This window comes from Cryptomeria japonica, chromosome 4 (assembly GCF_030272615.1).
Source record: "Cryptomeria japonica chromosome 4, Sugi_1.0, whole genome shotgun sequence".
Taxonomy (NCBI): Eukaryota; Viridiplantae; Streptophyta; class Pinopsida; order Cupressales; family Cupressaceae; genus Cryptomeria; species Cryptomeria japonica.
In genome coordinates, this window is record NC_081408.1 from 391,926,756 (window position 1) to 391,998,844 (window position 72,089).

The following is a 72,089-nucleotide window of genomic DNA, read 5'->3' on the forward strand; positions in this document are numbered from 1 at the left end:
TCAAAGGCATAGTAAACTATGGTTTATGGTATCCCTATAAAAGATATTTTACCTTTGATGGCTTTACTGATGTTGATTGGGTAGGTAATGTGGATGATTGGAAAAGCACAACCGGTGGAACTTTTCTACTTGGAGGAAGATTAGTGGCATGGACAAGCAAGAAAAAAACTTGTGTTTCTCAATCTACAGCTGAAGCAGAGTATGTAGTTGCATCCATGAATTCCATGCAGGAAATATGGATGAGACATGTGCTAGAAGGATTCAAGATAGATATGTCAAAACTGATGACTATCTATTGTGATAATACAAGTGCAATCAACATTTATAAGAATCATGTACTTCATGCTAGAACCAAGCACATTGAATTGAAGTATCACTTCCTAAGGGAAAGATTCAAGAAAAGGAGGTGAAGATGGAATATGTGAAGAGTAAAGATTAGTTGGCTGATATCTTTACTAAGCCCTTACCGAAGGCTACCTTTGAGTTTCTTAGAGGTAAACTAGGGGTTAGACCCCTACACCAGAAGAACTAAAATGATAGAGATCCATCAATCCTATGGATTTCATGTTTATTTTTTAGTAAGGATTGATGAAGGTGCAGGCTACTCCTTTGGGGGAGAAAGTCTGATGTAAAGTTCTGATTTAATGCCTTGTTATAAATTTTCTCATTTGAGTAGCAGAGATGATGGAAGAGGCAGCATCATAATTGAAGACAAGTGATGCATTTACATCTTTGGCATTATTGTCAAAGGGGGAGAAGAAATGAATAGAAACCAGATATGGCAGACATGTGAGAAGTTGAAGATCAGATTGAGAGAAGCATTGGTTAAGGGGAAGATAAAAAAAGGAGGAGAACCGACAGAGGATTTGATATCAACAAGCAAGTTGCAGATGATGATGTTACTCTGATTGTATATCTGATTCGTGTTGCCATCAATGCAAAAGGGGGGGATTGTTGGCATTTGGCATAACTGATGTAGATCAAGTGATGCAGGTGAAGATTGATAACTGCACCAATAAAGGATAGAAGTCTATTTGTGATTAAGAGAATGAGATTCTATGAATAGATAACATGATCATTTATCGGTGTTGTCATTGAGGGAAACTGATGTCAACTGATGTTCCTAATGTCTTGTTTTTTCATCTAAGTGATTTGGTTTACCAGAAGACAGGGTTTACCGGCAGTGAACTAATGTCTATGAAATAGGACTTTAACCTGTAAAGCAGAGTTGTTTTGATTAGATCGGTTGATCGACAATGATTGGTAATTTACGGTTTGGATGGTGAACTTGTATCATGGAAAGGTGTATATGACTGGAACCATAACTTGTGACGATTATCGGAAGGTGTGTTTCAAATTTATGATGAAGTTTTGCTAAGGTTTTAGTAGGGTTTATGGACCAGTGAAGAAATCATCAAACTGGTAATGATTTTTGTTATGACGGTGATTGACGGCGAGTCTAGATCAAGTTCGTAACACGGCACAATCCAGGTGAAAGATTTAATTGTTGTTTTGGCATGATTCAAGGAAGATTTTCTTGGGAATCAATGAAATGCTTAGTAGAGTGTTTTGAGGATACAGATCGGATTTCCGTGATGGGTTATGATCAACCAACAATTGATATTGCACTGTAATTTGTTGCAATGATCTATATAACAATCTGTGATGATATCTTATGATTTGAATTATAAATTCATGATGTAATTAGGTTTTATGGCCGACCTAGTTGAGATGGTTATTTATGTTGACACAGTTGATGTTCATTATGGCGGTGGTCTTAGAGAATGTGTTAAGGTGTCCAAGTGAAGTGTGAGATGTGCATGAGAGTTGCAGAGTGTTGTGTGTAACTAGATCTGATCAAGCAAGAAGAGCAGTACAAGTAACAGATCATTCTTTCATTGTTGTTCCCTAACAGTTGCAGTAGGTTAAATCCCTTAACCGGGTAGGTCCTAATAGGCCTTAAACATTTAAGTCCCCTAATAGGGCAGCTCACAATGTTGGTATTTTGATGATGTTTAGCTATGATTATCATTGATGGACACACACTTATCTATTATATGAGTTATTCTCAACTGGTACTATGTGATGTATTGCTCAAACCGGTATTATATGTCATTGTATGCATAGCCTTTGTTTGTTGAAGACAATCGATGTTTGCAGAAGGAGCTTACTGATCAAAGCGGTACGAGGACCCCAAGCGGTAGCCAATACTTTTGAGATCAAAACACTATGTTCCAGTTTACCAGTCTTTGTTTGTAAACTGGCAATTAGTATATTGCGTTTTGTTAACCAGCAAACTTGTAAAGTGTGATGAGATATCATCCACTGACACCGTTGTGGTGATTCTATGTTGTGTTACAAATTGTGTCTAGATGCACTGTACCTAGTAAATTGTAGTCTAATATCAGTGGACCGACATGAAATCAGATTCCTATATGAGGACATAATGTCTAGGGTTTTGCATGTAGATGTATGTGTGTGAAATGTTGCGCAAGAAGATTAGGTCTTTGTGGAAAAGGTATCTTGCAACAGAGATTGAATAGAAGACTGAAGTAATGTTGCAATGCATTAACAAAGAGCTATCAAGGATCTAACTAAGAATTTTGTGCTACTTTCTAGATCACTGACTTGTTCATTACTAATCTCTTCGACAAGTCAAAAACCCTTAACCGAGTAGGCTTAGTTAAGCATGTTCAAAATCCTCTTACAAGGTGGTTCACATTTATGGATCTGAAATCCTTTAATAGGGTAGTCTTTAATAGGACTTATCTCCTAATAGAGATCTGGATTCCTAACAGGATCTATTTTGGTGAATAACATTGTAAGGCCTTAACCAGTTTAGTTGCTATTCTGTAGATAGTAGACTTGTGAGTTTTACTCACCGTGGTTTTTCCCATTTGGGTTTCTACGTCAAAATATATTGTGTTATGGTGATTGCATTATTTTAGGTGAATTCTTTATTCCCTATTTGGTTTTTCTATGTATTAACTGGTTTACTATTTAAAAGGCTATACCGGTCTGCAGTAAATTTGCTTGAGTGTTTGGTAAAGTTTTTTGGTATACTAATTCACCCCCCCCCCCCCCCCTCTTAGTATTCATCACACAAAAGAGTGTTAAATCCTCTCACGGGGTTGATCCTAACAGATCGTCAAACTCCTAACCAGGCTACAAGGCAAACCCCCCAACCGGGTGACTCCTAACAGAGTCTTCTCCTAACCAAGCGTATTATAAGCTCCTAACATGAATAAGCTCCTAATAGGGAATACTTTGAAAGAGTAAAAATAATTGTGGGTACCAACTACCACCATGATTTTTCCCTATTTGGGTTTCCACATCAAAAACTTTTGGTGTTCATGTGTGGAATATTTTTCATGTGATGTTCTTGTTTATGTTTTATTTCATGCATTATTTCTGAGACAGTAGTTATGATTTTTAATCAGAAGTTTATCAGAGGTTATTGGTACACATAAGAAGTTGTTTGAGAAAGTGTTTGAACTAATTGATAAGGTTATTGAGTTGGTAAATAATTAAGTTTATATGATTGCTTTGGTGGTGAAAGTTTTGGTAAATGATTTGATTAATGTGTTAAGCAAATCTGATAAAGAGGGTATTACATCTGATTACAGAAGTTGAGATATTTTTTTAAATGGTTTCAGATTTGAGATAAGTTTGTTTTTGAGTTAAAATTTCAATTGGTCTTAATATTGATTCACCACCCTCTCAGTATTAACTAGATCCTCATAGGAATAACAGATCCTATAACTTCAAATTCTACAAGCTGCATTAATGAGGAGAAAGCTTTGGCTGCTAAAGTTAAGAATAAAGATGAATGGGTAATTGATAATGGTTTCTCTCATCATATGACATGTGATAAGAGTAAATTTGTAAACCTTGAAAAGTATGATGGTGGTATAGTAAGATATGGTGATAACAAAGCTTGTGTAATCCGTGATAGAGGTTCTATTTATCTTGATGGTAAGTGTTAGTCTCAAATTTTGATTCTCTCCTTTCCTCCCTGTAAGAATATTTAACAACTCTGTTTGCATATGAAGAAGGCATCAAGAAAATAGAATTCCAGAATAACATATAACAAGGTTTCCATAAAACCTTCTACACTTTGAACTTATCCACAGCTCAGGTGGGTATACCCTTTGTGAAAAATTTCACACTTTTAAATTGAGATCCACAGTAAACCAATGCTAAAAACCTATGGATTTTATCACCTTAATGGAACTGAAACATTAAAAGAAAACTTGTGTTCATTTTCAGTATTGATCCTCAAGAAAAATAGAAAGAATTCCATAACAAGCATCAGTGACTTATTCAGGCCATAGAGTCACCTAAATCAAACAAAAGTTTTCAAAATTGAACATTCTTATACATTTCATCACTTCGGCTTTCATGAACCCCATACATGCCTAACATATACACAGGTCCTTTCCCATTTAACTAAAACAGTTCATCAGATTCAGAGTAGCGAATAGATAATCTACTGACAGAAATATTTCATGCACATTTAATCCCTCTCCTGAAGAGAAAAGCCACAAATATGTCTATAAGATTGCCTTACAATCCATGCTCATTTGAACAACCCTAAATTATCCAAATGGAACCAGCAAACTAATGAATGCACACCAGAAGACAAAGAAGATTTAGACCTTAAACTTTGATCTGTATATTCATATTCATTTTGAAAATGTTACATAATTCAAAGTCACCTCTAAGAGAACTAGAAAAAACCTAGATGTATTTCAATAGAATTTCTTTACAAATTCTTGTGATCCCCTTTTCTTAAGTCCTGGTATCCATTTATAACAATATGGATGAATACAAGCTTCAGACATTCCTAAATATAGTTTGTTACAACCGCAATTTCTTTCAACAAGAAGCTACACGTCACTTTCAGTCCCAGCAGCCTTTTTAGTTTGTTGCTCCACTTCAGCATCTTCTAACTATTCTGGGACTTCCTCTTCTTGCACCGCATACTTTTTGGTCCACTCTTGGAACACATCATCAGCAGGCCATGAGAAGCTAACAATCTTTTCTTTCAACTTAACTAACCTTTTCTAAGAATTTCTCACTTTCTTAACCTCTGATTCCAAGAAACCGTAATGTCATTTTATCTTCTCTATTTCCTCAACTGTCTTGACAAATAGAGATGTGTCATCTGTATTGATGATTTTATTCACCCTTAGAGACAAGTTAGTTCCTAACTTATCAAGCCATACTTGTTTGTCCTTCAACTGATCTGGACTAACAAAACCCCCAGGAAACAATTCAAATTTATGCTTAGTATATTCCTTCCTTTACAAATTGGCTTTTCTCTCCACACCAGCTCTTCATTCTGATAGCCTAGTCATTCTTTTTTCTAGCTCATGTATGGATTTATTAGTGGCATCAAATCTTGCCTCATCATAAGATGCACACATAAGTTCTAAATCCACTTCCCTAGGCATCCACTTCTCTAAAATTGGCTCCAAAGTAGCCTTGTCTTCATTCAACTCGCTCAAAATATCCAAAATTCTCTTCATGTTAGTGTGCACAATGGGGGCTTCTAATATATCAGCAAAACTCAAAATTGTGGCCTTTACCTTTTCTTCATATTTATTTGCAAACAAGGCTTGAGCTTGTTTTAACTTTTCCAATTCATCTTGAATGGTCTCAATTGGTTGAAAACAAGAGGTCATGGGAGAAGAGGGAAATTCAACAATAGGACTGGTGGGTGGAGGTCTTGCTAGAGAAGATGCAATCATCAGAGTAGAGGACTCACCTCCTTGGTGTTGTCCTGCCAATTGACTCTATAGTCTAGCAATAATACTATCCCTATTGGCTACCTCCTTTCTGGCTTCATTATAAGCCTTTAGAATTGTTTCTAGTTCCACTTGGAGATTAGCTCTCTCCTTTGCTTCTTTCTCAGCCACTGCCACATTGAACTTTGTAGTTTCTAGAACTGTGTTGGCAGCTTCCACCACCCCTGTATCCTGGACTCTCTTCACTATCATACCTCCTAGGAAAAAGGATTCTGAGGTGTCCTTCCTTCTTCTACTCTCATCCCTATTTAAGGACCACATGACCAAAGTAGCATTATCCTTGTTGAATGTCACTCCTTCCATAGGCTTGGTTTCTTTTCTGACTGGTTCAAGTACCAAAGCATCTGCTATATCCCATTCAGGGAGGATTAGAACACCAGCCTTTGACACCATTTCCCTTCCTGCTTCAGGAGTGATGGCTTTAAATTTTGCCATCATTTCTTGTTTCACCTCCTCCTCTACTGAAGTTGCATCTTTGTGCTACTCACTCTTCCTCTTTTCACACCTTTCCTTGACTTTCTCTATGTTTTGCTTCCAAACAAATTGCATGAAGGCCCCTATTGTGACAAAATTACTATCAACCAAGAACTCCTCACTGGCTTGCTTAACAGCAGGGTCTAGCTCTTTACCTTTGAACTCATTTGTAGTTAAGTTCATCTCAGCACTCGGTGGATCTTCTGGAATTCCCTCTTGTGTTTCCTCATATGTATAAGCAATCTCTCTAAGACTCCCTAACTACAACAATTGTTCTACTACTACCTGTTCATCTCCTATATGTATAGGGGATTGAGATGGAGAGTACAAAGACTCACCTGTTTGCACTTTTTTCTCAGATGTCAATAACATCTTGAATTTCTCTCTTCCCTCTTGAAGTAGAGATCTCACCTGTTACTGGCATCAACACACTATATTTTGACTTCTTATGCATTACATAATTACCTGAAGGGATGGCCTTAGCAAAGGCAGGCTTAGCTAGAACTAACTTAGCCTTGTCAGGATTATCTCTTATTATAGCTTCCCTCTTTTCTTTCAGAGTTTGCATTAGGTCTTCAAAATAAAGAACTAAGAATTTAATGTTTTCCTCAAAGGGATTAAAGCTAGATAGAGGGTCATAACTACTATCAAACTAATGAATAAAATCAAGAGCCCTTTTGTATGCCACCCACTTTTCTTTTATGAATTCCTGCTCATCCAAATTGAATTCATTTCTAATCAGATCCTTGGGGAAATGAAATTAATGTGGCCTACCTTCACATACTGCTCTCTTCCTGAGCATGTCCTTGAAAAAATCCTCAGGGTCAACAAACCTTGATACTGTAGTAGACAACATATATGGTTGAAAGAATTCATCAAAGTGTTTCCAACCACCCTTGGTGATTAAAAATAGATGGGCCATGATGAAAGTTGGGAAAATGGTTCATTTTCCCCTATTTGTTAGCTCTGCCTCTTGCACACTCCCAATTTCCCTTAGGACCTCTACAATTCCTATCTTCAACGGGACTTGATAGGGCAATAAATATGGAGTGCCTCTGAAACCATAAACTCTGAAAATAGTAGAGACAGGGTATAAGTATATGTCACCCCAATTGTGCAATATCTTGATACCTTCAGCAAATTCCTTAGGCCTAAGGAATTCCAAAAGAGCTTTGCTGATCCTAGGGTTCTTTGAGAATAAGAGAATCCTAACCTTAGATGCAAAGCATCTGTCAAACTTTAGGTAGTTGGCATCCTCTCTATCCCAGGACAAAATGGTGCTCCATAATTGTATAGGCATCTCTTCACCATCCTTTTCCTTAACTAGATCCATTTCACTAGCAAAGTAATCAACACCTTTAAATAAAAACATATGCATGAGAAGGGAGTACCGTCCAAATGGTTTGTCTACCTTACCATTTTTTATCCCTATCAGTCCTGCATGGATTGCATTAGTGAGATAAGGTGCATACTCAAATGTTACTGCCAGAGAGAGGATCAAAATTTGTGCTATCATTAGCATATAATGGGTTGTCATAGTTGTTTCAGCATCTTCCCCAAAGATCTGACATAGTGATCAATACATGCCTTTATCCCTTAGAGTAAACAAATTCATAGAGAAGGGTTCCATGGTACTAGGGCCTACAACAGTTAGCCCTCCTATTTTGATAAAAAACTCCTTCAAAGGACCACTCTTGAGGTGATCTCTCTGCACATTGTAGACTTGGGCCAATGTTTCAAAATTGATAGGCTCTAAGTCGATACCTCACTAAGCTTAAACACCTTCCTAAATTCATCACCATTGATTTCAATTAAGGCTCTTCCATTCAAATTCCTTATACACTTAGCCACGGGGTCATAATTGTGTGCAATCTGGGTTAACAAGTCTACATCCATGAAAACCCTAGGGACTATGAGCTTTCCCACGTCTAATTCCCATACACTGTTCATCGGAGCAGAGGCATATCTTTGACTAAAACCCACCTTAAAAAATCCTAGACATGATATCCCTATCTGTGGATCCCTCAACCAGTTACCTTTGTCATACAAACCGTCTCCAATTCTTAGCCAGGGGGCTTTAGGTACCAATTCTTTAATTTTGGCAGCGGCATTTATGGACATGGTCAGTTGTTCCAATAAATCATCACATATGTTTCTATCCTGATAATTCACCTTCCTTGTGAAATCCCTTCTTGGTGCCATCCTGGAATCATAGTTATATTAATTAAATTTTTGACTAACCTCTGAGAAAATGAACATGCAATGATCCCAATTCAAGTAGTAACAGTCAAGCAATATGCAGAAACTCACCGGTTGTTTGAAGAAATTCGCTCTGTGCATCGAATCCTCTACAGAACTCTTCAAAATGATCTCGATGTTCAGTTGATGTGGGCTTAATATAGCAACTGAGCATTGAATTGAGACATTAAAACCGCATGCTTCGGCAATCAACTCAGAATTGAATTAGCAGTTGAATTCGAAAAATGGCTCCAACGAATCATAAAATTTTCTAAGTGTTCCACCTTTCACTATTTCACAGAGGTTAAAATCCTCGCACTTTTTCATTGCGAAGCAACGCTGTCCTTTGGATCCTAAGAAACCCGCACGTCTTTTACCTTACCTGGGTCAAGCTACTTAAAACCAGGCCCTACCTTCCTTTTGTTGTTTCACGGAGCATAAACCTTACGCATCTCTTCCATGCAAAATAGCGCTTGCCGTTAGATCTTCCACCATCCACTCGATCTTTACTCCCCATGGTGACCGCTTATCTTTTCACTAACCACATGGAAGTTATTACCACTAATGGTTTTCGCTGCTTTGTGAAGGTTAATCACCTTGCATCTTTGGGCTATGAAACAGCACTCGTCATTGGACCACCTTTGAGACGCACGGCCTTTAACACTCTTTAACCTTCAAAGTGGGCCCTCTGCACGGAGTCCATGTGCCCCTTTTTATTTCCAGCAGATAACTCTGACATGGTAGCCGCCAATTCATCCAAGAACTCTATTGGACTCCACATTTTAACGGCCACGTGTTTTATTTTGGCCATGGGTTTCATCACCATTGTCGCTCAATCAAAGTGGGCCATCCACGATCTACTTGGAGCCGCGTGTCATACCGATAGATCATCATTTGCCCTAGCTGGACATCCAACTATTCCACCACATCATTTGTCGTGTATTCGCTAGCTCATTTCGTTGTTTCGTGAAAGCTAAACTTCATGTTACTTCGCCCAGCGAAACAACGCAGACCATCAGATCTACTTTGAGATGCACCCTCTTTACTTGCCATGTCACCCTTAAGCTGGGCCCATTACCTTTTCACCACTTCGAGAAAGGTAAACCTCGCACATCTTTCCTTCGAGAATTCATGCAAACCACCCGATCAACCTTGAGTTGATCGGTCTTTAACCGCAAGGTCTGCTTACCTTCTTGGGCCCGCCATCTTTTCGCCATTTCGCAAAGCATAAAACCTCGGCAGCTTTGCCTCGCGAATCAATGCAAACTATTAGATCCTCTGAAAGGTGATCATCTGTTAGCTCCTTTGTGACCATATTACCTAGGCTTGCCACCTTTTCACTACTTCGTGAAAGGTAAACCTCGGGCTACTTTAGGCTGCGAATCCATGCACTCCACCGGATCAGCTTCGAACTTGCATGGTTTTTATGGGGCCCATCAAAGAACTCAAAACTTAGGAAAAGGGCGCAAATAATTAAAAATTAATTGAGACCCGCCTAAGGAAAGTTGTAAAGGGGGGGGGGGCCTTCACGGTGGACCGACCCTTCCACATAAGTGCAAAAAGTAACTTCGAAAAAGACCATAGGGACTCCAAAACACAGCAAGGGATTAAAAATCAAAAACCCTAAACCTTCAGACCCATAACTCAAAGGCAAGAAATAATACTAAGCCCAGTTTTGCAGATTTTAGCTGATTATGGAACAAAATAACCCAAAGTTCAAAATAGTGATAATAGCAGCTCTGATTGGGGACGGTTGATCGCAAGATCAATCACAACAATACAAAAAACTCTGGAGAATAGACCAAGACAAACACACAAACAACAAACAGAAACAAACCTAATTTTATACAGACTAAAAAACTATTGTGCATGGACTTAAGAGAAGTAATTCTTCGGGAATTGTCCATGCACTGGAAACTCCTGTACCTCACCATTCATTGTCTACAAAAAATATGAATCTTTTCTGTTTAGATCACAAACAACAGAAGGGCCCACCCATAGTGACTCAAATTTCTTGTGTTTTCCTTTATCTTGCCCTCTTGCATTCCATTGAAGAATTATGTCACCAATTTAAAACTTCCTTACAGTGGTTCTTTTATCAAATAAATACTTGGATTGCAATTGAATCTTCAAATTCCTTTTATGGGCCAAAGTTCTAATATCCTCCACCTCCACCAATTGAATCATTTTATCTTCCATAGGTTCTGACAACTCCATATCCTCAGCTTGCAGGAACTTGTACACAGGAAGAAGATTGTTGATTGGCACCCTAGATTGCATGCCATAAACCAATTCAAATGGTGACATACAAATTACTTTCTTGATAGTAACCCTGTCTGCCCATAGGACCAATTTCAATTTCTGATCCCATGACCTTTTGTTCTCCTCAAGGATTTTCTTAATAATATTCAGAAGGCTCTTATTGCTGGATTCTACTTGTCCATTACCTTGAGGGTGATATGGTGAAGAATAAGACATAATTATTCCATGACTGGTGCAGAACTTAGTGAACTCTGATCTGAAACTCATGGCATTATCCATTACCAGTTTCACAGGAACACCAAATCTAGTTATAACATTATCCATCAAGAAATCAATAACAACTTTACTAGTGGCTTTTCTAGTGGGTATAGCTTCAATCCACTTAGTGAAGTAATCAGTTGCCACTATGATCCACCTATGAACTCTTCCTGATTTCTCAACTATTTCCCCAATAAAATCAATCCCCCATTGGACAAAAGGGGCTTCCACTATAACTGGGTTGAGGGGCAAAGCTCCCTCATACTTCAATTTGGAAGAAATTTTTTGGCATGGGTCACATCTCTGAACATGTTCATAGGCATCTTTAAACAAAGTAAGCCAATAGTATCCAGCCCAGACTATCTTACCAGCTGTGGTCTTGGCAGAGTAATGACCTCCACATACTCCATCATGCATTTCAGTTAACATCCTTTTAGCTTGGGATTTGTCTAAACACATCAACAATGCCCCATCTCTATTTCACCAATATAGATCACCCTGAATAAGGACATGCTTTTAAGATTTTAGTTTCAATGTCCTTCTCTGGTTGTGAGTCATCCCCTCTAAATATGTTGCATCCCTTAAAAAATGTACTATCTCTGAGTACCAGGGTTGTGTCTCAATACTTGTGACCAAGACGTTCTTAATTTCAACATTATTCACCTCAACATCAAGAAGGTTTGATTCAGCCATCAGCTTAGCAAGACCTAAACCTCTTACTAATTTAGTAATTTTAATCTCTAGATCAAACTCTTGAATTCTGGTTATCCATCTGCACCTTTTACCAGTGACCTCGAACTGAGATAGAATGTCCTTGACAGCCGCATGCGGGATATAAGTAGTTACTTGTGCATTCACAAGATATGGCCTAAAATCTTTTACAGCCTTAACCAAAGCATACGCTTGTATCTCCATGATTTCATATTTTAGCTCTATAGCTTTTAGAGATTTACTATAAAAGGCTATAGGGTGTTCATGTCCTTCAATATCCTTTTGTAGAAGAACTGCAGCCATTGTATGATAAGAAGCAAAAGAAAACAGAGAAAAGGGCTTACTGTAATCAGGGGACTTCAACACTGGTGCCTCCTGGATAGCCCTTTTAATTTCACCAAAAGCCTTTGAAGCTTCTTCATCCCAGTAGAACTTTGTATCTTTCTTAAGCAATCTAACAATGGGCTTAACTATCTCTGCAAAATTGGCAATGAACCTTCTAACAAAATTTACCTTGCCCAAGAAATACTGGATGCCTTTGACACTTTTTGGCTCAGGTACATTGTTTATAGCTTCAATTCTTTCAGGGTCTATTCTAACCCCTTCCTTGGAGACAATATGCCCAAGCAGCTTTCCTTCAGTGACAGCAAAATGACATTTTTTTGGATTTAAGGAGACACCAAATTCCAGAGCTTTATTGAAAACTTTTTCCAAGTGCCCACAGTGGTCATCCGCTCTTTTGGAGAAACATGTTAAGTCATCTTGGTACACAACCATGATAATGTTAATGAATTCCTTGAAAGCTACATCCATTGCTCTCTAGAAAGTAGCTCCAGCATTTTTTAAATCGAAAGGCATTTTTACATATACATATGTTCCCCAAGGAGTAGTAAAAGCAGTCTTGAACTGTTCAGATTCCTTCACTAATACCTGGTTATATCCTAAGAACCCATCCATCATAGACAACAGGTCACAACCAATTACTCTCTGCAACATTGCTTTCATATTGGGAGAAGAATAATTATCTTTTAAAGAAGCAACATTTAAGTTACTAAAATCAACACAAGCCTTATGTCCCCATTCTTCTTTCTAACTGGGACCAAATTAGACACCCATGATGAATGCCTTATAGGCTTAATGATCCCCCCTTCCCTCAACTTGGTTAACTCTTGTTGCATTTTTATTTCCAAAAGGGGGTTGAGAGGTCTTTGTTTCTATCGAAAAGGCTTAGCATCTGAAAGCAAAGGGACTTCATGTTGAAAAAGATCTTGCATGTATGCCTTCAAGTCCTCATAAGACTAAGCAAAAACATGCTTAAATTTCTTCAATAAATTAATAAGGTTAATTCTTATGTGAGGAGACAAGTTCTTTCCAATGTAGACCAACTTAGGGGATGATTCTGTCCCCAAGTTCACTTCCTCCAATTCATGTAACTTGATGGTGGACTGCTGATGCAAATGACTATCACTGTGACTGAACATACCTTCCAATTCTACTAATCTTTTGGGTATTTCATTAGTTTCCAACTAAACCATGTCATTTCCAAACATTGTTTCTCTATCTTCCACCACTTCCACCAATGCATTGCAATCAATTTTCCGTCGATCATAGTCATCAATGCATTGTATGAATCTGAGAATGTCTTCATCATCCGCAAACACTTGCCAATTATATACATTATCAGGAATAGTAGGCCTAGCTTTTATCTCAACTGTGGATACACCAGTTAGTGTTACATCATCATTCTTTAATGCAACATTTGCTAAGAAATCAGCCATGATATTATTTGATCTTTCTATCCAATTAATAGAGAAAGCATGAAAATATTCAATCACATCCCAAATAGTATGTTTATACCTTTTCAAAAGATCATTCTTAGATGCATACTTAGACCTTACCTGAGAAACAACCAACTCTAAATCCCCAAATACTCTTAACAACTGAATTTCATGCCTTTTAGCAATTTCAAGCCCTAATAACAAGGTTTCATATTCAGCAATGTTGTTTGTAAACTGGAAGGCTAGAAAAAAAGAGTATTTGAAAGTTATACCTGATGGAGACACAAAAAGAACTCCTTCTCTAGATCCTTCTTTAGAACAAGCTCCATCAAAGTACATGTGCCACAAACCTTGTTGTTGAGATTCTAATTCAGTCACAATAGAATCGGTATTTTTTAACTGAGGTAAAATTGGTTGTATTCTAAAATTATCAAGATCTACATCAATCATGCAATTTAACATGCTAGGGTCTATTTTCTTAATTACCCTAGGGGCACGTGGTTCTCTATACAATTTAACCTAGATTCCATTGATTGGGATTGTAGCATATGATAGATCCAACTAAACATTTCCACCTGCTACTGCAACCCATTGTCTAGATAGTAGCATGCCATAATGAGGTTTTATATCAATTACTATGACATCCATCTTATATGTTGCTTCAAAAAACACTGTTATTTTTACCTCCACATCTTTCATTGTACCTATTATAGGCACTTCTTTGTTATCCATAGTATAACATTTTCCATACACAGTACTTACTGACAATCTTAATTCTTTCATGACACCATATGGCATCACATTTACAGTAGCGCCAGAATCTATCATGCAATTCTTAATCAGTCTATTATTCACCAACAAAGTTACATAGAAAGGATCAACCTGTGAAGGCTCTTGTGTAATAGTTGTTCCAACATATACCTCTGGGGTTTGCGGCTCAAGATCCTTTTCATCCTTCATTGTACCTAAAGGCAAAGTTGCACTACTGCCAGATATTTTAGAAAATAAAGATAGAGCAGCTTCTCTATGCTCTTTTATTTTCAGTAATTCTACTAATGGAACTGTAACCTTCATCTAGGTCAAAGCTTGAGTCATATCAAAAGTGGAATTATTAATTAACTCAGTATTAATTTTAGCTTTCTCTGCCTTAGGCTAACTAGCCTTCTTCACTGTAGCAGTCCCTTGTATATCACCAGTAGCATTACTATCCATACTCTTGGCTACATCTTTAGATTGGTCATTCTTGGCTTGACCGTCTTGAGGCAAGGTGCCATTACTTGTTGTCTTCTTCTGAGATATTTCTTTTATGAACATTGAACCAGGTTCACTCTGATCTCCATCCCTTTTACTACTTCTCAAGTTGTAATTATGCTTGGCTTTAGCTATGGCAGCCTTAGTAAGATTTCTTACCTCTTCATCACTAGGTCTTCGGAGATTAACTTCTTCATCTTTAATGGTTACCACATTCAAAGTAGGATGCCAATCAAGTGTCAACTGTCCTTGGTAACACTTATTATTATTTAGCACATCACACTCACTAGATTCACTTTGTGAGGACTCATCATCACTTTCAATAATTGTTTCAAATTAATATCAAGCTCACCCTCTTTTCTCATAGATTATTCAAGGGCTTGAGCTACAGCACACTGATGAGGAGAATGTGGTTCATCACAAGCTATGCACTAGGGAGTATTTTCCATGTTATGAACATTTCCCCCTTTCAAGGGATCTGGGGTATCTTGGCTTTGAGTGTATTTTGGCTTATCATTTTGAGGTTTGTCATCCTTCCAAGTAGTGTTGTAAGGCATGTCATGCAATCTAGGAGGTCTATCTTGCCAATTATAATGAGGTTTTTCATTTTTACTTACCTTAGCAGTAAGATCTTTCATGGCAGTCATTAACTTCTCTATTTTGTCATCTTCCTTGGCAACTTTATTTGGCTATTGTTTTGATTCTTGCCACAACCTTCCATCAGTTCTCCTCCCTACTTTTCCAAATGCTTTCCTATTACTCTCCACATTAATGGCAATCCTAAAAGCATCTCTCAGACTGTGTGGGTTTTTATCCCTCAAGATGTAAGCCATTTTTGAATCAAAAGCATTATAATAAGTGTTCAGACACATATTATCATCTAGCCTCATTACTTGGTAAAGCCTATGCATTGCTTTCTAAAATCTAGCATTGAAATCTATGACAATCTCATTATCAGACTTTCTAATATTATTGAACTCATTGAGCATGAAGCTCACATTTGTTTTATCACCATATTGTTCCTAGAAGCAATTCTTAAAATCATCTCAAGAACCAATGCTATTCACAGGCGGACCTCTATACCAATCCCTTGCATCATCTACCAAATATTGTACAAATAGTTTCATGATGACATCTTCATCTATAATTTCATAATCATTTATCAGGTCATCAAATGATTTTAGATGCTCTTCTACACTGATTGCATTATTACCAGCAAATTCATGAAGCCTGTCTCTTAATTCAGTATGAACATGGTTAGGATACCCTGGGATTCCATCAAGAAAGAGTTATCTATATAATTCCAAGTTAATGGGTCTTCTCTGGAACTGATTGGCATTAGAGTTGTTACCCATATTCATTCTCACATTGGAACAATGAGTCAGAGGGATTTGGCTACCTTGATTAGTAACAGGGACTTGATTAGCTAGAGGAATGCTTACAGGTAAAGTTGACTGAATCTTTACTGGAGGGAGTGAAACAGGCTGAGGTATAGGTTTACTTAAGTCTATTGAAGGAAACATTATAGGAGGAGCCTTTAGATAATTAATTTTCCATTTAACCTCTTGATTGGCTGCTTCTAATTCAGCTTTCTCTAATTCTCTTTGCAGATCTTCTTTTTCCTTTCTCATTCTTTCTATTTCTTTCTCATGTGCGGACAGCATGTGAGAAACTTCTACTATAGTTTTAGACCTAGACCCATCTTCCATACATTTCTTTTTTCCTTTGTCAACAACATTCTTAACAGGTTGTGGGTCACTAAGGACCTCCCTACTTGGTTGTACAACAGATTAATATGCAGGGTTAATTTTGGCAACTAGATTTTCTCTGATGACTGGTCCTTCATCCTCACTCTTAGCTTCTTCTCGAGTTCATAATTCAAGATCAGCAATCTATCTTAAAAGCCTATCCCTCTCAATCAACTTAGCTTTCACTTTCTTTTCTTTATCTGCTTCCTTTTGTTCCCTTAGGGAGATTAAGAGATGGACTCTTCTATTGAGGGCTTCAATTTCTTGGGACACCTTACCTTCATCAGGGAACATTTCTTCAGAATCTAAGACATTGACTTGGTCGATGTCAATTAAACTAATATTTTCATCTACCATTCTAGGTATAGAATCCATATTCATATTAGAGCTATTCCTATCCTTCCCTGAGATACTAGTGTGAGAAATCTTTTGGTTCAAAACTAGGACATCCTTAATATTACCAAACAAACTAGAATGGAAACCCAAAATGTCCTACTAAGATTCACGGGAAGAAGAATTTGAATTTGCATATATGGCTCTATCAAATAACTTACCTGTATCAATGCTCTTTTGTACCCATGTGCACTAGATGGCTCATGTGCAACTGATCTTTTCTGGCCTCTCTGTGTCTGTTCAGGTAATCCCTCTTGCAATGTCTCTTGAGGATGCTTCCTCATAAATGACTTGGTGTTTCTTCCTCTCTGCATTATACTTGCTTCTCTTAAAAGAATTATACTTATTCAACAGCACTGGTTATACTTGTCAGAGTCGCTAGCCACAACTATGGGAAAAAATAAAACAAGTTTTGATGAATCACTTGCAGAGACTCGGATAACAAGAAAATTTTCATAGAGAAAGAGATGGCACAAATGAGAGATAACGCAATCTGCCACAAACAAACGAAGATTCAAATGAACTCCTGAGATAATACAAGCACCAATCTGTAACATAGATACACACTATGACTCTCCCCAGCAGAGTCGCCACTTTTGTTAGTCTCAAATTCTGATTCTCTCCTTTCCTCCCTATAAGAAGATTTAACAACTCTGTTTGCATATGAAGAAGGCATCAAGAAAATAGAATTCCAGAATAACATATAACAAGGTTTCAATAAAACCTTCTACACTTCGAACTTATCCAAAGCTCAGGTGGGTATACCCTTTGTGAAAACTTTCACACTTTAAATTGAGATCCATAGTAAACCAATGCTAAAAACCTATGGATTTCATCACCTCAATGGAACTGAAACATTAAAAGAAAACTTGTGTTCATTTTCAGTATTGATCCTCAAGAAAATAGAAAGAATTCCATAAAAGGCATACATGTCTTATCCAGGCCACAGAGTCACCTAAATCAAGCAAAAGTTTTCAAAACTGAACATTCTTATACATTTCATCACTTCGGCTTTCATGAACCCCATACATACCTAACATATACATAGGTCCTTTCCCATTTAATTAAATTAGTTCATCAGATTCAAAGCAACAAACAGTTAATCTACTGACAGAAATATTTCATGCGCATTTAATCCCTCTCCTGAAGAGAAAAGCCAGAAATATGTCTATAAGAATGCCTTACAATCCATTCTCATTTGAACAACCCTAAATTATCCAAATGGAACCAGCAAACTAATGAATGCACACCAGAAGACAAAGAAGATTTAGGCCTGAAACTTTGATCTGTATATTCATATTCATTTTGAAAATGTTACATAATTCAAAGTAATCTCTGAGAGAACTAGAAAAAACCTAGATGTATTTCAACAGAGTTTCTTTACAAATTCTTGTGATCCCCTTTTCTTAAGTCCTCGTATCCATTTATAAAAATATGGATGCATACAAGCTTCAGACATTGCTAAAAATAGTTTGTTACAACAGCAATTTCTTTCAACAAGAAGCTACACGTCACTTTTAGTCCCAGCGGCCTTTTCAGTTTAATGCTCCATTGCAGCATCTTCTAACTGTTCTGGGACTTCCTCTTCTTGCACCACATACTTTTTTGTCCACTCTTGGAACACATCATCAGCAGGCCATGAGAAGCTAACAATCTTTTCTTTCAATTTAACTAACCTTTTCCAACAATTTCTCACTTTCTTAACCTCTGATTCCAACAAACCGTAATGTGATTTTATCTTCTCTATTTCCTCAACTATCTTGACAAATAGAGATGTGTCATCTGTATTGATGATTTTATTCACCCTTAGAGACAAGTTAGCTCCTAACTCATCAAGCCATACTTGTGTGTCCTTCAACTGATCTGGACTAACAAAACCCCCAAGAAACAATTCAAATTTATGCTTAGTATATTCCTTCCTTTACAAATTGGCTTTTCTCTCTACACCAGCTCTTCCTTCTGATAGCTTGGTCATTCCTTTTGTTAGCTCACTTTTGGATTTAATAGTGGCATCAGATCTTGCCTCAACATAAGATGCACACATAAGTTCTAAATCCACTTCCCTAGGCATCCACTTCTCTAAAATTGGCTCCAAAGTAGCCTTGTCTTCATTCAACTCGCTCAAAATATCCAAAATTCTCTTCATGTTAGTGTGCATAATGGGGGCTTCTACTGTATCAACAAAAATCAAAATTGCGGCCTTTACCTTTTCTTCATATTTATTTGCAAACAAGGCTTGAGCTTGTTTTAACTTTTCCAATTCATCTTGAATGGTCTCAGCTGGTTGAAAACAAGAGATCATGGGAGAAGGGGGAAATTCAACAATAGGAATGGTGGGTGGAGGTCTTGCTCGAGAAGATGCAATCATCAGAGTAGAGGACTCACCTCCTTGGTGTTGTCCTGCCAATTGACTCTATAGTCTAGCAATAATACTATCCCTGTTGGCTACCTCCTTTTTGGCTTCATTATAAGCCTTTAGAATTGTTTCTAGTTCCACTTGGAGATTAGCTCTCTCCTTTGCTTCTTTCTCAGCCACTGCCACATTGAACTTTGTAGTTTCTAGAACTGTGTTGGCAGCTTCCACCACCCCTGTATCCTTGACTCTCTTCACTATCATACCTCCTAGGAAACAGGATTCTGAGGTGTCCTTCCTTCTTCTACTCTCATCCCTATTTAAGGACCACATGACCAAAGTAGCATTATCCTTGTTGAATGTCACTCCTTCCATAGGCTTGGTTTCTTTTCTGACTGGTTCAAGTACCAAAACATCTGCTATATCCCATTCAGGGAGGATTAGAACACCATCCTTTGACACCATTTCCCTTCCTGCTTCAGGAGTGATGGCTTTAAATTCTGCCATCATTTCTTGTTTCACCTCCTCCTCTACTGAATTTGCATCTTTGTGAGGCTTCTCACTCTTCCTCTTTTCACACCTTGCCTTCAATTGCTATATGTTTTGCTTCCAAACAAATTGCATGAAGGCCCTTGTTGTGATAAAATTACTATCAGCCAGGAACTCCTCACTGGCTTGCTTGACAGCAAGGTCTAGCTCTTTACCTTTGAACTCATCTACAGTTAAGTTCATCTCAACACTCGGTGGATCTTCTGGAATTCCCTCTTGTGTTTCCTCATATGTATAAGCAATCTCTCTGAGACTCCCTAACTGTGACAATTGTTCTGCTACTTCCTGTTCATCTCCTATATGGATAGGGGATTGAGATGGAGAGTACAGAGACTCACCTATTTGCACTTCTTTCCCCACCCTTTTCCTCTTAGGGGAGTCTTGGATGTCAATAACATGTTCAATGACTCTCTTCCCTCTTCAAGTAGAGGGCTCACTTGTTACTGGCATCAACACATTGTATTTTGACTTCTTATGCATTACATAATTACCTGGAGGGATGGCCTTAGCAAAGGCAGGCTTAGCTAGAACTAACTTAGCCTTGTTAGGATTATCTCTTAATTATAGCTTCCCTCTTTTCTTTCAAAGTTTGCATTAGGTCTTCAAAATAAAGAACTAAGAATTTAATTTTTTCCTCAAAGGGATTAAAGCTAGACAAAGGGTCATAACTACTATCAAACTGATGAATAAAATCAAGAGCCCTTTTGTATGGCACCCACTTTTCTTTCCTCAATTCCTGCTCATGCAAATTGAATTCATTTCTAATCAGATCCTCAGGGAAATGAAATTGGTGTGGCCTTCCTTTACATACTACTCTCTTCCTGAACATGTCCTTGAAAAAATCCTCAAGGTCAGCAAACCTTAATACTGTAGTAGACAACCTATATGGTTGAAAGAAGTCATCAAAGTGTTTCCAACCACCCTTGGTGATTACAAATTGATGGGTCATGGTTACAGTTCGGAAAATGGTTCCTTTTCCCCTATTTGTTAGCTGTACCTCTTGCACACTCCCAATTTGCCTCAGGACCTCTGCAATTCCTATCTTCAATGGGACTTGATAGGGAAATAAATATGGAGTGCCTCTGAAACCATAAACTCTAAAAATAGTAGAGACAAGGTATAAGTATATGTCACCCCAATTGTGCACAATCTTGATACCTTCAGCAAATTCCTTAGGCCTAAGGAATTCCAAAAGAGCTTTGGAGATCCTAGGGCTCTCTGAGTATAAGAGAATCGTAGTCTTAGATGCAAAGCATCTGTCAAACTTTAGGTAGCTGGTATCCTCTCTATCCCAGGACAAAATGGTGCTCCACAATTGTACAATCATCTCTTCACCATCCTTTTCCTTAACTAGATCCATTTCACTAGCAAAGTAATCAACACCTGTAAATAAAAACATATGCATGAGAAGGGAGTACCATCCAAATGGTCTATCTACCTTACCACTTTTTATCCCTATTAGTCTTGCATGGATTGCATCAGTGAGATAAGGTGCATAATCAAATGTTACTTCTAGAGAGGGGTTCAAAATTTGTGCTATCATTAGCATATAATGGGTTGGCATAGTTGTTTCAGCATCTTCCCCAAAGATCTGACATAGTGATCAATACATGCCTTTATCCCTTAGAGTAAACAAATTCATAAAGAAGGGTTCCATGGTACTAGGGCCTACAATAGTTAGCCCTCCTATTTTGACAAAAAACTCCTTCAAAGGACCACTCTTGAGGTGATCTCTCTACACATTGTAGACTTGGGCCAATGTTTCAAAATTGATAGGCTCTAAGTCGATACCTCACTAAGCTTAAACACCTTCCTAAATTCATCACCATTGATTTCAATTAAGGCTCTTCCATTCAAATTCCTTATACACTTAGCCACGGGGTCATAATTGTGTGCAATCTGGGTTAACAAGTCTACATCCATGAAAACCCTAGGGACTATGAGCTTTCCCACGTCTAATTCCCATTCACTGTTCATCGGAGCGGAGGCATATCTTTGACTAAAACCCACCTTAAAAAATCCTAGACATGATATCCCTATCTGTGGATCCCTCAACCAGTAGCCTTTGTCATACAAACTATCTCCAATTCTTAGCCGAGGGGCTTTAGGTACCAATTCTTTAATTTTGGCAGCGGCATTTGTGGACATGGTCAGTTGTTCCAATAAATCATCACATATGTTTCTATCCTGATAATTCACCTTCCTTGTGAAATCCCTTCTTGGTGCCATCCCGGAATCACAGTTATATTAATTAAATTTTTGACTAACCTCTGAGAAAATCAACATGCAATGATCCCAATTCAAGTAGTAACAGTCAAGCAATATGCAGAAACTCACTGGTTGTTTGAAGAAATTCGCTCTGTGCACCGAATCCTCTACAGAACTCTTCAAAATGATGTCAATGTTCAGTTGATGTGGGCTTAATATAGCAACTAAGCATTGGATTGAGACATTAAAACCGCATGCTTCGGCAATCAACTCAGAATTGAATTAGCAGTCGAATTCGAAAAATGGCTCCAACGAATCATAAAATTTTCTAAGTGTTCCACCTTTCACTATTTCACAGAGGTTAAAATCCTCGCACTTTTTCATTGCGAAGCAACACTGTCCTTTGGATCCTAAGAAACCCGCACGTCTTTTACCTTACCTGGGTCAAGCTGCTTAAAACCAGGCCCTACCTTCCTTTTGTTGTTTCGCGAAGCATAAACCTTACGCATCTCTTCCACGCAAAATAGTGACTGTCGTTAGATCTTCCACCATCCACTCGATCTTTACTCCCCATGGTGACCGCTTATCTTTTCACTAACCACATGGAAGCTATTACCACTAATGGTTTTTGCTGCTTCGCAAAGGTTAATCACCTTGCATCTTCGGGCTACGAAACAGTGCTCATCATTGGATCACCTTTGAGACACGCGGCCTTTAACACCCTTTAACCTTCAAAGTGGGCCCTCTACACAGAGTCCACATGCCCCTTTTTATTTCTAGCAGATAACTCTTACATGTCAGCCGCCAATTCTTCCAAGAACTCTATCGAACTCCACTTTTTAACGGCCACGTGTTTTATTTTGGCCATGGATTTCATCACCATCGCCACTCAATCAAAGTGGGCCATCCATGATCTACTTGGAGTCGCGTGTCATAACGATAGATCATCATTTGCGCTAGCTGGACATCCAATCGTTCCACCACATCATCTGTCATGTACCCGCCAGCTCATTTCACTGTTTCACGAAAGCTAAACTTCATGTTACTTCACCCAACGAAACAACGCAGACCGTCAGATCTACTTTGAGATGCACCCTCTTTACTTGCCATGTCACCGTTAAGCCGGGCCCATTACCTTTTTGCCACTTCGCAAAAGGTATATCTCACACAGCTTTCCTTCGCAAATTCACGCAAACCACCTGATCAACCTTGAGTTGATCAGTCTTTAACCGCAGGGTCTGCTTACCTTCTAGGGCCCGCTAGCTTTTCGCCATTTTGTGAAGCATAAAACCCCAGCAGCTTTGCCTCATGAATTAACACGAACCGTTAGATCCTTCGAAAGGTGATCGTATATTAGCTACTTTGTGACCACATTACCCAGGCCTGCCACCTTTTTGCTACTTCGCGAAAGGTAAACCTCGGGCTACTTTAGGCTGCGAAACCACGCACACCACCGGATCAGCTTCAAACTTGCATGGTTTTTATGCGGCCCGTCAAAGAACTCAAAACTTAGGAAAAGGGCACAAATAATTAAAAATTAACTAAGACCCGCCTAAGGAAAGTTGTAAAGGGGGGGGCTTCACGATGGACCGACCCTTCCACATAAGTGCAAAAAGTAACTTTGAAAAAGAACATAGGGACTCCAAAACATAGCAAGGGGTTAAAAATCAAAAACCCTAAACCTTCAGACCCATAACTCAAAGGCAAGAAATAATGCTAAGCACAGTTTTGCATATTTTAGCCGATTATGGAACAAAATCACCCAAAGTTCAAAACAGTGATAACAGTAAGCACAATACTGATGATGTGTTGTATGTTGAAGGTTTAAAGCATAGTCTTTTGACTATTGGTCAAATGGTTGATAAGGGATATAACTTGCAATTCAAGATTGGTAAATGTAAGATCTTGAGTAGCTCTGGAACAAATATTGCATTAGGGACAAAGGATAAAGGTAATATCTTTCACTTGAATGCTGGTGGTAAAAGTTGTTTGATTGCTCAGCTTTATGAAAGGTGGTTATGGCATAGAAGGATGTGTCATATAAATTTTGATTGCATGATTAAGACAAGTTCTACTCAAAAAGTAAGAGATCTATTGAAGTTAACAAAGCCTTCTAATCTAGTATGTAAAGAATGTCAATTAGGGAAGCAAACAAGAGTTACTTATAAGAGAAAATAGTATAATTCTAATGGATTGTTGGATCTTGTACATACTTATTTGTGTGGTCCTTCTAGAGTATGAAGCTTGCAGAGTGACAATTATTTCATGTTGTTGATTGATGATTAGTCAAGAATGATGTGGTTTACCTTCTTAAGGGAGAAGTCTAAAGCATTGGAGAAGTTCAAGATTTTCAAAGCTAGAGTTGAAGCTAAGACTGGATTGAAACTGAAGTGTGTGAGATCTGACAAAGGTGGAGAATTCACTTCAAGTGAATTTAATGCCTATTTTGAAGAGCATGGATTTAAGAGATAGTTAAACAGAATGGTGTTGTGGAAAGAAATAATAGAACAATTCAAGAAGCTGCTAGAACCATGATGTTTGAAGGAAATGTTCTGCATGTGTTTTGGATAGAAGTTGTGAGTACTATAGTATACACTTTTAACCGGTTAAATGTCAAAGGTGATACTAGTAAGACTCCTTATGAGTTATGGTTTGGTCATACCCCTACTATTAGATATTTTAGAATTTTTGGTATTAAATGATATATCAAAAGAGATGAAGATCTAAGAAAGTTTGATACTAGATGTGATGAAGGAATCTTTCTTGGTTATTCTACAAAGAGTAAGGCCTACCGGTATTATAATAAAAGATTGAGAAAGATAGTTGAAAGTGCAAATGTGAAGGTTGATGAAGGTAATGTAAGATAGATCAGATCTTGTAAATATGATTTTAATGATCAAGATGCCAGTTCAGATAAAGGAAAGCGAGTGCAGACTCAAAGTCAAATTCAGATTGCTTGGGAAAAACCTGAGAATGAAGGTGCGGATGCTAATGCAAAAGAAAGAGTTCAAGAGCTTGAAATTCAAGAAAACCCTAAAACTCCCAAGTATGTAAGGTTGAATCATTCATAAAATCAAATTATTGGTGATAAGAATAAAGGTGTGATGACTAGGAGAAGACTTGCTGAAGAAATTTGTTTGATTACTAAGATTGAACCTAAAAATGTTGGTGAACCATGTAAAGATGAAAATTGGATTAAAGCTATGGAAGAAGAATTGAATCAGATTGAGAAAAATGATACATGGATTTTTGTTCCTAGACCTAAGGATAAAAATGTAATTGGACCTAAATAGGTATTTCGGAATAAGTTGAATGAACAGGGTGAATTTATTTGAAATAAAGCTAGACTTGTGTGTAAGGGTTATTCACAGATGGAAGGAATTTATTATGACGAGACTTTTGCTCTAGTAGCTAGAAATAAATTTGTTAGATTATTTCTTGCCTATGTTGCTCACAAAGATTTCAAGGTTTATCACATGGATGTCAAATTAGCCTTTCTTAATGGAGAGTTGGAAGAAGAAGTCTAAATTGAGCAACCGGATGGATTTTAGTTGACAGATGAAAAGGAGACGGTTTGTCGATTGAAGAAAGCATTGTATGGATTGAAGCAAGGCCATAGAGCCTGGTATGCCAGATTGGATAAGTATTTGATGAAGCTTGGATTCAATAAAGTTACTACTAACAGTAATTTTTATTTCAAGATTGGTCAGAATAACATCTTGATTGTTGAAGTTTTTGTTGATGACATTTTATTTGGAGGAAATTATTGCCTATGTAAGAAAATTGTTGAAGAGATGTAGAAAGAATTTGAGATGTCTATGATTGGTGAAATGAAATTCTTTCTAGGATTGCAAATTACTCAATTGGATATAAGTATTTTCATATCTCAGTCCAAGTATGTGAAGGAATTGTTTAACAAAGTTGGCTTTGAGGACTCTAAACTAGTTGGTACACCTATGGTGATCGGATGTAAGTTGACAAAAGATGATGATTCTCCGAAAACTAATCAAACTAAATATAGATCTATGATTGGTGGTTTGTTGTATTTGATTCATACTAGACCTGATATAATGAATGTTATGTGTCATGTTGCTAGATTTCAAGCTGATCCTAAGGAATCTCATGTTACTACTATAAAAAGGATATTTAGATATTTGAAAGGGATAGTTGATTTTGGTTTGTGGTATCCTAAGAATGATGACTTTATGTTGAGTTCCTTTACATATACTAATTAGGCAGGTGATGTTGATGACCAGAAGAGTAGTACTAGTGGTGCATTCTTTTTGGGTAAGAAGTTGGTTTCTTGGTAAAGTAAGAAGCAGAATGCTATTTCTTTATCTACTGTAGAGGCTGAAAAACATTGTTGCTACTAGCAATTCTACTCAAGTAATTTGGATGAAGCGGATGTTGAATGATATAAGAATTATTTATGATGAGCCTATTGCTATATACTGTGATAATTCAAGTGCTATCAATATTTCAAAGAATCTGGTGTTGCGATCCAAAACAAAGCATATATCAATCAAGTTTCATTTCTTGAGAGAGAAGGTGAATGAGAAAGAAGAAAAATTGGAGTATCTATCTACAAAAGAACAGATTGTGGATATCTTTATGAAGCTTTTCCCTAAAGATACTTTTGAGTATCTCAGAGAGAAGTTAGGGGTAATTTCCCCTCCTGATGAGAACTAAGATGCATGGATTTGCATTAGTTTGGTGAACTTCCTTGAGATATTTTGTGATTCGAATTGATGAGTGAGCCTGCTACTTAGGGGGAGTAGTCAGTGTTGGTGTTTAGTGGTTCAGATGTACATATTTGTGGGGAGAGAATCATGATTCCTGAGCCTTTGCCATTGATGTGAAAGGGGGAGATAAGTATGTGAAAAACTCTCTAGGAGAGGAGCATTTTGAGCCTTATGATTTGAATTGTTTGTCTAAGGGGGAGCTCATCCTTGTGATTTTGAGGGAGATTGTTGAGAATTAATTTTTTTCTTTTCATTGATTGTTTTTCACATTCCTATGTTACCATCAATGACAAAGAGAGATATTTGGACGTTGTAGAGAAGTTTGCTAGAATTATGTGTCGTCATTGATGTCAACATACACTTTTGTGTATTCTAGTGTTGTAGTTTGGTTGGATGAGTTGGTTTAGCTTGTGTATTGCAGATGAGATGATGCAGTTTAATGGGTTTTGAGATTCTTATCTCTAGTTGATTCGAAAGAATTTTTAGAGGTCTGCATGATGTTTTGACTGAATTATGAGGTCCGATATTGGGGTTGATATTCAATTGTTTGTGTTATTCGACATTCGTGTTTGTGCTCTGTATTTCTCTAGAATCGCTATATCTTTAGTTGCATATTTGTGGAATGTATTATGGATGTTGATGTGTGTCCTCATTTCGATTGGTTCATGATTTGGAAATTCACAAGTGATTCTTTCAGGTTGGTAGTCTTTTATGTTAGTATTCTTGAGCTTCGATAGAGAGATGATGATGATTCCAGTGATCCGAGTTGTTGCAGTTGTTGTGGTGCAATTCACATTGCTTATGAATATCTCTAGATCGTGTTCTATGCGTATTGGTGGTCTGCATTGATTATTGTGTGTGTCATTGAATATTTTTCTTTGTCTGGTGATTTTCTTCATGTTCTGCAACATTCGTGATGTGGTAGCATGTTGCAGATGATCGAGGCGTAATTCTTGGAGGTGTTTCATATTTGTGATGGTTGTTTTGGTCCAGACTATGTCTTAGCCGACATTGTTTTAGTCTATTGTATTGTTGTAGCATGTGAGGTTATTATTTTGTTATTTATGTTGAGGGTTTAGTCGACCTATATTTTATAGGTTGATGGCTTGTATAAATGAATGTAATAATCATGCTATGTGTGAATATTGTATCAATCATTCAGTAGAAGGGAAGTTGTGCAAAGTTATGAGAAGAAGTGTGTTGTAGAGAAGATTTGACAGTGAGCTTAATCGAAACTGTACTCAGGCATATGGAGATGCTATTTTCATAATTCATGTAATCTGAATTGTTGTCTGAATCCTTTTGTAAGTAAGTGAGACTTCCTATAAGGAAGTGAGCCTTCCCTAAGGGTTGTAGCCCTTCTGGGTTTCTTGTTTGAGAAGTGAGCTCTAGGTAGTGTTCCTGAATGCATGTGCATTCCCCATTGTAATATTTACATTTACTCCTAACAGGGTATTATCTCATTATGGGTAGGTTCCCACTGTGATTTTTCCCTTAACCGGACTTTCCACATCAAAAATCTTGGTATTATTCATTTTATTTATATGTTGTTGTTTCATGTTTTAACTTTTAATTATAAAATTTGATTTGTGGTTTAAGTTACAGTAAGTTTTTGTGCAAACAGATTCACCCCCCCTCTCAGTTTGTTGCATTATTGCCAATAGGTTGGGGTTATAACCTTGACTTGCACCATTGGGAAAGGATTCAGTGTAGATCGAGGTTATACTCTTGATTTAAACCATTGGGTAAGACCTCGGTGTAGGTCAGGTTTGTTGGCAATATTCACTGTGTTGTCATTGATGTCAACATTGTATCTCGGTTCGATATGGTTCTTTCCAGGTTGGTTATTGCTATCCCGGTTGGTTCCTGATCTCGGTTGGATTTGGTTTTGGTTGATTTTGATCCAATATGATCAGATACTTGGATTTAGTTTTGGATGGTTATTCAGGATGGTTACATGCTTGTCATATTCATTTGGTTCGTGATTTGGTGCTTCAGAAGCTATCGCTTATGTTCTGGATTACCGGTTGGTATTTCCTGGTACTGGTTGGCTTTATTGGTTGGTGATATTTAATGATTTGGTTAATTGATTTGGTTTGGCTCACTGTATTGGTTCTAAACGTGCTGAAGGTGCTTCTTGATCATGTCCTAATTTTTTGGTAGCTTCGCATTGGCTGGTGTGATGATTTGGTGGTCCTATTTGGATCCGGTTGATTATTTTGTATTATTTCACTAAGGGTTTCTACCGGTTGGTGAAACGTGTTGGAGATTGATCTTAACGTGATTTCCGGTGGATATAATTGTTTGAGAATTTGAATTAGGTCCATGCTATATAATGTAAATTATAATATTTGTCCGGCGGTCTCGTGTGATGTAATTTTTGTAATTATAGGTTTATGGGTTTAGGGTTTAGTCAACCTTGTTATCAAGGTTGATGATATGTATTTATATGTGACTTATTCATGTAATTTGGTATAGGATGGTTATGTATGCATTATCAGAGAGAGGTTTATATGCATACAAGGTTAGATCATTCAGCGAAGGTGGCAAAGGATTTGGTGTTGCAGGGCAGACATCAGTGCTTAACTAGAACGGTATCAAGCATTAGGAGATGCTAATTTCACAATTCATTTTCTCTGGATTGTAGTCTGATGCCTATGTAAGTTGGTGAGACTTATTTTGTGATGAGCATTGAGCTCTAGGTGGTTGGTCTAATTGCAAGTGCAATCCCCATTGTAATTATTTCACATACTACTGCAGAAGTATTATCTAACTTGGGTAGGGTTTCCCACCATAGTTTTTCCCTTTATTGGGTTATCCATTGCAAAAATATGGTGTTGTGTGATCTTTGCTTTCATGTTTTATCTTTCACTTTCTTGTTCTTATCTTTCTCCGGTAAAAAGGTTTATAATTTGCTTTAACCGTTAAACTTGTGGAAAATTGATTCACCCACCCCCCCTCAGTTTTCCTCTGGTATTAGGACATTCTAACAATTGGTATTATCAGAGTGAGGTCCTCTATGAAGAAGTTTAACCGCTTGAGGAGATTTGATGGAGTCAACTTCTATATTTAATCCCTACCAGAAGGAGAGTCCTAGATTTGATGGTACAAATTATAAATTATGAAAGGAACAAAGAAGATTCATCTGATATGTCTTGGAGCTGAAGTTTGGGAGATAGTAGAGAAAGGGTCTACACCTCACGATCCTAATTCTAGAACACCGGCACCTCCTAATGAGAAAAAAAGAGTTGATAACGATGTCAGAGCGAAAGAAGCTTTGTTAAGTTCCCTATCAGATGAGAAGCTATTGAATGTCATAGAATTGGAAAAATCAAAATAGATCTGGTTGAAGCTTGAAACTCTTTATGAAGGTGACCAAACAGTAAAGATTGCAAAACTTGAAGGTTGCCAGGTGAGATATGAAACTTTGAAGATGGAAGAAGATGAGAAGATAAGTTCTTTCATGGATAGAGTGAATGAGATTGTCATGGGAATCAAATGTTGTGGTGGAAATGTCACTGAGGATGAGGTTGTGTCAAAGATTCTAAGAGTTCTACCTATGGCTTACAAAATGAAGGCTACTGCAATTAATGAACTTCAGACAATGTTAAGTACCCCTGTTACCAGAGATACATTACTTGGTAAGTTGAGTGATTTTGAACTTGAGGAACTTGGAGATCAGAGTGCTACTAAAAATGAGACTGCATTTAAAGCATCTGCCTCTGATAAGAAGAAGATAGACTGGAAAGAGCTATATGCTAAAAATGTGGAAGACATTGAGAGAGAATACAAAGAGCTTGAAGAGTTGGAAGCCCTAATTGCTAGAAGAATCCCTAAAGGACCAGCCGGAAGTATGAAAGAAAAGTTCCTTTTAAATGTTTTTAATGTAATAAGATTGGTCATTTTGCTTCTAGATATCCTGAAAGAGCTGCTAGGAATCAAGAAATATTTATGAGAAGTTATAAGCCTAATCCAGAATATCAGAGCAAACCTAGATTTAGAAGGAATAAGGATAAATCATGTTACTATGTTGAAGATGATGATTTTGGTATTACTGATGATGATGATGATGATGGTGGTGGTGGTGGTGGTGGTGGTGGTGGTGGTGGTGGTGGTGAACATGTAAGTGGATCCGATAATGGAAGCTCTAGTAAAGATTGGGTCTTTATTTCTATTAAGGATGATTCTCTGGAACCTATCATTGATACAACTCATACTGGGGAGAAGGCTCTAGCTGCTAAAATTGAAGAGAAGGATTAATGGGTTATAGATAGTGGTTTCTCAAATCACATGACTGGCGACAAGAGGAAATTCCTGACTTTGCAAGAATTTAATCGTGGACTAGTCAGATTTGGAGACAACAAGGCATGCAAGATCAAAGGAAAAGGAACTATATCCTTGGATGGTAAGACTAATACTGACAATGTTTATTATGTTGAAGGTTTGAAGCATAATATTTTGAGTGTAGGTTAGATGGTGGATAGAGGATTTCATTTACAATTCAAAGATGGAAAGTGCAAGATTATCAATAGATCTGGTTTGGAAATTGCATCTGGAACTCAGACCAAATGAAATATCTTTCATTTGAACTCTAGTGAGAAGGCTTGATTGATTGCTTAGATTGATAAAAGTTGGCTATGGCATAAGAGGATGTGCCACATGAAGTTTGATTGCATAGTGAAGATCAGTTCAACACAGGCTGTGAGAGATTTGCCCAAGATTATCAAGCCTCATAATCTAGTATGTAGAGAATGTCAAATGGGTAAGCAAGTTAGAACTTCTTTCAAAAGAATACATGATAGATCTAATGAAATTCTTGATCTTATTCATACTAATCTATGTGGACCACCAAGGACTAAATTTTTTTAAGGTGATAGATACTTTAATTTGCTTATTGATGATTATTTTAGAATGATGTGGGTTGCATTTTTTAAAGAAAAATCAAAAGTTCTTGAGAGATTCAAAATTTTCAAAGCTATGGTTAAGACAGAAACAAGATTGAAGATAAAATGTTTAAGATTAGATCAAGGCGGTGAATTTACATCCGGTGAGTTTAACAACTTTTGTGAGAAGCATGGAATGAGAAGACAATTTTTTGCACCTATAACTCCACAGCAGAATGGAATAGTGGAAAGGAAGAACAAAACTATCTTAGATGTTGCAAGGTCAATGATGATGGAAGCCAAATTGCCTAATATCTATTGGAGAGAAGCTATCAATACTACAGTATACACTTTTAATAGAGTACACATAAAAGGTGATACCGGTAGGACTCCTTAAGAATTATGGTTTGGTCATACCCCTACTGTCAGATATTTCAGAATTTTTGGAAGTAAATGTTATATTAGAAGAGATGATGCATTAAGGAAATTTGATCCTAGAAGTGATGAAGGAATATTTTTGGGTTATTCTACTAATTGTAAAGCATATAGATGTTATAAAAAAAGATTGAATAGGATAATGGAAAGCATAAATGTCAAGGTGGATGAGCAAGGTAACAATCAGATCATATCATATGACTATGGACCGGAAGATGAATTTGTCAGAACAGAACCGGTAGTGCAAGAATCAATTTAGAGAATTGATCCAGTTACCCCAGTAACATCAAAAAATTCTACAGTGATTGTTGATGAATAGAAAGAGTCAGAAAGTCAAGATAATCCAAAGCATCCCAGGTATGTGAAGTTGAATCATTCTGAAGATCAGATCCTTGGAGATAAGAGGAAAGGTGTGATGACAAGAAGGTTAGTTGTTGAAGAGGTATGTTTAATTTCTCAATTTGAACCGGAATATTTTATTGAAGCAAGATGAGAATTGGATTAGAGCTATGGAAGAGGAATTGATCAGATAGAAAAGAATAAAACATGGGAATTGGTTCCTAGGCCTAAAGATAAAAATGTTATTGGAACTAAATGGGTTTTCATGAATAAATTAAATGAGGAAGGTCGGGTTGTAAGAAAGAAGGCTATACTAGTTTGCAAAGGTTATCCACAGGAAGAAGGAGTTTATTATGATGAAACTTATGCTCTGGTTGCACGAATTAAAGCGGTAAGACTATTGCTTGCCTATGTTGCACACAAGAACTACAAGGTATATCAGATGGATGTTAAATGTGCATTTCTGAATAAAGATCTTGAGGAGGAAGTCTACATTGAGCAGCCTGGTGGATTTTCTTTATCAGAAGACAAGGACATGGTATGCAGATTGAAGAAAGCTTTATATGGATTAAAACAAGCCCCTAGAGCATGGTATGCTAGATTAGATAAATATATTTCAAATCTCAATTTTAGCAAAGGTAATGTTGATAGTAGCTTATATTATAAGATTGAGCATGATTACATACTAATCATTAAAGTCTTTGTTGATGATACCATTTTTGCAGGAGAAGAAAATTTATGCATGAAATTTGCTTATGATATGAAGAATGAATTTGAAATGTCTATGATTGGAGAGATGAAATTTTTCTTAGGTTTTCATATCACTCAAACTGATAAAGGTATTTTCATTTGTCAAACTAAGTATGTGAAGGAATTGTTAAATAAATTTGGTCTTGAAAATTCAAAACCTGTTGGTACTCCTATGATAACCGGTTGCAAATTGACTAAGGAAGATGAATCTCTGAGAGTGAATCCAAGTAGATACAAATCAATGATTGGTGGATTGTTGTACTTAACTCAGACTTGACCTGATATAATGAATGTTTTTTGCATTGCCTCTAGATTCCAGTCTGATCCGAGAGGAAGTCATGATATTGTTGTTAAAAGAATATTCGGATATTTGGCAGGAACAACAAAGTATGGGTTATGGTATCCAAAGGATGATGGTTTCAGATTATGTGCCTATACAGACTCAGATTGGGTAGGTGATGTTGATGATAGGAAGAGAACTACAGGTGGTGCATTCTTTCTTGGGAAGAAGTTGGTCTCATGGCTTAGCAAGAAACAATCATGCACTTCATTATCTACCGTCGAAGTCGAATATGTAGTTGTCGCAACTAATTATACTCAGATTTTATGGATGAAGCAGATGTTGAAGGATATAAGGGTAAGTTATGATGAGCCTATTGTTACTCCCTTTGATAATACTGTTGCTATTGATATGTCAAAGAATCTAGTATTTTATTCCAAGTCAAAACATATTTCTATAAGGTATAATTTCTTGAAGGAAAAGGTTGAAGCAAAGGAAGTCAGATTGGTTTATATGCCTACTAAGGAACAAACTATAGATATTCTAACTAAACCATTTCCTAAAGATACCTTTGAATATCTCAGAGATTAGTTGGGGTCACCACCCCTTTGGTAGAGACTTAGAGATGCAGGGATGCATCAATTCGGTGAGCATATCAGACATATATTCTGATCCGGATTAACGGGATGATGTTGTTGCTCATGGGAGTAGTCAGTTGTCTAGTTCATTATTTTGGTTTGGCATCATCCCTTTGGAATTGATGTAAAAGGGGGAGATAGTATCCATGTGAAAAACCGATAATCTTAGGGAAAGAGATATTTTGTCATTTTTTAATCTTTGGGGAGATTGTTGGCATTCCTTGGCACTTGGATGTTTTTCACATTCAGTGTTGCCATCAATTCCAAAGGGGGAGATTGTTAGCAATAGTGACTATGTGTTGTCATTGATGTCAACACTGTATCTCAGTTGTATATGGTTCTTTCCTAGTTGGTTACTACTGTCCTGATTGGTTCCTAGTCCCGGTTGGACTTGGTTTTGGTTGATTCTGATCCGGTATGATCAGATCCTTGGATTCAATTTTGGATGGTTATTAGGGATGGTTACATGCTTGTCATATTTAGTTGGTTCATGATTTGGTTCTCCAAAATCTATCACTTATGTTCTGAATTACCAGGCGGTATTTCCTCGTATCGGTTGGCTTTACCGGTTGGTGATATTTGATGATTTGGTTAAGTGATTTGTTTCGACTTACTATATTGGTTCCTAACTTGCTGAAGGTGCTTCTTGATCGTGTCCTAATTATTTAGTGGCTTTGTATTGGCTGGCATGATGATTTGGTGGTCCTATTTTGGCTTTGGTTGATTATTCTGTGTTATTTCATAGAGGGTTTCTACCGGTTGGTGAAACGTGTTGGAGATTGATCTTAATGTGATTTGCGGCGTATATAACTGTTTGAGAATTTGAATTAGGTCCATGTTATGTAATGTAAATCATAATATTGGTCTGGTAGTATCGTGTGATGTAATTTTTGTAATTATAGGTTTATGGGTTTAGGGTTTAGCCGACCTTGTTATCAAGGTTGATGATCTGTATTTATAGGTGACTTATTCATGTAATTTGGTATGGGATGGTTATGTCTACATTATTAGAGAGAGGTTTATCTGTGAACAAGGTTATATTATTCAACGAAGGTTGTGAAGTATTTGGTGTTGCAGGGCAGACATCAGTGCTTAACCAGAACTGTATCAAGCATTAGGAGATGCTACTTTCATAGTTCATTTTCTTTGAATTGTAGTCTGATGTTTATGTAAGTCAATGAGACTTCTTTTTGTGATGAGCAGTGAGCTCTAAGCGGTTGGCCTGATTGCAAGTGCAATCCCCATTATAATTATTTCACATAATGCTACAAAAGTATTATCTGACTATGGGTAGGGTTTCCCACCGTGATTTTTCCCTTTAGCGGGTTTTCCACGTAACACATATTGGTGTTGTGTGATATGTTCTTTCATATTTTATCTTTCACTGTGTTGTTCTTATCTTGCTCCGGTAAAAGGCATATAATTTGCTTTAACTATTAAACTTATGGAAAACTGATTCACCCCCCCATCTCAGTTTTCCTCTGGTATCAAAATATTCTAACAGGGTTTATGGCCCCAACCAACACCATTTAGAGAGAACTCTTTGTAGGTTGAGGTTATGGCCCCAATCTACTCCAAAATGGGCAGACTTCTTGCAAGTCAAGGTTATAACCCCACCTTACACCAAAAAGGGAGAACTTGGTGTAAGTCGAGGTTGTAACTCCAACTTGCACCAAAATGGGAGAACTTGATGAAAGTCGGGGTTACAACCCCACCTTGCACCAAAAACAAGATTTCTAAGGCTTTAGGTGTAGGTCAAGGTTATAACCCTGACTTGCACCTAACATGAAAGACTTGGCTATAAGGTGGTGTAAATCGAGGTTACAAACCCGATTTGCACCAATCTAAGAATTTTCAAGGGGAAGTGTAATTCAGGTTTGTAACCCCGATTTACACCAAAACACAAAACTAACTTGAAAGACCCAGAAAAGGACTAGAACCTTCGAATCAAGAATCAACGGTCCTAAATCAAGCACTAGACCTCAAAAAGTGTGCTTAAAGCATATGGACTACAAATTGGACAAAATTTGTAGGGGTTGTCATGTTTTTGTGACTGAACCAAAAATGAGGACAACATAATGTTTCTTACCGCAATCTTCACCAAAAGGTGAATTCCATCACTCTACACATTATATCTTCATGTTGTGATAACAACATCACATTCTTCGACAAAGGATAATGATCTTCATTTTAGCTCCCACTAAGTTGAAGCTCATTGACTTCATTTTTGGAGGAACTTTTTGTACCGGAGCTAGGTGCAGCTACATCTTCTTTCTTCTTTCAAATATTTTTCTTCTCATTTTTAACTTCTTCCACAATGACCTTCTTCACTAGTTCATCTCTTTTCACTAGATTATCCTTCTTTATACTTTTGTTTCTACAAAACTTTGCAAGGAGTCCAAACTTATTGCAATTGTAGAGCTTATCACTTCTTTGTCTTATGTTTCCTTTGTTCAATCTAGATCTGCATAGATCAAATTCTTGACCAAAACCATTGGATACGTAATAGTGACAATTGAATGAATTAATTCTACCATAGGTATTCATGATGTGACCAACTTTATGACCAAATTTTTTGCAAGAAAAATATTGACCAAAAAATGATCTGGCATTTTCATTTATCATGTTTCTACATTCTATCTCTTTATGTCCAAACCTATAGCATGAAAAACAATAACTTGTTGGAATTAATGAACACTGAGAGAGGGGGTGAATCAGTGTTTTACATTTTGTAAACTTATTAAATTGATCCTTTAACCATCGGATGCAAAAGAAAGAAACTAAAATGCAGAAAATCAAAGCAAACAACCAATCAACCATAACACTAGAATTTTTACGTGGAAACCTAGAAAGGGAAAAACCACGGTGAGATTTGAACCCGCAATATTATTATACTATGGCCAAAAGTATGATAATATTATATGAGGGGAATGCACTTGCATTCAGGCATATTGTCTAGAGCTCACTGCTCAATTACAAAAAGGGCTACAACCTGTAGGAAGGTTCGCTTCCTTATAGGTTATTACAAATGATTACAATAATGAGTGAACTGAAGTATAGCTTCTAAACATGCCAAAATGCAGTTTCGGTTAGGCTCAAATTATCTTCTGCAACTGATCGGCCTTTCTGCTCTGCTTTCCTACTCTGTCAAACACTGGAGCACAAAAATATTTAATCACATTCACTAAAATTATAAATTCTCTCACACGGAATTCCTTCACTCATAAAATACATCAAAATAATCATCCATATCGATCTTATATATCTGCTCCAATAAAAAAGGATCATTAACCATGTCGGCTTCTAAAAACCCCATCACACAACATGAAACGTGTATCACCAATTCGGCTCAATCCATCCACAAATCCAAATGCTGACCAAAACAAGATGATAATAATCTTCCCATAAGTCTTCCCAATCACCTTGAACACAAAACTAATTACCGAAATAAAACCTAAGATTTTGCAACACACGATACACCACAATAGCTCTATTCTAACTGAATTACCAGATATCAGACCTATAATCTTTCTCACTAACCAACACTAGATATTAGGATCATGATATAATTTGCCTCGAACCTTGAATCAAATGCCTTGATCACCGCAACCAAAATTACATCACCAAAATCAAGATGTCCACACTAATCTCATGCTCTACCGGTTACTATGTTCCACCTTCCAGACTCATGCCTCATGAACATTATGACTTCAATGACAACCCCTAAGCATCTTCCATGCATCAATCTTCACCGAAACAGTGTCTCTTACCAATAATCTCCCCCTTTGGCATTGATGGCAATGCTATGAAAAATGAATTGTACACTCAAGACTACAAAACTTCAAATTTTTTAACTCACAAAGAATCTACAAGATCCCCCTAAGAATTTACACCATTTTTTACTCTATTGTCTCCTTCTATGACATCAATGCCAAAGATAGCAATCTGCCAAAATCTATATACAAGAACATGTACAATTGCTCACAAAAAAATTTGAATGTCTACAAAAATTGTTCTAAGGGACAACAAATGGTTATCCCATGCCTTCTTCAGACTCTCCAAAATTCAAATCATGTTGCTGAAGAGATAGGCATGCATTTCTGCTCCTCTCTTGTTTGTTGGTATAGGCTTATTCAGTGCATCCTTAGCATCCTGCATGCTACTCATCAAACAATCTATCTAGGTAGTGATAAGACTTCTTACTTCTGACACTCTACCCAAAACTCTTTCCTTCTCTTGATTTAAACTCTTAATCTTGTTCAATACACTCAAAACTTGAGGTTCAAAATTGCTATCCGAGACTAATTGAGGTGCATATGACTATGATATGATAGCTAGCTTCCCTTCACATTCCCTTATTTTCTTGTCAATGTATATAGTGAACTCTGGCAAAATTAGAAATGACTTGTATATATTACCACCTTCATCAAGTGCATCTTGAATACTTTTCATGGCAGTCACTAAACTGACTAAATCATTTTTTCAAAAATTGTTTTAATAACATAGCATTGAATTGATCTAAAATTTTAGTGTCTACTGCCTTCTCCAAGGACTCAAAATGAGAACCTATAGCATTCAGTAAACCTTTAAGCTTACCGGAGGGATCAGATGTGTCCGGTTTGAAAGATGGCATAATTTTTTCCAACATGTCTCCTGCCAATGTTATCAAATCTCTATTTACAAAATGGGACTTAAGTAAGTCCTCACTGGTTTTGGCTTGAGTGAGAGTTGCCAACTTTAATGCTTGAATCAGAGATAGTGAACTTAGATCAATAGGTCCTTGACCAAAGTCATCTAAATTAGTAGCAATTTCTCTCCCTTTGTCAGCACCAGTGTCTCTTGCCACTGTTGTTGGATCCTAATATGTCTCCTTCTCTCCTTTTTCCTTTTCGGCCTCCTCTTCACTCCCATTTTTACCAACAACCTCACCCTTGTCCACATCATCTTTCTCCTTAGCTACCTTTTTTTGAAACAACTTCAATTATTGGAGGTTCCTAGTCAACTTCACTGGAGATATTGGCATTATCATCATCAACTGTGGTATGCACCCTGGGATGCTCTTCCAAAGTAGTTTGTTATTTCTACTTGTCAAGAATAGTTGCATGTACTTCTAGAACAAATATGTCTTGAGTTGGCTCTTCTAGATTTACATCAATTCTAAGATCTATCAAAAATTGTTTCAAAAATTATCTTTGTATCCTTAGTCATCTCATTTATTTTTCTGAGCATAAGCTTATTTACCCTTTTCTTACATTGAAATCTCTCCTTTGCAAGCTTTAATAGTCTAATAACTTCATCTTTAGAAATAATAGAGGATATATTTTTTAATACATATTATTTTATTCTCTCATCCTCTAGACTAGTTGTATGCCTCTTGGCATCCAAAATGTCATACAGGCTTTTGGGGATCATGGATGACAATTCTATCAATGGTTTAATATAGACATCCATGTATTCAACAATTGCTTCCTCAATTTCTTTATGATCTTTATCATCAAAATTTTCATAATTTACAGGCACATTCTTCAAATTTCCATCCTTAAGAATTTCATTGATTATTTGTTTCATGGTCATTGGGGGCACAACTTAATATGTACCTTGTACTTTGTCAGATTTGAGAGTTGCATCCAATTCTGACTTATGCTTCTTGCTTGCTCTGACTTTTTTGGATGACTCAACTTCTATTCTAGGCTTCTTTGATTGTTAGGCACCACCGAACAGAGGCTACTTCATGATCACTCTAGCATAAGTGGTTGTCTTATTTACTTCTCTGGCCTCTTCATCTGATTCAATCTCTTCCTCAGCAGCTACATATTTTCTTGTGGGCTTCTCCTTCTTTCTCTTCACTACTCCACCTCTTGATGTTGTTTGTGACTTGGGTGGAGGGACTGGCTTCTGTATAACGGAGCTAGGTGCAAACTGAGACTGTTTAGGCTTTGATTTCTTCAGATGGATGGAAAAAAGTTTTGACTTCTTGGTCTTTTCCATGTCCTCCTCGTTTAGTATTTTTTTCTCTCTTTCCCTTTGCACAACCTCCTTAGATATGCACATTTTCTCTACTAGCTCCTCAACCTCCTTTCTTACTTTCCTCTTTCTTGCCAGTTTGGTAAACTTATTGTGCAAATCAAGATCTTTTTCTTTGTAGGTACTGAACCTTTCTTCCTCATCATCCACCAGCTAACTCAATAGGTGTTGAGCATATGCATCAAGTGTGTTTGCATGCACTTCATACCCCATGGGAATGTTCCAAATAGTTCTCAGCTCAACTGCCTCCATGTGACATTGGTCTTTATCCACCATAAAGCAGATGGTTTTCTCATATTTTTCCACAATCTCTCTAAGGATCCTCTCTCTACTTTGCATTGATGCTTGAAAGGATTTGAAATATCCCCACAAAGCATATTTATGTCAACTGTGTCACCCAAACCCTGCAAACCTTCCTTTATTTAAATTGCCATCGGTGTATCATAACCCCATTGAATCTTTCCAATACCAAGGATTTCATTCAGGAAATACAGTGCTAAATAAACAATCAGGGAACCAAATTTTAAAACATGTTTCTTGTCTTGCTTTATCTTCTTCAAATTGCTCAATAGCTCATTAAGAAGAACTGCACAAAGATCATATCTCTTGTCATCCTTTAGCATTTGATAAGCTACAAATATAGCAGTGTCAGATACAAAAATTTTCCTATTGGATTGGTACACCTTGTATCCCGTCACCATCGAGGAAAATCTTACATCATGCTTTATAATATCACTGATTGTCATTGAGCGGTTGTCATATTGGGATCTGGTAACAGTTGCCACTATAGTGTTCTAAACTTTTCTCAGGTAACTTCTTGAATGGCTTGCTTGGTGATCTTATGAGGTTAGTCTATCCATATGAACTCATCATGGATTCTACTCAGGATGTATCGGACCCATTTGGGTTCATTGAATATCAAAAAATGAATAAACTAGATAAAACCCTTATCCATCAATGACTTGAATTCTAGCTTCATATTTCCTATTCCATCCACCATATGCTTGTTATAAAGTGATAGCATGTTTGTATTTCCATTCTCTTCAATGTTACAGTGGATGTATCCCCTAATGTCTTCGTTATGTAATATGCCATACCGAACTAAGGAAAAGGTACCTTTCAGATCATCTTCAACAGATTTGAATAGATGCGTCTTGAATACATACCTAGATCTCTCAATAATCTTGAAAAAGAGTGGAGTCACAAAACTAGATGCGGATGCCATTTCAAAATTAGGGTATGAAAGGTTAGCTCGCAAATAGAATGCCTTTTTATTCTCAATCGGATGCAAGGAATCACTGACTGGTCGCTTCAAGCTCTACTATGATTGCTCAAGCTCAATCTCATTCACTTTTCTCTTTTGCTCTTACTCTTTGATCATAATTTAATGAGTGAAATTCCTTTTTATCTTCCAAAAACCTAACTTTAAGTTGTAATCAATGCACAACCCTAAAAGCTTCTGGATACCCTACATCTTCAGGAATTCATCACCGGATACTCAAAATGCCATGAAATCTTTCGGATATCAACTACATAGCTAATCTCCATCATCTCCAACCATCATTAACTGGTTATAGATCTTTGAAAGGGGGTTCTAAAGATCTGCATGAAAAACTTCCCCCTAAGGCCAAAGTGCCTTAGTTACGGGATGAGGTTCCAGCACCGGAATTAGGTGTGGATCCATTCTGCTCATTTGAATCTTCCTTTTTAACCCACATCTACTTATGTTGATCTCTAATCTCTTCCACTTTAGCTTTTCCCTTTTCATCTGATTTATTCTTGTCTACCGGAGTATTCCTGCTTCTGCAATATCTTGCAATATGATCGGGTTTGTTGCATGCATGAAAAACAACACTTCTTTGCATAGGCCTGAAGTTTATCTGATTTGGTCTCATCCTGCATTGGTTAGAAATGTGCCCAAACATTCCACAAGCATAGCATCTCTTATTCTAAAAATTATTTATCATTGTTTTGCACATGTTTGACTTATGCCCAAAGTTGTTGCATATGTAACATTGACCAGTAAAAGTAGAGCCATTATTCATCATCCCATTATTACTTCTGCATTGATTTGCCATATGATCGAATTTACCACAAACAAAATATTTACCATTGAATTTATAGGCATTAGGTTGTCTTACCAGACATTTCTTTTTCTTTTGCTAATGTTTGCTTTGACCAAAACCAGAGGATTCTCCTTTCTCAAATCCAAGTCCCATGTCTCTGACTTTCCAACATCTCATCTAATCGGGTTGAACTAGCTTTGAATTTTTCTTTGTACTCATTAGTAGTAGAAAGCTCATCTCTCAGAATTATGATCTGCCTTTCAAGTTATTTTCCATCATTCTTACATTGCACCAGTTCAAGCTTCAACTGATTATTCTCATATGTCAATGTGCAACATTCATCAAATCTATTCTTCAATTACTAAGTCAGGTTTTCTTCACTCTTCTTCTGATCTTCAATCTCCTTTGCCATCTTCATCACAATGGATTGCATCTCATTCTTCAGGGATGCATTATCTCTAGCGAGATTCTCACATTCATTTGTCTTATCTTGAAGGACTTGATTGTCAACACTTTGATCTTCTTTCTCCTTGAGTTTATCCATCCACTCTTTTCTCTTTTCTCTAGAAGTGCTCACTTGATCTTTCAATATCTCAATGAAGTCTTCAGTTGCATTTAGATTTATTTTCAAAGAACTTACTTTGTTTCTTGTTGCATCAAGATCTTCAAGTGCCATATTAAGTTGTCTCTGCAAACTGGAGTCCATTGATTCAATCTTCTAGATCTTCCTCAAGTTGTTAGGCTTCCAAGGAACTAGGCTCTAATACCACTTATTTCAATCAATGAACACTAAGAGGGGGGTGAATCAGTGTTTTACAATTTGCAAACTTATTAAAGTGGTCCTTTAACCATGGGATGCATAAGAAAGAAACTAAAATGCAGAAACTCAAAGAAAACAACCAAACAACTATAACACCAAAATTATCATGTGGAAACTCGAAAAGGAAAAAACCACGGTGGGATTTGAACCCACAATATTATTATACTATGGCGAGAAGTATGATAATATTACATGAGGGGAATGCACTTGTAGTCAAGCATACTACCTAAAGCTCATTGCTCAATTACAAAAAGAGCTACAACCCAGAGGAAGGCTCACTGCCTTACAGGCTATTACAAATGATTACAATAATGAGTGAACTAAAGTATCTAGCATCTAAACATGCCAAAATGCAGCTTTGGTTAGGCTCAGATTATCTTCTGCAACTGATCTATCTTTCTGCTCTATTTTCCTTCTTTGTCAAACACTAGAGCACCAAATACTTCAATCACATTCGACAAACTTACAAATTCGCTCACACTGACTTTCTTCACTCATGACATATATCAAATTGATCATCCATATCGATCTTATATATATGCTCCAACAAAAGGGATCATTAACCATGTCGGCTTCCAAAAACCGCATAACATGCAACATGAAACGTGTATCACCAAGTTAGCTCAATCCGTCCACAAATACAAATGTGCACCAAAACAAGATGATAATAAGATTCCCATAAGTCGGCCCAATCACCTCGAACATGAAACTGATCACCAAAATCAACCCTAAGGTTTTGTAACACACGATACACCATAATAGCTCTGTTCTAACTGAATTATATTGGACCTTTAATCTTACTCACGAAGTAACACCGGATATCAAGATCATGAGATAATCTACCTCGAACCTTAAATCAACTACCTTGAACACCGTAACCAAAATTACATCACCAAAATTAACATGTGCACACTAATATCATGCTCTACCGGTTACTATGTTCCACCTTCTAGACTCATGCCTTATGAACAATATGACTTCCATAAACCAAATTTGTGTACACCAAATGGGATTTATTGACTGAAATAGTGTCTCTTGCCAACATAACCATTAAAATAAAAATGCCTTTGACCATTAGGCTCCTTGACTGGGGGTTTTCCTTTTTTATTCCAGAATTGCTTTCCTTTAGCAAGTTGAACAGGTTCTATATTCTCTATTGAATTGGCTTTGATTTTGTCTTCAATTTTCTGATGTGAAAATTCACCAACTTCAAATCCTAATCCACTATTTTATTTTAAAGTCTTATGTATAGCTAACATCTCATTAAGCTTTGTTGTACTCATTCTGAATTTGTCTTCTGGATTCTTTGTTTTCTCCATATATGTTCTTAGGGATACTAACTCTTCTTTTAGTTTCTTACATTCCTTTGTTTTTTTTCTTTAATTAATTGTTGAACACATAGAATACTGAGAGGGGGTCTGAATCAATATTCCCTTAAACATTCTAAAACCATTAAATAATCATCGACATAACATAATTAATCATAGTAAAAAGAAATAAAATTATTAAAGCAACACACTACACTTAACACCAATATTTTTACATGGAAACATATAAGGCAAAAACCATAGAGAGGGTTAGCTCTCATTTTTCTATAACTAGTTACAAAATATTACAATAGTTCTCACTGCATGAATCACTATCGGAGGGCTCACTGCCCAAATAAGGCTCACTAGTGGAGAGCTCACTGCCCAAAAATAGATACAAAATGAACAGTTATAGTTGCATCTCAAACATACATGGAGCACAATTCCAGTTAGGCCCAATAAATATATTTTCCACACTTCATTAGCTCTTCTATTAATCACATCTTAATTTTATCACATATCACTGCTTGTCATTGTCACAATCATCATCATCAATACTACTGCTACTTCTTACACATATATATTAATCCATATATGATTCATGTCGGTTGCATATCCTTCATTCCAATAACTAAATTGGTCTAAACCACACATCACATTTTACACATTCCATCCACATAAGTCGGTCAAAATATGATGCAAAAGAATGTCCACTAGAAATTACATGCTATGACCAATCCTTAGTCTTGTCCCAAAACCACAAAGTAAAATGTGATCATCTAACAAAATACAAACCCCTTGAGTTGACTTTCCTATACGGGAGAAATAGGGTAACTACCAGACAAGGCTTTTGGACCTTGTATCCTTCAAATCTTTTCATGCCAACATGTGAAAACTTGAATATGGGTACCTCAGCCATCTGAAAACTTACAATCAAAACTAAAGATCGATACTATCAACCACAGAGGAATGCAGACCAAAATAGATCTCTTGTGTACATAGTCCAACTAGCTAGACTATCCCAAAATTGTCCAAGAGAATTAAGCTCATGTTTTCATGTTCATTAATGACAACATTCCAACATAGAGTTATGTTCGGGGGAGGGTTTCTTTCTATAATATTCTCTTGGGTATCAAATTAACTTTTTTCCTCTTCTTGAGGACCAAGATTAGGGTGAAATCCAATATCAAGAAACTCTACTATTGAATCCCTTCCAAGTGATAATTTATGAAATGGTGTGAGTGTTGACACTATTGAAATTTGAGAGGGGGTGAATCAACATTCATAAAATATTACAAAATTAAAGTGATTCTAACTTTATCATCCATCCATATCAATCAGCTAAAAGCAAATAGTAGTAACAACAATAAAATCCACACAAGAACAACATATCTTTGCATTGAAAACCCAAAAAGGGAAAAACCATGTGGTGAGAATTAAACTCATAATATATAATAACAGTTTTACAATAAACAAGGCTTCTTGCCAAAAAGAGCTTATTGCTTGAGACGTGTTGACTGAGGTGCACAACCTCAGGCAAGATACAAAAAAGACTCACTCAACTAAATATCACTTCATCAGGGAAAGATACAAAATTCATTTTATAAAACAATAGTAATAGTAGATCAAATTGTATACGAAAAGCATATGTTAGAATGAAAATAAGAGTTCATTGTATATACTCATATATCTGCTATGTACACCTTTAAATCTTTGCACTCACTTAATTACCATCTACTAATGATTTATCTCACTCTCTATAATCCTCCACATCCATCTCCCATACATATACTCACACACACACTCATATATATTACCAACACAACCAATATGCTCAATATATACCAATCGAATCCAAAAACAAGCAACACTAGGTCAGCTAAAAGAGTATGTAACGTGTACATAGAATCAACCCAAAAATACATTATATAGAAGGTAAAAAAAGGATGTGTGAGGATTAACACCAAGTCAACACGCCTTTCAATCAACATAAAAAATATTTTACACCCGATTGCTCAGATCAAAGTGCATAAACCGATACAAAACTTATTCTACAAAACGCATTGTCTAATCCCAAACCAAAAAATAAATAAAGCAATTCATCCAAAAGAACCATTACATCTATCACATCAAGAATAGAAGCTTATAATCTCCTAATACATATCTGATACAAATATTTATTTCAGTCCATTGTAATCTTCTCTAGAGAAAACAATACAAATACTTCTAGACTAGGTGAAGAAAGCCAAAAATCTGAAAACATACTGAAATATAGTTTCATATAATCTCAGCAACACAATGTGAACCTATAGTTACTTCTGTAGCATAGTATTAAGAAAACAAACATCCAAACCATCAACCAGATATATTGTATATCAACTTGACTTATCCATATCAAGATCACCAATAACAACCAGGCAACATGAGATTTACAAAGGTTTGATATCAATGAAAACAATGACATCCATATGTGCAACAAACTCCCCATTTGTCATTGATGTCAATACAAAAGGATATTCCATCTCCACCTACAATATTTCTTCATGTTTGACAACAATGACAAACAGTAAACACCTTAAACCAAATAGAAACATACAAAACCAAAACTACAACCTCCTTCAATAGAATTATTTAGAAACCAAATGAGAAAAAGAAATGCTAATCAGACATTTCTAGGCCAAATATACTTCTATTGATTCTTCAAATCAATAAAAGATGAGTTCCAAGCATGCATAGTAGTAGAAAAGATCCTGCTCTGATATTCATAATCAACACATAAATTCACTACAACATCAAAGATATCAGAATTAAATACATTGTTCAATTTTTTCGCATCAGCCAGCAATATGAGAAACATGGACAACTGCAATTCCATGAAATCTTTGAGTCCACAAAAAAACTTCACCTAATCTTATCTTTTCTTTTGTCTCAAGACCAACCAAGAATGGAGATCACGAGCCTTAGACCTAATGGTACCATTATCATCTTTATAAATATTAAAATACAAGGCCAACTTTGTAAGTTGAGACTCAATGGAGTCTATCCCATCTTTGAATTAGTTTGTAGTTGTAGGCCACCTTAGACAATATCTGTATAGCTGAGATGCATTGTCCATCATCTTCTTGAAGTTAATCAAATTTAACTTGAGATTATGATGTGTCTTCAGGCACTGTTAGTGTTCCCAATTGATGGTTTCAAAAAACCCTCTATGAGAAGCCAAACTCAATCTTCAAGGAGTGGATCAATGGACCAACTAGCATAATAGTAACTAGGGATAAGGAGCTAGTTACATTCTCTTCACTTCAAGCTCTTTAGGACCTAGGTGGGTATCCCTTCCAGCAATACTTAAATATTTTCAATTTCATTTGAGTACTATAATAGATATGTTCTTATACTATTGAGTGAAACAAAAAAAACTCCTTAAATAAACAGGATATGGCTTTTATCCTTACATACAATATTTTGAATCACTATAAGAACTTATTTATCCTAATTATCAAAAGTAAAAATTCATGAAATGAAAACTTTATTGAAATATTAGACATATTTCTCCTTTAATGCCAAAGTTAGCAATACAATCCTATAGCCAGTGCCTCATCCATTAAGCAAGATGAACCATTATTACAATATAGGATTTACAAAACCCTGCAACATCATTTGCCTAACATGATTAATACCTAATATCAATCACAACATTAATGAATTTTTGAATTGCAACTTATTACTTGTTCTCTACGTAGAATCCCTTTGACTAAAATAAGCAATTTAATCCTCTACTTTAGAAGAAGCTCAAATTCATTCAAACTCAACAACACAATGTAGAAATATAAACCAAAAATTCTTGATTGATTGATTTATATAAGATTTTGGATGACAAGTAAATAGAACAACTTAGAAATCATTGAATTTGATTTCAATATGCTTGTATAACTGAAAATTACTCATGCATATCCACTGCAAAATGATTGCAAGTGGAATATGAAACTGATTACGGTACTATATTGTAGAACTATGGACTCTTTTGTACAAAATTCACCCTTGGTGAAAATTGTTTATATTAGACCTATAATTTTCTCTTTTTGACTCTATCTTGCAAACCTCCTACATAAGGCCTTGATTATCCTCTGATAGAAAAATTGAGGATCCAACAAGCTTCGGGCCTTTTACAATTTCAAAAATTAGGTAACCACTTGATAGGAAAAAGACAAAATGACTTTTTGAACTTCCTAACATGGACAAACATTCTCCTATCTTCCTATGTATGTGTTATTTGTTGTGGATGATCTGGAATCCTCATTTTATTCATTCGAGCTCCCTTATCAATATGGAAAGCATGATATCCCAGCACACCTATTAAATACACATGGACAAAGAGTTGATTACAAAATATTTTCAAAAGATATGCATTTATCAAAGAAGATAAATGTCAATATCTTCTGGAGATGTCATATATTTATCATCTATCCAAGAAATATGATCATTTTCATGTAATACATCGAGAGAAAGAAAAGAAACAACATTTTTTAAAAAGGCGAGAAACTACAAATTCAAAAATCTAAAAAACTTAGGAAAGAAGGATTAGAAGAATTGAAATCCATATTGCTTGAGCTCCTGGAGCCTCCCGATATATTACTAGTATCTCTCATCTTCTATTTCTGATCTTGCAACCACCATTTTTTTCAGCCCACTATCAAATATTGATAGTGCATCCATGTGTGATTGCAACTTCTCCTATATCTGAGCTTCATCTATAAAAATATCTATCAATATTGGGTCCAAAACTGCCCCAATTTCTATCTTCCATTATGTTTTTGATCTCAACACCTTTTTTCCTTCTGCACTACTCCTTTCTCTATCAAATAGGGTTGGCACATGGCTTGCAACTAGGAACTGGAACCTCTTATGTTCAATTTTTATTCTCTGAGTATATATTTTATGGATAATGAAGACTTGATTCATTACTTCAAACCTTGTCCTGAACTGAATTAAAATATCATACAAATAGGCAGGAAGAGGCCTAACCAAAGCAACCTATAATACTGAAACTATTTTACTCATGTAAATAGTGAGAAAGCCAAAAACTTTTGCCACTTTAGATGCTCCTCAAGGAACCTTGGCATCTCTCTGTGCTCATCCCAAGCAGCATCGACATGGTCCAAGATTGTGTTAATCTTTGTCTCAAGTAAAGATTGGATCATCTCAACTATTGCCTTCTTCTCTATCCTTTAAGTATCTCCTTTTCATGTCTTAATTTCATTATTCAATCTTGTTATATATATCTTGGCCTCAGCCAAATATTTCCTCAATCACATTACCTCATCAAAGGAATTCTCTATCATACTAGGAGGTTTGTATGTTTGTCCTACCTACAATTGCTCCTGCAATGTCTGCACTTTATCCCTTAGGATATGAACTTCCTCATCTACCTTCATTGCAAATTTGTCGGCAAACTTTGCCACATTTAGAGTCATGCTTGTGGCCTCTATAGAAGTAGTATCTACCACCCTCTTGACTAGCAGACTTCCAAATAATTGGTCCATTTCATGACTCAAGGTTAGTCTTCTTGTAACAGGGTGTAGACACCAAATGACCAGTTGGTCAAGGTGGTCATCCAAAATTGCTCCTGAGAGCACCTTGTTTCTCTATTATGGGTCTATTATATCCAAGTAAATTTCATACCTTCTCCTTAAGGCATCAAATGCTACTACAGAAGAGATATCCCATCCTTCTAGGAGAAGCACACCACTCTTTTTCACAATCTTCCTTCCCATCTGATGATTCATGGTGGCCATTTGTTCCTTGGCAGCCCTTAGCAATTCATCCTTTAGTTTGAATCTTTCATCCTTACTTAGGCTATCAAGCCATCATCTACCATCTACCATCCTCACTTAGGCTATGATCCCTTTCCTTTTTTCTAATTCATCTACCATGTTCCTAATTAAAAATTGTCAAAACTCCCTTGTGTTGATGAACCCATCATCATCCATGAATTGTTCACATTCATTTATCCTTTTGTCTTCATTGAGGTCGCCCCCAATCTTAAAAGCATCAAGTGCCCATACTTGAGAGGGGTCTTGAATTTTGACACCCGACCTGGTGTTAAACTTATGAGGAGGTAGATGTACCTCTCCTTGATATTCAAAGCCCTCATAATAATGAAATGGGATATCTCTCTCTAGAGAGGGTGTATGCAATGGAGTGACAACTCTTGGGCTTTTTAGAATTTGGTACTATGAGCTTCCTGAGGATGAAGCAATCATTGATTTTTTCATGGAAAATTTTGCAAGCAATCTATGTGAGGGGAGTGGTTTTGATGCTATTTGGGTAGAAGTAGGAATAGATGAAGGATCTTCAAGGCCAAGTGGAGGAGATGATGGAGGGTAAGTAGGACCAATGGGGGAGCCAACGGACTAAAGAGAACTACGCCTTTCCTATTCCACCTCTTGAACTAGTGGCACAACATCCAATCTAGGCCTCTCATGAGGTGGAGGGATCCTATCAACATTTGGATAAGTACCAAAGATGGCATTCATCCTTTCTTCTAGAATCAATAACATTTCCCATGTTGGGGAGTATGTGCTATCCTCCCTTTCCTTCTTGTGTTCCTCATATTGAATTTTATACCACCTCTCTTTCCTTCTCAAAACATCATTATAATCCTCAGTATTTCATATAAGATCTTCATCATGCCATTCATGATTTTTAGGCTTTGCCATTCCAAGGCCCTAAATAAACCATTCAGAGTCATAATTTTTTTAAGCCTTAAAAAATTCTTCACTTCTTTACTCAGACCCCACCTTACCTCTCCTTGGAGGATACTCAATAACTTTATAGCAAAAAAAAATTCAAAAGCCATATAGTTAGACTCATCCATATTCATATCCCAAATATAAGTCCATTCCTAGATTGGAAGCAATGCCCCTTTCACCATAGTAGTAATATGTAGGTCTACAGGCTAAACCTTAAGACCTTTGTATTAAAAGATATACATCAATAAAGAGTAATACCTAAAAATCCTTGTTTTTCCACTCTTGAAATCAAAGAGGGCATTATGGAGGCCCTTTGCCACCAAAGTAGCATAGTCAAAAGGTCTATTAATGTCTCTACTTTGGATATCCACACATAACACCAACATCCAATTTGAAATCAGGTTCCTTGCATCTGCAACACACACTTGGCATAGAGAATAATATGTGTATGTAAAATAACCAGCAAATAAATTAACTTTATAAGGAGCAAGTTGTTTTGAAGTTAGCGGTCTCTCATCTCTTGTCAAGCCCTTAGGCCTAAAAGAAGCCAATTTGTCTCCATACAACCCTCATTATTCTTATACTCTCTTTCTAACTCTTTTGTATTAATAGGATAATCCATATTAGGGTTCAATATAAACACTTCATCAATGACCTCCTTAGTGATGGCTCTCAATCTACCTCCTCCTCTAGCCAAGACTTCTCTAGTCTTTGGTATGCAATTATTAGCAATAATAGCAATTAGCTCAATATTAACATATATATTCAGAACTACCAATCTAGCAATATTGCAATTCCATATGTTAGACATTGAGATTCGTTCCTTTTTCTTATTATATCCTCTTCCCCACATGCTAAAACCCCAAGGTGGGATTAAAGCATCCCTACATCCAGCAGAATTCACGTCTTGCCCTGGCCTAGACCTCTTTTGTGTTTTTGTGGACCTAGGGAGATATGCAATTATCTCCTCAAAGAATTTCCTCGTACCCAAGCTAGAAGATTCAACCATTGTTAAAATCGGGGCTTATGTGAATGAATACAAGATAGCTAGGGTTTCATAATAAAACCTATAATGATCCTCTCTAAGACTTTGAATGATCAATTTAGCTTATAGAAGTGCAAAATACTCAGATAGGAAGCAATAACTAATGCAAAAAATGCAATTTTAGCCTATGCGGATTACCCTAGAATATAAACCCTAATAGTAACAGTATGAATTTGCAGGAGAGATACAAAGCATTTTCATACCATAGTAAGTGCAGAATTGATTGGAATGGAGTTAATATAATCAAAATTCTGGATTGCAACGAGAATTTAGACACATTAACTACACACACGTAGGGTGGAAGGGGATATTTTTGGGGAAATAAATTTTGGCCTCTCTATAAAAGGATAGAATAGCAATGTCTAAGTCAAATAAGGAGTTTTTCACATAAAAGAATGTAAATATTCCTAAAGTAATATCAATAGTTTATGATTTGTCATGAAAATTACTACATATATTGTCTCCACATTGTGTTTCTTGATTTTATATAAATAATAATATCAAGGATTTTACTATTCATCTTTTCAATTCTCTTGTGAATATGTAATTTTATTTGTGGGCTCTCTTCAAGGAAGAGATCAAATTTATACATACATGTTATAGTGGGTTTAGGAAAATATTATGGATTTATAAAAATATTTTTTGTAGAAATGGTAGGGGTTGCATTAATGTTAAGCATTAATGTCATCAGGGCTCACTAATTGAAGCATTTTATTGTTTTATGTTTGCATTTGGTTGTGGGTTTGACTTTGCACCTTGGGTTAGGCACGAGTCTATGAAACCTCCAAGATTCAACGTCAAGACATTCAAAATAGTATTTCCCTTTTGTTCTTTATTTTCTTGTTTAAGTTATTTCAATTTTGATATCTCCTAAGTGTAATAAGGATGAAGGAGCAAAGCATAAGAGAATGTCATAATTTGTTCCTTTATATGTTAGAAATAGATATATATATATATATATATATATATATATATATATATAACTTATATATTCTAAGTATCATTCAAGAATAATGGGATTGTGTAGTGAAATGGTGTAATATAAACATCTATCACCCATAGGCCTGAGAACCATCCATAGCCACAAGCCTAAAGTTCATTTGATGAAATAAATTTCATTTACTCACACTTAAATTTAGGAATACCCTACCAATTCTTGTGGATCTCAAAGTGAAGAATGCTTGCATAGCCTTGTCATGTTGTGTTTTCTTATCCTCAATCTATGGATAGGGTCAAATATGTGACCTAGATGTTCAATCCCATGGTCTAGGTTGTTATATTTCCTTTTAGGATTGAGGGTAGAAAGAAAAATCATCAATAGAACTAATGAGATATAAGCAACTAATAAATCTAGCTTTCTTCTAGAAGCGGGCGTCCCTTATCCTTTTCCTTGGTAGAAAATTTGATGAATCTGGTCACTATGGGGTCAACCTCTTCCATTGGAACACTTGGTAGAATTTCAATCTTGTATTCCATCAGGTCCATCTCATCTTAACATGTGGAAAAAGTGGTCAACCAGTCAATTTCCAGTTTTCAAAAACCATTCTCAATGGACAAAAATGAGGATGCATTCCTGAAATGTTCTTTCTAGATTGAATTTACGGAAATGAGGAAGTTGTTTTGAACTTTGGCCTTCAGGTTCTCCACATCCAATTCTTTTTCATAGACTATTTCTTTCTCAAGCACATCAGAAACTATGATGAAGACCTTGTCTTGGATAGATTTTATTGTTTCTCTATTCCAACACCATCATTCTTCATTCTTTCCAAGACTTCTCCTTTAGCTACCAATGTTTGATACCATGTGTTGAAATCATATGAAGTTCCAACATCAATTACATTTCTATTGACTAAGTCATGCACAAGAATTCCTTTCAGCACCTTCAAACATGGAATTGTCTTTTGTTGGACAATCTTGAAATCTTCCCAAAATTCAGCTATAATCTGGATTCTATATATGAAAGAGGAGATCCGGCCATAAATGTGCCAATTCTTTCAAAAATTTGGTGGCCTTGTCTGCAACTTCTATAATCCATTCCTTGGCCTCCTGGGTGACCATCTTCATTCATTCAAAATTCTCAACTAACTCTTGTGGAAGAGCCAAAGGTGGAGCGACTATTGCTTCTTCTCTTCTAAGAGGATTTACCAAATTTTACATATAACTCTTAAATTGTTCATTCTCTTCCTTGAGCTTGTTTTTCTTTTCTTCCTCTTTCCTTAGCCTTTCTTTAATGGCATTGACTGAATCATCTAGCTCCTAAACTTCCAATTCCTTTATAGTAGGACCTATGTCCACAGTCATTAGTTCATAATCTTTAGGAGTGATGTCTTCTTTGGATTTGTCAAACTATCGAATGGCCACTTGTACAGAACAGGATCTTGTGTCATCCTTATGAATTAAGGAATACTTCTTTGCCTTCTTCTTTTCCATGGGGCGGTTAAATCTGGCTAAGAATTTTGTTGAATCATCCAGTAGTTATGTTAAATATCTGGGCAATTGAAAGGGGGGGGTGAATTAGTTGACACAAAAATTCCCTTTAAGTTTAATTCATAGATCCGAAACAGCTAGCAGAATTAATAAAATAGATAAGCATGAAAACATATGCAACTAATAAATTAGATACAAGAGACACCAGAATTTATGTGGAAAAACCACGAAGAATTCTAATTCTCAATATATAAACATTGGTTAAGGTGACATTAGTTAAGGTGATTTTTACAAAGGATGGCTCACTACTAGGATGCTCACTGCCTAGAAAGGATCACTACCTAAGGGTTCCACTGTCGATGAGAGAAAGATACAAGAGAATCCACTGTTGAAACATACTCTGCATTGTCGAAACTGATTCTGGTATCAATTCACAACACAACTCAACACCAACTGGATTCTTTCAATCTCGCATGTTGTCAACACACAAAAGCCACACACCAACTCATCTAGATCAACCTCTATATATGTTGTCTCTAGAAAACATGATCCTCAATGTTAGTCAAGACAGAGATATAAAATAGGTCTCCACTAAATATTCTAGTGGTGGAAAGGAATGAGAAGTAGACCTCATCATGACGTTCTTCATCAAATGCATCAACACGCTACACACTTTGCCAAAGCTAGACCTAAAACAATATCCATATGCTAAACAATCCCCATAGCACAATCTCAAATTTCGGACCAAGATCTTGACTTTTAGATCAAATCTAACCCAAGAATAACACTAAATAATATTATCAACACATCTTCCAAAAATATTGGACATCCGGGAAATCCAGGAAACCTCCAATTCTCAATACCATCTCATATATACATTATTGCTCAACATACCACATCCGGACCTAATCCGGACCACAGGATTTGACATCAATGACAACATATAACATAATGCTAACAACCTCCCACTTTGTCATTGATGGAAACATCCATCAAGACAATAAATAAACATTATACTCTCTCTCCCACTTTGACAACAATAACAAAGACAGGCAAAACTCCCCTTATGAAACTCACTCATGCTCCCCCTAAGAGGAAGCACCCAAGCATTAGTCCAGAAAAGAGTATGCAAGCTTCTCAATGGACAATTCACATTAGTTTAAACTGGAAAGGGATAATACCCCTAACTTCTGTCGGAAATACTCAAAAGTATCTTTGCACAATGCCTTAGGAAATATATCTACAATCTGCTCTTTTGACTTCATTGTCTAACACTTTTTCCATCAAGAAGTGTTACCTGATAGATATTTATTTTGGTCTAGAATGTTGTACTAGATTATTTGAAATATTTATTGCACTGGTATTGTCACACATGATTGAGATAAGGTCATCAATTTTTACACCAATTTCCTTCAAATATTGCTTTTGTTGTAGATAGAGACATGGATTCTTGCTTCTTACTCGACCAACCAACCAACCGGGAGCCAAGAAAGAATGCTCCTCCACTTGTGCTTTTTTTGTCATCAACACTTCTGGCCCAGTCTACGTCTATATAAGTTGCCAAGGTAAAATATGAGCTCCTGGGATACCACAAACCAAATTTTTTTTGTGCCTTTCAGATATTTGAAAATCCTCTTCAATGGCACAACATGTGATTCTTTTGGTTCTTGTTGAAATCTAGCTACCAAACATACTGCATACATGATATCCAATTTAGTAGTAGTCAAATATAATAATCCTCCAATCATTGACCTGTATTGACTTACATCTTCCTTAAGAGATTTGTCATCTTTGGTTAGCTTACATTTGATGGTCATAGGTGTGCACGCTAGTTTAGAATTCTTCAATCCAGACTTCTTTAACAACTTTTTGATGCACTTGGACTGAGAAATGAAAATTCTTTTATCATTCTAATAGACTTTCAAAACAAGAAAGAAATTCAACTCATCGATCATGGACATCTCAAATTCTTTCTGCATCTCACTAGCAAATCTTCTACACATATCTTCATTTTCTATAAATATTATATCATCAACATATGCCACAACAATAAGGATCTTTCCTAAATCGGTCTTGAAATATAGATTTTTGTCAACTGAACCCTTCCGAAATCCTTGATCAGTTAAGTACTTGTCTATTCTTCCATACCAAGCTCTAGGGGCTTGTTTCAGTCCATACAAAGCCTTTTTCAATATGCAAACAATGTTCAATGATCATCTCTTAACCTAAAACCTTCTGGTTGTTTAATGTAAACTTCTTCTTTCAATTCTCCATTTAAATATATTGATTTTACATCCATCTGATAGACCTTGAAGTCCTTGAATGCTACAAATGCCAAGAACATCCTAATTGCCTCCATCCGAGCAACTAGGGCATAAGCCTCATCAAAGTTAATGCCTTCAGTATGACTATATCCTTTTAAAACCAACCTTGCCTTGTTCCCTACAACCTTTCCATCTTCATCCAGCTTGTTCTAGAGTACCCATTTAGTTCCAATCACATTCTTGTCTTCTGGTATGTTGATTAATTCTAATGTCTGATTTGTCTCACTCTGATCCAGTTCCTCTTTCATTGCCTTCATCTAATTTTAATCATTCCAAGCTTCTTCTATTGTCTTAGGCTTAGTTTCAGATAGTAAACACAACAAGAATTGTTCTTGAGTTGCTTTGCTTCTTGTGATGATACATTTTCTCTTATCTCCATTAATCGGATCCTATAAACATACCTTGGGTTTTTGGATCTAGATGTCAGAGCATCTTGACCATTCTTTTCTTCACTTTTGTTCTCTTATTCCCTTTTATTTTCTCTAGACTCATCAAATTCATATCATGCCTCTATTTATGATTCTTTTGAACAACTTTCATCAACTCTCACATTTGCACTTTCAACAACCTTATTCAGCCTTTTGTTGTAACACTGATATGCCTTGCTCTTTGTTGAATAACCCAATAATATGCCTTCATCTACTCTATTGTCGAACTTACCAATATTATCCTCATCTCTCTGAATATAGCATTTGCTTCCAAATACTTTGAAATATTTCACTGTCAAAGTTCTACCATACCAAAGTACATAAGATGTCTTCCCATATTTCCTCTAGTACAAAATTCTTGTTAAGAGTGTATGTTGTTGTATTAATTGCTTCTCTCTAGTAGATTTGCAATAATTATGCTCCTTTTATAATAGTTATATTTGTCTCTTATATAGTTCGGTTCATTCTTTCCACTACACCATTCTGTTGTGGTGTTCGGGGGGCAGATAACTCTCTTTTAATCCCATGTTTCTCACAACATTCATTGAACTCATCAAGAATAAATTCTCCTCCTTTATTAGATCTTAAGCACTTGTTTTTTCTATCAACCTCATTCTCAACCTTTGTCTTGAATATCTTGAACTTCTCTAATGCCTCAGACTTCTCCCTTAAAAATGCAACCCAGGTCATTCTAGAATAATCATCAATCAGTAACATAAAATACCTCTCACATTGCAAGCTCCTTGTTCTAGTTAGACCACATAGATCCATGTGAACCAAATCTAATAATATAATGGATGAGTACTTTTTTCCTCTAAATGTTCTATTTGTTTGTTTTCCTACTTGACATTCCTTACAGATGTTGTTCTCCGGTTTAGTCAATCTTGGTAAATCTTGCACTGCACTCCTTGAATTGATTTGTACCAAGTTGTCAAAGTTGATGTGACACATCCTCCAGTGCCACATCCAGTTGTCATCAAGTTGAGATATTAAACATTGTCTTGTTTTGATTAAGTAAAAATAGGTATTTGAAAGGTACCCGAACCTTTTACAAGCCAGGAGAACAGAAAAGCATAAAAAAGTGCCTGATCACTTCAAAAAGTCAAAATGAACCCACCTGAAGGGCCCAGCTTAAAACATCATTACATAAAACTCAGAATAGATAGCAAAAGGAAAGCAAAAGACAGCAAAGAGAAAGAACCAAGGATAGCGGCTAGACCTAAATACTATTCAGGATCTCCTCAGCGTGAACAACCATTTGTTTCATGTTGTTCGCTGAGGTCTTCATATCCTCCAGCTCACGACCTTCGATGTCGACCTTATTCTTTGTGTTCACTCTGGTCCTCCTTTCATGACCCTTCTTGTTCACCTACTCTTTATCACCATCCTTCTCTACATTGTTCTCGTACCTGTTGATAAAGATGTTCATGTTGTCCATCGAAGATTTAAGGATTTGGAAATTTTGATCAGCAAGTTGCTTGACATTGTGCTCCAGCTTGTCAATTTTGCTGCCAAAATCTTTCAGTTTGTTGTCCATTTCCTTTCTATCTCCCATCTCATTGACCTTTTTCTCCGTGGCTAAGATTTTTCCAACCATACATTCAATAGCTTGTGCATTATGTAGAACGGCCACTAACTCTTTAACATGCTCCGCCAAGGGCTTGTCACCAACTGTAATTCTTGCCATGGCCTGTGTATTTGTTTTCAAACTATTAATATCCTTCACCAAAGTAGTAATGGTCTCACAGAAAGCCTTAATGGTATCTTTGTCACCACTATCACTTTGACCCCCTTTTTCCTCGTTATGTAGTCTAGTGGTATTCACAGTCTCCATGGTTTCCAAATTATCCTTAACCAGGTTACCCTCCCCTTCTTTTTCTTGACTATCAATCCTCTTATTATCATCATCCTCCTCCTCAGACTCAACCAGAACACAATTAAGATCAGAATTGCTACCCTTTTTAGTGTTCTTTTTCTGAGCCTTCTTTCCAAAGGCTTTCCCTTTCCTCTTTTTAACAGGTTTTTCCTCAAGGGAATCAGTTTCAGAGTCTGATATTTTAGATTCCACAATAATCCTCCTCTTCTTAGCCCTAATCCTCCCTTTTTTGCTAGTTTCTTCCGACTCTCCCTCGGTCTCAAAATCAAAGTTGAAACCACTATCCTTACTTTCCGTAGTCTCATCTCTAGCATTTTTGCCTTTAATAGGCTTTTCAATGCACTTCCCCTTTAGCATTTTATAAACCAAGACCATAAGCCCTTGGTGGAGGGCATGATCGTCTTTAGGGTCCTTCTGAATCTCCTTTATAGTATGATCCATTGAACAGGCCAGGTAATAGGGAAGGCTAACCCTTTCACCATGACGGAAATGGTTAAGAAGGACGAAGTGATGCCCATAAGCCCTGGTAAACCTACCATCTAAGGTAATATATTCAATAGAAGCAAATAAGACAAACCTCCATGGCCTCCAAATTCTCTTCGGGGAGTGGTAGGAGTTGCCAATTTCGATCATCTTTCTTCTCTCACCATCCGTAATAGGAAATTTGTCTGCATCTTTATCTGATGTCCCTCTGACCTTATAAAATGTCATACCCTCGGTAGGCATCCCCATGGCCTCAACAATAACCTCTTCATCTACATTCATCATATGTGATCCAATTAGAACTTTTCCATTTTTCCAGTTCTTGATGAAGTAGCTGGTAATTGTGGGGTCCTTCCCATTCAGTCGTTCCATGAAAACATTGAGACCCCCCTGCTGAAGGATACTCCAGAATTCTTCGTTCTTTCTCCATTCAGAGCAGGATGTAGGTTCAAATCTCTTCTTGTTTCCTCCCATTTTTATAGCACGTTCCTTGCAATGCCTTCTCTCATTTTGATAACTTTTCCTCTGGTTTCTGTGGTTATTTTGTAAGAGTGCCCATAATCCGTGCCAAATAATGATGATATGACACCTATTTAATAGCTCATTATCTTCAAGCAAGCCCTACATCAAAAAAGGCGGAAAGGTCATTAGAAATAATGATTAAAAGTACCACGTTGCCTTGTATAGCTTCGGTCCTTCTAACTAATACATATTAAACACTGTCTTGTTGCTCCTTCTAACTAATACATATTTCCATTTGTCCTCCTTCCAGCTGCAATAACCGTTCTGGACTCATTCCAGATCTCACATCTATTATCTTGAGAAACAATATTATATCCATTTTCACACATTTGTCCAACACTCAAAAGGTTATGATGCAAACCTTTCACATAGTAGACATTGTCGGTGTTATGTTTTCCATAAAAAGTAATTGAACCAATTCCAACAATTTGTGTTGTCTGATCATCTCCGAACCTAACAGAACCTTCATCATACTTTTCAAGCTTTACGAACTTTCTTTTATCACCAGTCATATGATTTCAACATCTGCTATCAATCAACCATTCATTCTTATCTCTTCTAGCATGAAATGTGGTAGCAACAATTTTAGAAATGTCAAACCTAGGAACATCCTTTTCTACTAGAAATAAATAATAACCTTCTTCATAGTCTGACTCATCATATGAGATACCAACATCATCCTTAACATAATAAGCTTTCTTATTGAACTTTTCCTTGTTTTCCCTAAATATTTGTCTAGTTCCCTTTTCCCAACATCTAGTAGCTATATGACTAATCTTTCCACATCTAAAACATTTAAAGGTTCACATACCTTTGTACCTGTCCATGCCTTTCTTCAATTTCCTCACATAATTTTCTTCCATCTCATCCAGACTATCATCATCATCTGGACCATCTTTAGATGCTTTGAATGTTGTCTTTGATTTATCTTTGTCCTTTCCAAACTTTCTTACTTCAAATGCAGTCAAGGTACCAAATAATTGTTCTCTAGCGAAATTCTTTGGATCATAGGTTTCTTCAATAGATAAGATCTTATCACTATAACTCACTGGTAAAGTCATCAAGATTTTTTCAACAACATCTTCATCACACAAAGTGCCTATGAGTTCTCTAATTTCATTCACAACATTGTCAACCTTCTCAAAATAGTTTACAATGTCTTCTCCTTCTTCCATCTTCAGGTTTTCATACCTTCGCTTACTTGTTAGTCTCTTTGTCAAATTAACTCTCTCATTTCCTTCATAGATATCTTTTAGCTTCTGCCAAACCTCATAAGCAGTATTCAAAGAGATAAATTTTGTCAATTAGTTATTGATAACGTACTAAAGATAACATACCTTGCCTTTTCATTTTCTTCATAGGCTTGAACTTCTTTCGGAGTAGTAAGACCATTCATTGATTGAACATACTTAGTCTTTGCAGCCTTCCAAGTGTTGTAACTCAAATAAACTAGATAACCTCTCATCTTCACTTTTCCAAAACTGTAATCAGATCCTTCAAAGATAGGAATGGATAATTTGTGTGACATCAGATCAGGATCTACCTCAAGCGGTTAAGCTCTATATCAAGGAACCAAAGCTTCGATACCAATTGTTAAATATCTAGGCAACTAAGAGAGGGGTGAATCATTTGACAACAAAAATTCCCTTTAAGCTTAATTCATAGATCCAGAACAGCTAGCAAACATAACAAAACAGATAAACATGAAAGCATATGCACATAACAGATCAGAGATAAGAGGCACCAAAATTTACATGGAAAACCCAAGAAGGGAAAAACCATAGAGAATGCTAATTCTCAATATATAAACACCAATTAAGGTGATTTTTACAAAGGATGTCTCACTTATAGGATGCTCTTTGCGGGTGGGCTCACTACCTCGAAAGGCTCACTGCCAAAGGACTCACTGCCCAAAAAAAGGCTTATTATCGAAGAGAGAAAGATACAAGAGAATCCACCACTAAAACATAGTTCGCACTATCGGAACTGCTTGCGATATCAATTCAGAACACAACTCAACACCAATTAGATTCTTTCAATCTCTCTTATTTTCAACACACAAAACTGACACACCAACTCATCCAGATCAACCTCTATATTACTATCTCCAAAAAACATGATCCTCAATGTTGGCCAAGATAGAGATCTAAAATAGGTCTCCACTAACATTCTAGCGGTGGAAAGGAATGAGAAGGAGACCTCATCACGACGTTCTTTATCAAACACATCAACACGCTACGCAGTTTTCCAAAGCCAGACCTAAAACAATATTCATACGTTAAACAATCGTCATAGCACAATCTTGACTTATATATCAAACTGGACCCAAGAATAGCACTGAATAATATTAGCAACAATTCTTCCAAAAATCCAAGACATCTAAGAAATTTGGGAAACCTCCAAATGCTAAAAACCATCTCATATATACACTATTGCTCAACATACCACATCCAAACCACATGATTTGACATCAATGACAACATATAACATAATGCTAACAAGTTGGACTTCTAAACTAACTTTATTTTTCATTCTTGCTAGTAACCAATCAGGTACTATGCCATCATCTTCTTCATTTACCTGAGTTCCTTCACTTCCTTCGATTCCCCTAAGTGCAAAAATCATTCCTTCCTGAAAATCTCCTTCCAAAATATCAACTTCAATATTTTCTAACTCCTCATCCATTTCTACCACTGGATCATCAAGGCCATTAGGAGAAATTCGTTGTTGAATTGGTTCTTCACAAATTGGAGGAGGAATTTCCATCTTACTTTGTAAATCATTTGCAACTAGATCTTTTTTCCTATTTATGGATGAGCCAACCTCATCAACTAAAGAGGTGTTGGTAGAGGAAGATGCATTGTTTTCTCTTTGTTTCTTATTCACAACCACCTTATTTGAAGTCTTCTTTCTTCTTGACCTTAGTGAACTCTCTGTTGTATCCTTCCTTTTCTTTTGGTTTCCACTTTTTGGTTTCCCAGCATCATGAGTCACTTCATCCTCATTGGAAGAACAGGAATCCATTCTTCTCATCAATCATAGGTGAAATAAATATTCTTTTCCTTCAACTTGTGAGTTTGTTAATCCACTCACCACTTAGTGAATTTCATGATTGGCCTGATCAATGTATCCAAATCTGAAAACATGGGTCCAGACTAATCTATTGCAAGAAGAGGTCTATCTTTTACATATTCATAGTGTGGTTGGGTGAAATTTCCATCATCTTCCAGCTGATTTGGTATGGGGAAAAGTTCAATTGTTCTAATCATGTTGACTGGTATCTTGCACCACATTCTCCTTCTTACATCATATTCATTATTCGCATTGTCCTAGAATTCCTCAAGATCAACCTTGTGTTTATATTTTATTTTGTTTACCATCCCAATATGGTGATGGGGATCAAAGTTGGATCTTTATCGGTAGAAGGAGAAAGAATACTATATTGCATTTCCACATCGTCTTTATCTACTACCTATGTTTATGGACATGACTAACATTTTCCCAATGAAAAGAGGAAAAGAAACTCCAACCTTCTTCTTGCCTCTTTGGATTTTCCCATATGTGTCCAATTTACTAATGACCTCTTGTAGTAACATTTTATTTTTAGAAAATTTTGGAAGTTGAATCTAACAAGTTGAATGTACCATGACCTAAACCAACTTATCAAATATGTTTCCTCTTGTGTCAATCTTTGATGGGTGCCTCCTTGAAATGTCTTGGTTGTGTACATAAGGAATGCATCATTAACTCTTTTAAAATGGGATTTCTATTGCATATGAAATTGCAGATAGCAATCATATGCCTTAAATTGACCATCCATGTTTCCTACATTGCCTTTGCAAATCAATCTTATTATATTTGTAATATCTTTCCAATATATACATGATGTAAGAACTCATGTAAAAAGACTTTGTGTGTTCTAAGTTCTCAATTGCTCATCAATGTTATCACTGATTATCCTTGCCCAATTTATCATCTTGACGTTGGAAGTGACTTCATCAATGAAGTAATATATCGAAGGCTTTAATGAGGAGGATTGAGGACTTCCTGTGACTATATTCAATAATAGGATTAGGTCTCCATACTCCTTTATGAAATCTGCCCAAAAAAGTTTCTTAGGCACTTTGGAATAATGAGATCATTTCTGAAGCAACCATTTCTTGTTAATTGCTTCAGTACAAAAGATAGGTTGTGCTTCAAAATGTTCCAAGGTTTCCTCCTTTGTCTTGTATATGGTAGAGTGATAATCTGGAATGCCAAATGTTTCCTTAATGGTTGTCTCTCCAAGGTAAGCCAGCACTCTACCATTAGGTGCCACAATGTGTCTCTCTTGAGTGTTGTAATGTTTGGCACATTCTACTATCAACTCATAACACTGCATAGCTAGAGGAAATCCAACTGCTTGGACAATTCTATTTCTCATCATCTTGTGAGCTAATGCCGAAGGAAAGCAATCATCGATCCCATACATTCTTTTCTTGAAGTCATTAAAATTTACATGGCCAAGCTCTTTATCCCCAACCTTCTTCCACTTTGTCATGATCTTGGATTTCTGATGTGGTCCTTTGGTATTGAACTTCATTTGTGCTTTCCTAGAAATCCCTCCGTGAGCTGACAACTACCACCTAAAAACATGGAAAAATCCTAAGAAAATCATATATGGGGTTTGATGTTTGCTTGAATTAATTTTAGAAGGATAATTTTGATTTTACTCATGAAATTCTTGAAATTAGACCCAAAATCAGACTTAGTCAAGTTTGAAAAAATAAAATCAAACCTAGACAAGTTAGATTATAAAATTAAGAATGAAAATCAAACTTGACAAATTTTAAAAATTGTGAAATCAAGTCTAATTTAAAACAAAAATTTGACTTAGTGAATTTTGAAAATTAATAATGAGTTTGATTTATGAAATTTTCTACCTTCAAAACTAGAAAAAGCAAAAAAAGCAAAGATTCATAAAGTAAATTCAAAGAATTTGAGATGAAAAGTCCTTGTGAAAATCTAGAAAATTAAGAATTCAGACTAAAGAAAGAAATCTTGAAGTGCGAATGAGACTGAAATTCTGAAAATCTTCTTTCAAAGTTCTTATATAATCTTGAAGTTTTGAAGAAATCCCTTAATTGCTTTGAGGAATTGCCTTCCAATTCACCTTTAAATGTGAGTTGAATGAGCTCCAACTTTTACCTTTGAGAAGCAACTTGTGAGTTGAATGAATACCAATGCTCAATTTTATAGAGAAGTTGGATCCTTGCTTTGATTTTTTTTATTGTAATTTTAATGTTTTATTCGAAATGAATCTAGTCATGTTTTTAGTTTCAAATCGAACCTTCTCTTTTCTTTCCATTGTTTTTTTTGTTTTAATCTCAATGACAATCTCTTTTTTGCTTTATTCTAGAAGCTTCTTGCTATGACAAACTTTCTTCTTGTTTTAATATTTTTTGCCATTATTCCTTAGCACAACCAAAATTCTTGAATTTTCTCTCTCAAAACTTAGGGGAATTTGTCCTTAGTTTTCACATTTCCTTTAATCTAAGCCAAACTTTCTCCTTTATCCACCAAGAGCGAACTTGACATGACTTCAAGGGAATTTCACTTATGCCTTGGTAGACTTTACTCAAGTTGGTTTGGAATTATTCCTATCTTCCTTGGGCAGACTTCATGTTTGGATAATGAAAATCCTCAATTATGGGGCAGATTTCATACATGACCTTGTGGATAAGCCCAATCAACCTAGGCAGACTTTTTCATGAGACAAGGAATTCTTCCATAAGTCTTGGGTGAACTTGCTATAGGAATAAGGATTTTCCACCATGACAGGGCGGACTTCATGCCAAGACAAAGAATTTTTTCCAAAGGGGGGGAGGGGGGGACTTCACAAGACCTCGAGAATTTTCCTCCTGTCTAGGGTGGACTTCATGTTCTCAAGGGAATTTCCTTACCCTCCCTAGGGTAGACTTCACCTCTTCATTGGAAATTTTCTTCATGGATTAAGGGTATACTTGATCATCAAACAAGAAATTATTGGATGGATAGGCAATCTTCATGATTTGAAAAAGCAACTCCTGTTCCAAGTTACAAAATTAGTCAATTTTTGTGATCTTCAATTAGCTTTTGGAAATTATCCTCTAGATTCGAAAGTGATTTCATATCTAGTTTTTTTTGGATGAGCTCTTTTGACTTGATATTTTTCTAACTCGATGACCATCTGTGACCCCAAAAAAGCAAAAAGCAAATTTATTTTTAGAAAAAGAAACTTTCAATTTTTTTCTAAATCTGACCAAAAAATAAGGCTCCCGGATTAGCCCGGATTGGCCCCAAAATGCCAAAAACAAAACTTTCTAAATTTAGGAAAAAGCAAAATTTCCTAAGAATAGGAAGTTGTCAAAATTGACCCTAGCAAATTGTGATATTACTCCTTCGGCTAGTCTGAGCACATCCATAGAATAAAAACACACTTTTGACCATTCTTTCTCCTCACTAATTTTGGTGACTCCTCCAAATTTATAAAAAAATTGACTCATTTGCAGAGACTAAATTTTAAAAAAACTTGACTCATTTGCAGAGGCTAAAGATCAGAGAGAAAACCTAAGACGCCAAAACACTACCCTAAAAAGAAAAAATAAGGTGGTCCTCATTTGCAATGGGGCGATGTGTAATTACGTCACAACATCTAGCAACTCCACATGGGGAATTTTCCTGAATATTTCCAAGATAAAACCCATTCCAAGCTTGGATTCTCAGATTAATTTAAACTAACTTACCCGCTGGCTAAGAAGGGTACTCAAGAAAGAAAAGGATTCCTAAACTGGATCAAGACATTTCATCCTCCAATCACAAGTGTGTGTAAATGTGTTCATTTATGTCTCATGAGAACATGGTGACTCTTTGGTTCCACTGTGACAAGTTACGTAGTTTATCTTAACTTCAAAAGCATCCTGGATAGAGCCTCCCTCCCAATAGGCATCCATAGCCCCAACGAGGTTATCATTATAATCTCACAAAAATTGTTCCACTACTAGTTGGGCGTGCATAGCCCCAATGGATTAACTCGCATGTTCCCAAAGCTAATTTTTTATATTTATTTTCTTTTTATCTTTTGATTTCTTTCACTTTCTTTTGATACTACTTACTTTTCATATTTCCCACATTTTGGCTCGTAAGAAATGAAGCTCACATGGTTTTGACGATTATAATGGCTCTGAAGTAAGGTGTTCGATTTTTTTATTTGTCATCACTTCACCTAGGAAACCAAAATGACTCAGAGCAATTGATTAAATGTGTAAGATATTATGATCACAAACTTTAGATATCAAGATACAATAGATGATTCCCTTCCTATTCAAGTACTAATCTTAACTTTGAGATGAATATTCTTCATAAATATTTATCAAAATAATAATCTAGACATAACTTAGTACGATGGACCAAAGTGTGCACAGAAGCAACATCACTTTTCTCACAAATGGGAATCCCTTTATTTAAAAACCAAACTAAGGAACTAGACCTAAAGCAAAACTAAACTAAACCAAACCAAACCCTACAAAACAAGGATGAAAAAGGAAACTAAACTAACTATGTACAGGTAAGCTCACAGGGAACTTACGGTTAGAAATAATGTTTCAGACATTGCTTGTTGGTCCGAGCAATGGGACTTCTTTTCTTGTAAAAGTTTTCAGCTTAAAGGCATTTTTCCCTAGTATCTCATAAATTTGATAGGGACCTTTCCATAGGTTGTCAAAATTGTTATGATCTCCTCTTTGCTTATGTGATTTGTCCCAATATAAGACCAAATCATAAATTTTAAAGGTATTGATTCTAGCTCATCTGTCAAACCATCATTTGACAACTCCCTGGTGTTTCACAAAGTTTTTTATAGCTCGATCTCTCTTTTCTTCTAGCATTAGAAATTGTGTAAGGCATATCTGAACTCTCTCCTCAAGATCTAGATATTTTTGCATAAATCGTAGCATTGAGATTCTTTGTTGGATTAGAAAGACGGGGTCTTGTTCGTAGACCAAGTGATATGGAGAGGTTCCTAAAGACTTTGTATCTTGTGTTCTATATTCCCAATGGCAAAACATAAGTTGGGAATGCCAGTCTATCAAGTTCTTGTCAAGCAGTCTCTTGGTGATACTAAGAAAGTTCTTGTTCATTCATTCTGCTAAGCCATTGCACTGGGGATAGTAGTTTGATGAAAAATTTTAAGTTATCACATAATCAAAAGCCTAGTTATAAATTTTCAAAGACATAAGCATAGAACCATTATCACAAACTAGAGCATTAGGACATCCAAACTTGGTGATAATGTTCTCCTCTAAAAAAATGATTACCACATCTATAGTGCAAAGTTTCAGTGCTTGAGATTCAAACCATCTTGTACGGTAATCAGTTGCAATTAGAATATACCTATGTTTCGTAGAGTATGGTGGATTTATCATAATAATAAAATCAAGTTTGCACATCACGAATGGTCTTACTTCAGTATTAGGATGGAGTGGCATAGCAAGGTTCTTTCCTTGAACAATGGCTCCTTGGAAGGTATGGCAAGTCTTCATGTGCTCATATGCATCCTTGAAAATTGTGGGGCAGTAATATCCTACCCTTAGGATCTAGTGTGATGTTTCTATAATTCCCCCATCATTGGTTCCAAACTTAGAATCAAAATTCTTAATTTTTTCTTTGCCTTCTGCTCTCCTACACATTTGAGATAGATCCCCTCATGGTTTCTTTTATATAAAACCGCTTCCTAAAGCATGTACTTTTGACTTCTTGCTCTCAATACCCTCCTTTGTCCTGGATTCAGATGACCTGGGCATTTTTTATTCATTAGGAATTATATTATATCCATATACCATTCGTTTGAGGTCACTTCTTCTAACTCATAAGTTTGTTGTATTAATTCAAGCCTTGTGGCGATTTCTTGTGTGAATGCTTGGTCTCGCACTAGTTTCATTGGCTAAATTTCAATATCATATTCTTGTATGGTGGTGACCCACTTTCCTCTCCTTACTCCTAATTTACTTTGTATAAGGAGAGTCTTCACAACCACATTTGGCATTATGGCAAAGACTTTGCTTATGAGAAAATAATGCCTAAATTTCTTTATTTCTTTCACTAACGCATAGGCTTGTTTCTTGATGCTTGGGTACTTCAACTCCACATCTTTAAGAGGGTAACTCATAAATTCTATTGGATGTTCATCTCTTTCTTCAGTGCGTTGAGTGAGAATCGTTGCACAAGAGTGTTCAGATGTGAAGGAATATAGATAAAATGACTTTGTATAGTCAGGATTGACCAACACAAGAGCATTGATTATAGCTTACTTAATTTCTTCAAATTCCCTTTTTCAAGAAGGTGTCCATTCAATCTTCACACTTTTCTTCAACATTTCATTCAAGGGTTTAACTATCTTAGCAAAACCTATGATAAATTTTCTCACAAAATTAATTTTCCCAAATTCCTTTTGGTTGAATGGCAGATTGATTTTTTAAATTGCTTCAACTCTCTCGAGACCTATCAAAATCCCTTTCTCTATGAATATGTGATCTAGCAATTTTCTTTCTATTATAGCGAAGATACATTTCTTTGGATTGAGTGAGATTCCATATTTTTTACACCTGAGAAATACCTTTCTTAAATCTTCCACATGAGTTTCTCTTTCTTTAGATAAAATGGTGAGATCATCCATATAGATCACAATGCATTTGCCCACTAAATCCCTAAAAGTGATATCCATGACCCTTTGGAAGATGGCACATTAATCAAACCAAATGACATCCTTTTGTAAGAAAATGTACACCGCTTTGTTGTGAATGTAGTCTTCAGCCTATCTTCTTGTTCAACTATCACTTGCTTATAACCTAAATATTTATCTAAGAAGGACATCATTTACGACCCATTAACTATTCGCAAAACTTCAACAAGTGAAGGCAAAGGGTAATTATCTTTCTCTGAGGCTTTTTTAAGGTTACGAAAGTCTACACACAATCTGATTTCTCCATTCTTCTTTTTAACAGGCATGAGATTGGTGACCCATGTTGAGTGGCGGCGTATAGGAAAGCTAATCCCTACTAATACCAACTTCTTCACTTCTTGATGTATGAGCAGTTCTAATAAAAGGATTAACTGGCATTTGACGTTGCCTAAATGGTCTGTTATCTAGATTAAGAGGAATAGTGTGAGTAATGATGGAAGTATCGTATGTTTACAAGTTCTCATAGCCCCATCCAATAGTATTTGGAAAATCTCTTAAATTTTTGACAATGCCAGCCTTTTCTTTTGCAATACAAATTTTTCAAATGAAAACATTTTTAACTTGGTTTTCTTCCTTCATAATTTTGGTGTCTAACAACATTAATATTAAATGCGTCAAATCTCTCCAGGAGATCCCATACTTGGTTTCGATATCTTGCTAACCTTTTGTCATGACAAACATATTTCTTTCTTACTTGTTTGACAACTACTTTTGAATCTCTAGTAACATGTAAAATCTTTGCCCCCTTCTGGATAGCAAGTAATAAGTTGTGTATTAGAACTTCATATTATGTCACATTATTGGTGAAGGGAAACTATAATCTAAGCGTAGCTAAATACGCTTCTCCTGATGGACTAATTAACTCATAACTCACTCTAGATCCTTTTCTTTATTTTGAACCATCAAATCTTAGTGTCCGGATTGGATCACTATTTTGAACTTGTTCCTGACCAACTAGTGTTTAATGAACTGGATGTTGTTGTTCTTCATCTTCCTTTGGGATCCTTTCATCTCACGTAATAAGACTTCTTCAACATCACTTTTTTCATTCACGGTCAAGTTAAAATATATATTCCTTTGGGGTTTGCGGATCCTCTTCTGCACTTGGTCTAATTCCACTTTGCACATTGTGCAAGAAAAAGAATGGAAAGCATTATGAATTCGACACCAATTGGGCAACAATAAATCTTATATTGAAGAGTGATTTCCCAACTCTACCTCTTGTTTAGAACTTTTGAGGATAAAATTTCTAAAATTCTCAAATGTGCCCTCACTTTCATCAAATAAAGAACCTTGATTATTTTCAATGAGGACTTCAGTTGAGCCTAAATCTTCATGCAAGTTCTCTTCATGATCTAAATAATTCAACATTAAGACCTCTAATATTTTCATCTCATATTGTCCTAGGCCTGAGTCTATGAACAAAACCACATTATTGTATCCATACTTGGTGATCATTAACTTGAGTCTAGGGATGCTTTCTATTCTGATTTGATTCGAAATTTCCCTCCATGGTATCCATAGGTGTGAAAAATCTATTGAGAAATAACCATTTAGTCTCCTTATCCATTCTCATCCCAATACCATGACATACCCATCTGGTATGTCAACCATTGAAATGTCAATAAATTGTTGGACTCTAGGATCATTTGACATTTGCAAATGAATATTATCAGCTCTCCAATGATCGAAACTTCGGTCTTGTCCAACTATGTTACCTTATTATTTGTCTTGGTGGGCATCAAACCCATCTTGTGGCATATTTCCAAGGGCATCACGTTGCTTGATTCTCCTAAAACTATTAAGAAATTGTGCAAGAGTTTTCCAAAGATTCTAATGGAGGCTAGAAAAGGGGTAGGTTCATCCTTCCCTTTTTACAAGATGATTGGTTGCTTCTTTCACGCAATCTTTTCTACTTTGATTCAACTTGTGAAGTCTTACCTGCTTTTGAGGAATTCTCATTCTTCCCAATCTTCTTCTCTTTTGGACTTTGAGAGACTTCTTCAATTTTGATGGTCTCTTGGCTTCACATTACTTTTTCTTCATCCTTGATCTGATTTGAACTTGATGACTCATATACCATATTTATAGATTGTAACTGGTCTTGAAGGTTTCCATGTCCTCTTTCAATGCCTTGGGATACATTCTAAAACATATTTAT